Genomic DNA, 72,089 nt, shown 5'->3' on the forward strand with positions numbered 1-72,089 from the left:
ACAAATCAGAACTACAGACATATACAGACGATTTCACCCAACAGCAGAAAAATACACATTCTTAATGCCTATGGAACTTTCTTCAGGTTAAATTTTATATTAGCTCACAAGATGAATTTTAGTAAACCAAGTTAAGAATTTTAGAAGTTTAAAATTTAAAAAGATTGAAATTATACCAAGCGTCTTTTCTGACCACAGTGGAGTGAAACTGGATATCAATAGCAAAACTGGAAAATTCACAAACATGTAGAAACTTAACAACACATGCTTGAACAATGATTGAGTCAAAAAAGACATGTAGAAGGAAATTAGAAAATACCCTGGGGCAAACCAAAATGAAAATACAACATAAAAAAACACAAGAGATACAACAAAAAGTAGTACTAAGAAGAATTTGTAATAAGTGCCTACTTAAAAAAATCTTAATCAAACAACCTAACTTTATACCCCAAGGAACTAAAGAAAGAACAAACTAATCTATATTTATCAAAAGGAAGGAAATAATAGATGAGGGCAAAAATAAACAGAATAGAAAAATAGAAAACAAAATCAAGAGTTAGCTTTTCAAAATAAAACAAAATTGACAAACCGTTAACTAAATTAAGGAAAAGAACACTTAAAATCATAAGTGAAAGAGGAGACATTACAACTAATTCCACGGAGATAAAAAGGATCATGAGTGGCTACTATGAGCTATTATGTCAACAATTTAGATTTCCTAGAAGAATTGGTTAAATTCATAGAAATATACAACTTACAGAGGTCAATTCATGAAGAAGTAGAAAGTATGAATAGACCTATAGCTGATGTAGAGAATGAGTCAGTTGTCAAAGCCTTCTAACAAAGAAAAGCCTAGGGCTAGTTGGCTTCACTGGTGAATTCTATCAAACATTTAAAGAGTAATTGATGCCAATCCTCTTCAAATTCTTTCAGAAAACTGAAGAGGAAGGAACTGTTCCAAACTCATTCTATGAATCCAGTATTACCCTAATACCAGAGCCAGACAAAGATGCCAAAGAAAATAAAATTGCAGGCCAGTATCCATGAGGATCACACGCCATGACCTAGTGAACTTTATCCCTGGGATGCAAAATTGGTTCAGTATATTAGGATGGTGCTGCTGCTGCTGCTAAATCGCTTCAGTCATGTCCGACTCTGTGTGACCCCATAGACGGTAGCCCACTAGGCTCACCCATCCCTGGGATTTTCCAGGCAAGAATACTGGAGTGGGTTGTCATTTTCTTCTCCAATGCATGTATGCATGCTAACTCACTTCAGTTGTGTCCAACTCTGTGTGACCATATGGACAGCAGCCCACCAGACTCCTCTGTCCATGTGATTCTCCAGGCAAGAATACTGGAGTGGGTTGCAATTTCCTTCTCCAATTAGGATGGTACATCATGCTAATTGATCGTAACAGAGCAAGGAAATAAATCATATTTCAGTAGATGCAAAACAAAAGATAATTTGACAAAATTCAACACTTTTCATGATAAAAACTCACAAACTAGGAATAAAAGAGAATTGTCTCAATATAGGCCATATATGAAAATCACATTGCTAACATCATACTCAATGGTAAAATGCTGAAAGCTTTTTTCTAAAATCAGGGATGAGACAAGATTGCTTGCTTTCACTCCTTCTGTTCAACATAGGACTAGAAATCATAGCTGGGGTAATTATCCAAGAAAAAGAAAAGCCATCCAAATTGGAAGGGAAGAAGTAAAACTGTCCATGTTTGCAGATGACATGCTCTTATATATAGAAACCCCTAAAAACTCTATAATGAAAGATAAACTGTTAAAGCTGATAACAAATTGAGTAAAGTTGCAGGATACAAAATCAGCATGCAAAAATTAGCTGCACTAACAACAAACTACTTGAAAAGCAAATTAGAAAAATAATTTCATTTTCAGTAGCATTGAAAAGACTAAAATATGTTAGAATAAACTTAACCAAGGAGGTGAGAGACCTATATATCGAAAACTGTAAAACATTGATAAAAGAAATTAGAAAAGACAAAAACAAATGGAAAGAAATGCTGTGCTCATGAGTTGGAAGATTTAATATTGTTAAAATATATACTATCAGAGTGATCTATGGATTTAATGCAATCCCTATCATAATTCCAATGGCTTTTATTAACAGAAAGTAAATTATGTAGAACCATAAAAGTTCACAAATAGCCAAATCATTCTTCAGTTCAGTTCAGTTCAGTCGCTCAATTGTGTCCAACTCTTTGTGACCCCATGAATCGCAGCACGCCAGGACTCCCTGTCCATCACCAACTCCCGGAGTTCACTCAGACTCACATCCATAGAGTCAGTGGTGCCATCCAGCCATCTCATCCTCTGTCGTCCCCTTCTCCTCCTGCCCCCAATCTCTCCCAGCGTCAGAGGCTTTTCCAATGAGTTAACTCTTCGTATGAGGGGGCCAAAGTACTGGAGTTTCACCTTTAGCATCATTCCTTCCAAAGGAATCCCAGGGCTTATCTCCTTCAGAATGGATTGGCTGGATCTCCTTGCAGTCCAAGGGACTCTCAAGAGTCTTCTCCAACACCACAGTTCAAACACATTAATTCTTCAGCGCTCAGCCTTCTTCACAGTCCAACTCTCACATCCATACATGACCACAGGAAAAACCATAGCCTTGACTAGACGGACCTTAGTCGGCAAAGTAATGTCTCTGCTTTTGAATATGCTATCTAGGTTGCTCATAACCTTCCTTCCAAGGAGTAAGCATCTTTTAATTCCATGGCTGTAGTCACCATCTGCAGTGATTTTGGAGCCCCCCAAAATAAAGTCTGACACTGTTTCCACTGTTTCCCCATCTATTTCCCATGAATTGATGGGACCGGATGTCATGATCTTCGTTTTCTGAATGTTGGGGAATATTTCATGCAAAGATGGGCTCAGTAAAGGACAGAAATGGTATGGACCTAACAGAAGCAGAAGATATTAAGAAGAGGTGGTGAGAATACACAGAAGAACCGTACAAAAAAGATCTTCACAACCCAGATAATCACGATGGTGTGATCACTCATCTAAAGCCAGACATCCTGGAATGTGAAGTCAAGTGGGACTTAGAAAGCATCACTATTAACAAAGCTAGTGGAGGTGATGGAATTCCAGTTGAACTATTTCAAATCCTGAAAGATGATGCTGTGAAAATGCTGCACTCAATATGCCAGCAAGTTTGGAAAACTCAGCAATGGCCACAGGACTGGAAAAGGTCAGTTTTCATTCCAATCCCAAAGAAAGGAAATGTCAAAGAATGTTCAAACTACCACACAGTTGCACTCATCTCACATGCTAGTAAAGTAATGCTCAAAATTCTCCAAGCCAGGCTTCAGCAATACATGATGTGTGAACTTCCAGATGTTCAAGTTGGTTTTAGAAAAGGCAGAGGAACCAGAGATCAAATTGCCAACATCTGCTGAATCATGGAAAAAGCAAGAGAGTTCCAGAAACACATCTATTTCTGCTTTATTGACTATGCCAAAGCCTTTGGCTGTGTGGATCACAATAAACTGTGGAAAATTCTGAGAGAGATGGGAATACCAGACCACCTAACCTGCCTCTTGAGAAATCTGTATGCAGATCAGGAAGCAACAGTTAGAACTGGACATGGAACAACAGACTGGCTCCAAATAGGAAAAGGAGTGTGTCAAGGCTGTATATTGTCACCCTGCTTATTTAACTTCTATGCAGAGTACATCATGAGAAACTCTGGACTGGAAGAAACACAAGCTGGAATCAAGATTGCCAGGAGAAATATCAAATCATTCTTAAAGATGAACAAAGCTGGAGGCATCATACTACCTCACATTAAGCTATTAATATCTTACAAAGCTATAGCAATCAAAATAGTACAAGACTAGCAGAACAATAGACATATAAGGTCAATGGATCTTCAAGAATGGTAAGAACACCCAATGGGAAAAGAATCATCTTTTCAATAAATGATTGAAAGAAAAAACTGGAAAATCCTGTGCCAAAGACTGAAATTGGGCTCTTAAACTACACACAACCTAAAGTGGATTAAAGACTTAAATTGACTTTAAATTGAAAGTTTCTAGAAGAAAACAGGGAGAAAGCTTCCAGATCTTGGTCATTACATAGTTATGACACCAAAAGCAGAGGCAACAAAGACAAAAGTAAGCAAGCAGGACCGTGTCAAATTAATTAGTTCTTCACAGCAAAGGAAGCAGCAGAGTGAAAAGGCAACTTATGGAATGGGAGAAAATATTTGCAAACCATATATAAGAAGTTAATACCCAAAACATACAAGGAAATCTGACAACTCAATAGGGAAAAATTTAAAAACTGGATTAAAAAGTGGTCTATGGACCTGACCATCCATTTCTCCAGAAAATACATACAAATGATCAAAAGGTATGTGAAAAAATGTTCAATGTCACTAGTCTTCAGGGAAATGCAAATTCATACCACAGTGAGGTGTCTATTCATCCTTGTCAGGATGACCATTAGAAAAGAAAAAAGTGTTGACCAAGTGTTCATATTGGTGGTGGTAATTCAAAATAGGGCAGTTGCTATAGAAAATAATATGGAGGTTCCTCAAAAAATTAAAAGGAGAACTGTCAAATAGAACCAGCAATCCTACTTCTGGGTATTTATCCAAAAGAATTGAAATCAGAATCCCCCAAAATATTAGTACTCCTACGTTCATTGCACCACTGTTCACAGTAGCTGAGAGGTGGAAACCACCTCAACCCCCATGAACAGATTAATGGATAAAGAAAATGTTGTATATGCATATAAGGGAATATCATTTTGCCTTAAAAAATTCTGATATATGGTACAATATTGGTGAACATTGTGCTAATGAAATTTAAAAGTTACAGAAAGACAACTATTTCATAATTCTATTTATATGAGGTGTAAAATAGTCTATAGCACCAGAGTGAAATGGTGATTGCAAGGGCTCGCTGAAGGGGGAAATGAGGAGTTGCTTGTCAAGGGGGCGGGGGCGGGCATAAAGTTTCAGTTAAGTAAGATAAACTCTAGAGATCTATGTACACTGTATCATAGTCAAAAATAATACATTGTATGCTTAAACATTTTAAGAGAGTAGATCTCAGGTTAAGTGTTCTTACTACAAAAAAATGAATACTAGAAAAGTACAGTCATGTAGAATGAAATTGATACTAAATTTTTGTTCTTCTTACTTATTCAAAAAAACTCAACTCAACTTGTAAGGAGTATATACATGTGCCAAAATACATACCCCAAAGGAATTCCTTACCTCATAAATTACTTTTAATGTTTGCTATTCATCATATTGATTTATTAGTAAAATAATAAGAAACAATATACTAATTTATTAGTTTTCTAAATTGTAAAAATAAATTAACTACTAGATCTTAACACTGCTTTTGACATAATGCTTTTCACTACTATATATTATCTAGCTGACTACTTGTTATTATTTTGGTGTATTTTGTAAAATTCACTAAACTAGAATTGAAAAATAAAGTTAGCATATTTTTTCTTAACCTAAAGTAAGATTTGACTGATTTTACAATATGAACTGGTTTTGCAAACTAGATTATATAATAAATATTTTTTAAAATGAACTAAATCTGCAGAGGCAAGATTAAAATAGATGGTAAAGCATCTGCCTGCAATGCAGGAGACCCAGGTTCGATTCCTGGGTCAGGAAGATCCCCTGGAGAAGGAAATAGCAATCCACTCCAGCACTCTTGCCTGGAAAATCCCATGGATGGAGGAACCTGATAGGCTACAGTCTATGGGGTCGCAAAGAGTCGGACATGATTGAGCAACTTCACTTTCACTTTCAAGCTATATTAAACATAACATCTGTTTCCTCCTTCAATTGTAAATTTATCAGGATTAAGTTACATTCATCATGTTTTTATTATATATTCACTGCTCAGTATGGTATCTAGTACAAATGATTATTTTCAATAATACAGAGAAACTTGGTTATAATTCTGCCTTTCCTCAATTGTAGAATCTTCAAATGAATTGCATCATTATTGAAAAGTTTTATAGATATTTGACATACAGTTTTTTTTAATAGGTGAAAAGAGGAAGAATCAATATGTTAAACTGATGATCTTGATATTTATGCAGTACTCTGTGTCTTTCTGTGGATTTGAATTACCATCAGATGTCCTTTTGTTTCAGCCTAAGGACTCCCTTTAATATTCTTATAGGGCACATTTGCTAGTGATGAATACTTTGTTTATTTGGAAATGTTTAATTTCTGCTTAGTTTTTGAAGAAAACATTACCTGCATATAGAATTCTTAACTGACAGTTTTTCTTTAAAAACTATGAGGATATTATCCAATTGTCTTCTTGGTTCAATAGTTATTGAGGCTACTTATGTCATTATTCACTTGCTGCTTTCAAGATTCTCTCTTCGTCTTTGATTTTTGCCAATTTGCCTAAGATGTGTGGATCTCTTCTATGTTTTATACTTTATTGAATGAGTAGACCAGTATTTTTCACCAAATTTGTGAATTCTTTAGCTACTATTTCTTCCATTTTTTTCTCCACATTTTTCGTCTCCTTCTAGAATTCTCAACAGGTGTATGTTGGTATACTTGGTGGTAACCAATAGCTTGCTGAAGGTTTCTACATTTTTCTTCATTATTCTTTGATTCTGTTTCTCAGACTGATAAGTCTAAACTGACTTCTTTCACGTTCAGAGATTCTTTTTCTACAAGTTCAGCTCTTTTGCTGAATCTCTCCAGTCAATTTTCCCTTTCAGTTATTGTACTTGCTACTCCAGAATTTTTATTTGGTAATTTTATAATTTACTGTTTATTGATAGTGATATTCTCTATTAGTACAAGACATCATGCTCCTACTTTTCATTCATTCTTTAGTGATTTCCTTAAAAAATATGTTTATAATAGCTGATAATGATTTTTGTCCAGTAATTCCAATATCTGTCTTCCTCTGGGGCATTTTTCTTTTGGCTGCTTTCATGGCCCATGTGCAGGTTGGAAAAGAATTTCCAGACATAAGACAGAATGAGAGGCAATTAAAGCTTATGAGAGTGGGAGACACTGTTAGAACAGCAGGCTAGCTCAGGGGAGAACTGACATTGAGCAGCGGTCTTTAGTCCACTTTTATACCCAGTATACTAGGAGTGGGATAGGGGTCTTGTGGGTCATTTGCTGATTGGATGAAGCATATATCCTGAGTGGGGGAAGAGTAAGGCAAACACCTTCTCCCTAAGGAGTAGGAGGGAAGGCAGGTTATACTGCTCAGGAGGACCTGAAATCCATTAATAGTTATAGCATGGGAGAGGGAAGGATGATAGGGGTCTGGTTTTTCCATTCCTGTATTCCAAGACCCTCCTTGGTTTTACCTGTTCTTTCATCCTTGGGTCACCACAGCTGTTCCCCCCATTCCTGTCCAGGTGGCCTACTTTTCTTTTTGTTTGCATGTCTCATAAGTTTTGGTTGAAAACGGGGCATTTTAGAAGTGTATTTACTCTGGCATGGAATTGCTTCACTCTCTAGCACTTGCTGTTGTTGCCTTTTTCCCCCTTGTTGCTGCCTATTGTTTAACAACCTTACTGGGCCAATTCTATTGTTTTTGTATTCTGTGTGGAGTGTGGACACTGAGTTTTCTACTATCTTTTTTTTTTTTAAGTTCTTGTTTTTATTTTTAAATCTGCTTTCTAGAGATCAACTCTATGTCAGTATAATTTAATGGTCTGCCAGTCATCAGTCAATCTTCCTTAAAGGCCTTGTGTGCTGTGTGCTAATTTTCTTTAGTTGTGTCTGACTCTTTGTGATCCCATGGACTGGAGCCTGTCAGGTTCCTCTGTCCATGGATTCTCTAGGCAAGAATAATGGCACGGGTTGCCATTTGCTTCTCCATGGGATCTTACCTGTATACTTTCTACCATTTGCCAAAGGGTTCTGTGTAAGAAGGTTCACCTCAAGCTTCTCAAATTTTACAGCATAGCCTTGGGTTATCACAGTGCTTATGTGGGCCTCAGTGTCAACTATAGTTGAGCAATCGGTACCTTCTTCTCTCCTAGGTCTCTCCTGGACACGTGTACACCCAAAATTCCAAAATATGTCCTATTGGAGATTTTCAAAGTTTCCTTGCCATATAGTTCTCTAGGATTTCCTTTAAAATTCCCAGTAAGACTCTTAATGCCCTCACATAAATAGCACCCTTAGGCAACCAAGTAGTTTCCAACAGTTCTGTATTATTTTTGGTAATGCCTTGAGGATTACCTTACCCTCCCCCAAGGAATGAATGAATGAATAAATGGTATAAATGGAATCTCCACTATTTATTTAGAATTATCTATGCTATTATTGCTGCCTGTGAGAACTGGTGATTTATAGTTTACATGTTCCTTTCACATGCATTATATTCTTGGGATTCTAACTCTGTCATTGAGGCAAACCAATACCTAGCTTGCTAAGTATTATTCTTAGGGACTTGATGTGTGAATGAAGAATAAAATTTATTTGAGAGCAACAACTAGTATTATTAGTTCAACACAGTAGTTTTCAAAGATACAGAAATTACATATATATAAATATTAGCAAACACGCATTTATTGAAAATTTATAATACATTTTTTTCTGTATTAAACAGAGCCGAAGTAGTCTTCATTCATCCAGCTCACAATCTGGCAATTAGTAAGGGATAAATAGTTGACGGGCAGGAAGTATCAAGATTTTAATTTAATATATACTAATCCTAGGAAAGCTGACATTTATATGCACTAATTACTTTATTGACTATGCTTTTTAAAAAAACCCTAGATTGCTATGGTCTTTCTCTAGAATATAAGCTCCAGTAGTGCAGATACCATGTCTCCCTTGTCATCAGTGTTTCTTACATGCTCCAGCAGACTTGGTGCTTAATATATAATTTATTTAATGAATGAATTCTGTCTTAGAGCTGGACATCTAAAGCAGGAAGAGTAATCTTTTTTTCTCCCTCATATGAGAACTTCTAAAATACAGAGTATATCAGAATAACACAGAAATCTACCGAAGGCTTCTTTCTTAGAATACTTGTTGCAACTTATTGTGAACATCTTTTCCATCGTGTATTTTTCAGTGATTATTAATCTTTTTTAATATAAAAACTATTTGGGAATTCAATGAGATATATGTGGATCCTATCGCTAGAGGGAGAGAAGGAATATATTTCTTTTTCCACTCATCCACACACAAAACCTTTTTTTTTTTGTTTTTGTTTTTTGGCTTTTATTTTGTATTGTGGTATAGCTGACTAAAAATGTTGTAGTAGCTTCAGGTAAACAGCAAAACTGCTCAACCATGCATATATATGTATTCAGTCCAGTTCAGTAGCTCAGTCGTATCTGACTCTTTGCAACCCCATGGACCTCAGGACGCCAGGCCTCCCTGTCCTTCACCAACTCCCAGAGTTTACCCAAACCCATGTCCATTGCTTTTTTCAATGATCCAGCAGATGTTGGCAATTTGATCTCTGGTTCCTCTGCCTTTTCTAAAACCACCTTGAACATCTGGAAGTTCACGGTTCATGTATTGCTGAAGCCTGGCTTGGAGAATTTTGAGCATTATTTCACTAGCGTGTGAGATGAGTGCAATTGTGTGGTAGTTTGAGCATTCTTTGGCATTGCCTTTCTTTGGGATTGGAATGAAAACTGATCTTTTCCAGTCCTGTGGCCACTGCTGAGTTTTCCAAACTTGCTGGCATATTGAGTGCAGCATTTTCACAGCATCATCTTTCAGGATTTGAAAGAGCTCCACTGGAATTCCATCCCCTCCACTAGCTCTGCTTGTAATGATGCTTCCTAAGGTCCACTTGCCTTTACATTCCAGGATGTCTGGCTCTAGATGAGTTATCACACCATTGTGATTATCTTGGTCGTGAGGATCCTCTTTGTACAGTTTTCCTGTGTATTCTTGTCACCTCTGCTTAATAGCTTCTGCTTCTGTTAGGCCCATACCATTTCTTTCCTTTATCGAGCCCATCTTTGCATGAAATGTTCCCTTGGTATCTCTAATTTTCTTGAAGAGATCTCTAGTCTTTCCCATTCTGTTCTTTTCCTCTATTTCTTTGCATTAATCGCTGAGGAAGGCTTTATCTCTCCTTGCTATTCTTTGGAATTCTGCATTCAGATGCTTATATCTTTCCTTTTCTCCTTTGTTTTTCGCTTCTCTTCTTTTCACAGCTATTTGTAAGGCCTCCTTAGACAGCCATTTTGCTTTTTTGCATTTCTTTTCCATGGGGATGATCTTGATCCGTGTCTCTCGTACAATGTCATGTACCTCTGTCCATAGTTCATCAGGCAGTCTAACTATCAGATCTAGTTCCTTAAATCTATTTCTCACTGCCACTGTATAATCATAAGGGATTGGATTGAGGTAACACTTGAATGATCTAGTGGTTTTCTCCACTTTTTTCAATTTAAGTCTGAATTTGGCACTAAGGAGTTCATGATCTGAGCAACAGTCAGCTCTGGTCTTGTTTTTGCTGACTGTACAGAGCTTCTCTATCGTTGGCTGCAAAGAATATAATCAATCTGCTATCGGTATTGACCATCTGGAGATCGAAAAAAAAAGAGAGTTCCAGAAAAATATCTATTTCTGCTTTATTGACTATGCCAAAGCCTTTCACTGTGTGGATCACAGTAAACTGTGGAAAATTCTGAGAGAGATGGGAATACCAGACCACCTGACCTGCCTCTTGAGAAATGTATATGCAGGTCAGGAAGCAACAGTTAGAACTGGACATGGAACAACAGACTGGTTCCAAATAGGAAATGGAGTATGTCAAGGCTGTATATTGTCACCCTGCTTATTTAACTTATATGCAGAGTACATCATGAGAAATGCTGGGCTGGAAGAACCACAAGCTGGAACCAAGATTGCTGTGAGAAATATCACTAACCTCAGATATGCAGATGACACCACCCTTATGGCAGAAAGTGAAGAGGAACTCAAAAGCCTCTTGATGAAAGTGAAAGAGGAGAGTGAAAAAGCTGGCTTAAAGCTCAACATTCAGAAAACGAAGATCATGGCATCTGGTCCCATCACTTCATGGGAAATAGATGGAGAAACAGTGGAAAAAGTGTCAACTTTATTTTTGGGGCTCCAAAATCACTGCAGATGGTGACTGCAGCCATGAAATTAAAAGACGCTTACTCCTTGGAAGAAAAGTTGTGACCAACCTAGATAGCATATTCAAAAGCAGAGGCATTATATTGGCAACAAAGGTTTGTCTAGTCTAGGCTATGGTTTTTCCAGTGGTCATGTATAGATGTGAGATTTGGACTATGAAGAAAGCTGAGCACTGAAGAATTGATGGTTTTGAGCTGTGGTGTTGGAGAAGACTCTTGAGAGTCCCTTGAACTGCAAGGAGATCCAACCAGTCCATTCTGAAGGAGATCAGCCCTGGGATTTCTTTGGAGGGAGTGATGCTGAAGTGAAACTCTAGTACTTTGGCCACCTTATGTGAGTCAACATGAGTTGACTCATTGGAAAAGACTTTGATGCTAGGAGGGATTTGGGGCAGGAGGAGAAGGGGACGACCCAGGATGAGATGGCTGGATGGCATCACTGACTCATTGGACATGAGTCTGAGTGAACTCTGTGAGTTGGTGATGGACAGGGAGGCCTGGCGTGCCGCGATTCATCAGGTCACAAAGAGTCGGACACGACTGATCAAATGAACTGAACTGAACTGAGTGACTGAACTGAACTGATGTCCATTGAGTCATTGATGCCATCCAACCATCTCATTCTATGTCATCCCCTTGTCCTCCTGCCTTCAATCTCTCCTAGCATCAGGGTCTTTTCAAATGTGTCAGCTCTTTGCATCAGGTGGCCAAAGTATTGTAGTTTCAGAGTCAACATCAGTTTTTCCAATGAACACTCAGGACTGATTTCCTTTAGGATGGATCGGTTGGATCTCCTTGCAGTCCAAGGGACTCTCAAGAGTCCAATACCACAGTTCAAAAGCTCAGTTCTTTGGTGCTCATCTTCCTTTATAGTCCAGCTCTCACATACAAACATGACTACTGGAAAAACCATAGCTCTGACTAGAGGGACCTTTGTTGGCAAAGTAACGTCTCTGCTTTTTAATATGCTGTCTAGGTTGGTCATAGCTTTACTTCCAAGGAGTAAGCGTCTTTTAATTTCATGGCTTGCAGTCACCATCTGAAGTGATTTGGGGTCCAAAAAAATAAAAATAATAAAATTGTTGACACTATTTCCACTGTTTCCTCATCTACTTGCCATGAAGTGTTACAACCAGTGCCATGATCTTCGTTTTCTGAATGTTGAGCTTTAAGCCAACTTTTTCACTTTCTACTTTCACTTTCATCAAGAGGCTTTTCATTTCCTCTTGACTTTCTGCCATAAGGGTGGTGTCATCTACATATCTGAGGTTATTGATATTTCTCCTGGCAATCTTGATTCCAGCTTGTGCTTCATCCAGCCTAGCGTTTCTCATGATGTACTCTTCGTATAAGTTAAATAATCAGGGTGACAATATACAGCCTTTACGTACTCCTTTTCCTATTTGGAATCAATCTGTTGTTCCATGTTCAGTTCCGTTGCTTCCTGACCTGCATACAGATTTCTTAAGAGGTGGGTCTGGTGGTCTGGTATTCCCATCTTTATCAGAATATTCCACAGTTTGTTGTGACCCACACAGTCAAAGTCTTTGGCATAGTCAATAAAGCAGAATTAGATGTTTTTTGGAACTCTCTTGCTTTTTTGATGATCCAGTGGATGTCGGCAATTTGATCTCTGGTTCCTCTGCCCTTTCTAAAACCAGCCTGAACATCAGGAAGTTCACAATTCACGTATTGCTGAAGCCTGGCTTGGAGAACTTTGAGCATTATTTTACTAGCATGTGAGATTAGTGCGACTGTGTGGTATTCTGAGCATTCTTTGGCATTGCCTTTCTTTGGGATTGGAATGAAAACTGACCTTTTCCAGTCCAGTGGCCATTGCTGAGTTTTCCAAATTTGCTAACATATTGAGTGCAATACTTTCACAGCATCATCTTTTCACATTTGAAATAGCTCAACTAGGATTTCATCCCCTCCACTAGCTTTGTTTTTAGTGATCCTTCCCAAGGCCCACTTGAGTTTGCATTTCAAGATGTCTGGCTCTAGGTGAGTGATCACACCATCATGATTATCTGGTCGTGAAGATCTTTTTGTACAGTTCTTCTGTGTATTCTTGCCACCTCTTCTTAATATCTTCTGCTTCCGTTAGGTGGCATACCTTTTGTGTCCTTTATTGAGCCCATCTTTGCATGAAATATTCCCTTGGGATTAGGTAGTTAGAATAGGAGAAAGGAATCCAAATTAGCGGTGGCTGAAAGGCAAAGAAAGGAAACAGCCCGTGAAAATAGAACAAAGGAAGGTCCGAGGACTGGAGTGAGAAACTCTGGTGAAGCAAAAAGCCCTCCTGGCTAGCTCAGTTTACATGCGGCAGGCTCAGGGGGAGGAGAAAAAAACATAAAAAGAGGAACCATAATTAAGTTGTGTGCCTGTTTTGGGTCAGCCCACCCTCACACTTCAAGGATGTATTTTCCTTTGCTTGCCAAATAAAACTGAGGCATAACTGAGCTGTAACACTGGTCTGCCAATTCAAATTTTTGCTGTGACAAGACAGAACTGAGGAAATTACATACTCCTCTGACATATCTGGTGCAGTGATTTGGATTTAACCTGGTTGAAACTACCTCAGCTTGGCCCCTGTGAGGCAGAGGCCAAGCACAGCAGAAACCCAACTCAGCAAAAGCTCGTGTAGTTGAAGCTGAATGTGAAGAAAACCCAGCACAGTGGAAGTGACAAGAAGCCCAGCGTGCTGGAAACTGGGACAGCAAAAACAAATGAGGCAGGAAGCTCACACAGCTCAGTCTCAGATTTCAGAAGGTCTCTGGTTAAGGTAGGAGCTCCTCACCCCAGTGGCTGGAAGGATATATGGCAAACAAAATCTTAACTCCTTTACTGTCTCTTGTTTCTTCTTTCCTCGAACTCCCTGTGAACAGGTAAGCAGCAGTCAGTGCAACTGAGGGACTCTGCCAGGGGGCTACTTCTCAGTGTGTCCAAAGCCCCCACCATCTTCTGTGCCTTAGTAGCTGTTCCCCAAGCAGGTGAAGGTTCTTCTGTCTTTAATCTTTTTTGTACCAAGGATCAGGTCAATGAAAATTGTGAGCACAGGTCATATATTTAGCAGATTTCCTGGCAGGTTATGAAGGGGATTCCTCAGCACATTTTTCACACTGCTTTTTCCTCCTGTCCTTCAGCCCCTCTCTCCATCTTTGCCACTGCTCACAAAGCATTGGGCAGGTCATCATCTTTCCATTTCTGAAAGTTGTGTTTGAAACTGTTTACCTAAGATTGGTACTCAAACTCATGAGGCAGGGACTCTGTGCTATGCCTTGTCACTCAGTTGTATCTGATTGGGACTTAAGCCTGGCCTAAACCCATGGTGCCTGGTTTCAGGACCTAATGAAGCTGAGGTTCTTGATTTCTTATTGCAAAAAAAGTCAGTAAGAGACACAGTCATAGGTAAGAGGTGGATTGTTCGGATTTAGAGAGAAGCACACTCCAAGAGTGTGGGCCATCATAGAAGGCAAGTGTGTTGGCCATGGAATGTGGTGTGGTTAGTTTTCATGAGCTGGGTGTTTCATATGCTAATGAGTGGGAGGATCATTCCAACAGTTGGAAAACCACCCACTCCTTGGTCTTTTGATAGTGCCTTGGAATTCTGGATGTCATTTAGCTTGCAGATTGAGAATAAAGGTTTAGTTGAAATTGACTTGTCTGTCATCTTAGACCCATTTGATTTTAATCAGTTTATGCTATGCCCTTGTGCTATATCATTCTTTCAAAAGTTGTGTCCTGCCCCCTTCCCTCCTTTTTAATGCCCTTTTCCTGAGCCCTGTGCAGGCCCACAATGTTGCCTCTATAATCTTCTTGAGGGACAACCAGAAAATAGCTAGCCCTTGGGAGAGAAATACTGTATGGTATCCAATCCCATTAGATATTCAGGCCTTCATTTTCCACGTTTCCTATAACACGTGCAACAATAGCATCTCTCAGTGGACACGCTAGGGCAGATGACATGCACATAATGCCTGCTAGAAGTCCATCTGTTGGTGACATCCCTTCTGGGGAAATTGGGCTTCCAGGGATAATGATTGTCACTTCGGGAGTTAGCCCTGTAGGCCATTGAGCCCAAACCCTTACCACCCTTCTCCTAAATTTACAAACATTACTCCCCCCGCCCCCCAATCAAATCTCCACTCCACTTTTATGGAACATCTGCTCTGTTGCCTCTTATCAATTTGTTCTTAAGCCACCAACTAACTCCTACAACCAGGACCCTGCCCCCTTGTAGGCAACATCCCTGTATCCCATTTAATATTTAAATACTCTTAATGTCCCTAACAGGACCAGATAACACACCCCTTTGTCATTAGTTCTGTTATTACCTAGAATGGGTCTATGTCAATGAAATGTTTACCATTAAAAACATCCTAAATTGCTCTTATGGAGAACTTGGGGAGGAAATCAGTGACTTACATTCCCTCAGAGCAATAAGAAGATAAGGCCTATGGCTATTTCACCAGGTTCCCAATCTCAGGGCACAGGTTTGAACTGCTTTACATCATGGTATCTATTCCCATCTGCAGTGGAGAAACCAGCAATGAGTTAAGACTACACTCCCTTAATCCTACCTAGCAATGGTCATGCTGGAGACTTTGGGAATGGCCAACTCCAGCCTGGGGGTCCCAGAAGGTCGACCTGCCTCAACCTGCCTAGGGATCCAGTCCCCATGAGGTTGTCATGGCTCAGCCTGCTCAGGGACCCACTAGCCCAGGGTCTCAGGAGTTCAACATGCCTCAACCTACCTAGGGATCTGATCGTTGAGAGGTTGTCACATCTCAACCTGCTCAGGGATCTGCCAGTCCCAGAAGGTTGGCATGCCTTGACCTGCCCAGGGACCCAGTTATTGGGAGGCTGACCTGTCTCGACCTGCCTGAGGATTCGATCTCCAGGAGGCTGTCACTCTTCAGCATGTCTGGGGATCTTCACTGTGACCCGGGGACTCCTGGCTCTCAGGTTGCAACAGTACTGGGTAGGATAAACTTCAGAAAAAAGACTCACCCCTAAGGAAGTCCACCCATAAAAATAGAAGGAGGCCTATTAGTTTTTTCCTTTTCCTCCCTGTCATCACTGTATTTCAGGTGGGAAATAACCAATCCACTTCCTAACAGATGCCCTTGAGATGCATCCTTGTTAACTGGAAGCTGTTCAATCCTCTAACTCTAAGGAGAAGTAGCTTAAAATTCCTTTGTACCAGTGCATGCCGTGATATCTTCTGGGGTATAAGGAACACTGGCCTGAGGATGGGAGTTTAAAATACAATGCCATCCTGCAGCTAGACTTATTCTGCAAAAGACAAGGGAAATGGACAGAGATCCCCTATGTCCAAATTTTCTTCTGACTAAGAGATATGAAGGAACTCTGTTTTAAGTATGGGATTGTTGTATGCCCGAAAAGTGAGCCTACTAGGCAAATGGTGTTAGGCACAGACAACCAAGAGACTTACTTCCCATGGCTCCTGAGTTGCATGGTCCTTCGTTCCTTGTATCCAAACATGCCCCCATATCCGGGAGCACCCCCTCTACAAAAGCCAACTCAAGTATGTGCCTTAGTTGAAACTGGAGGAGAATTTGGATCAACTCAGGTCCATAAGCCCTTCTCCCTCTTAGAACTAAGACAGATCAAACAAGACCTGGGAAGCTATACAGATGAACCAGGAAAATATATGGATACATTCCAACACATTATCCTCGTCTTTGACTTGATATGGAAGGATATCAAGGTCATATTTAGTGAAACTTTATCTGACCCTGAGTATGCTAGGGTCTTAAGGGAAGCCCAAAGGTATACTATGGGGCTTCACATGTCACCTTCATAGGTGATAAATACGCAGTGGGGAAAACTGCGGTCCCCTCCTAATTGGAATTATAATGTCCCTGAGCACATCTAAAGCATTCTAAAGGAGATCAGTCCTGGGTGTTCTTTGGAAGGAATGATACTAAAGCTGAACCTCCAGTACTTTGGCCACCTCATGTGAAGAGTTGACTCATTGGAACAGACTATGATGCTGGGAGGGATTGGGGGCAGGAGGAGAAGGGTATGACAGAGGATGAGATGGCTGGATGGCATCGCTGACTCAATGGATGTGAGTTTGAGTGAACTCCAGGAGTTGGTGATGAACAGGGAAGCCTGGCGTGCTGCAATTCATGGGGCTGCAAAGAGTCAGACACAACTGAGCAACTGAACTGAACTGAGCACATCTAGGAAAGGAATTATTTTCTGATCTGTGTAAAGACAGGACTAAAAGCATCCCAGCAAAAAGTAATCAGCTATGCCTGGGTCTCAGCAATAACTCAAGAGCCCAGTGAGATCCCTGTTGATTTTCTAGAAAGGCAAAAAGAGGCCCTCAAAAAGTTTACCAATCTGGACTTAGACTCTTACGAGGGACAGGTGATTTTAAAGGACAAATTCCTGTCCCAACATGCATCAGACATCAGGATAAAGTTACAACAGCTACAGCTACAGGACCCTGCTGCCTCTTTAGATGAGATGGTCCAGACAGCCACCAATACCTTCTATAACAGAGAACAGGAGAGGAAGGCCAAGGCCCAGGAAAGGGAGAAAAGGAAAGAGACAAGGCATCCCCAGATGCTGGCCTCCCTCCAGGGAAGCCCTATGGCAAACCCTGAGTCCTTAAAGGACAAGGCATGAGCCAAATGCATAGATAGGCAGGACAATGGACCAAACAGTGTCCAAACAGAAACAAGTCTCCTAAAATGACATGCTACAAATGCCATCAGTTTAGACATTGGGCACCACTGTGCTATCGGGACCCAAGAGCCTCAAGGTCAAGCGCCAAGCCTTCCCTCATGATGTTCAACAGTACTGAAGCAGCCCACTCCAGCCAGCCTGCCTGTCACAGATAACCATCATGGGGCTGGAGCCAAGAGTGCAACTGGATGCGGCGAGTAGGTCTGAGAATTTCTTGGTTAACATAAGGGCTACCTACTCTGTCTTGACCTCCTATTTCTCCTCCCAAACCTGTACCATTTGGGGTACTCCAGGAAAAACAATTACAAAAAGATTCACCCAAGCACTTATTTGTTTCTGGGATGGACAAATATTTTCCAGTCAGTTTCTTGCGGCCCCTGAGTGTCCTACTCCCTTATTCAGTTCGGTTCAGTTACTCAGTTGCGTCAGATTTGTGACCCCATGAATTGCAGCATGCCAGGCCTCTCTGTCCACCACCAACACCCAGAGTTCACTCAAACTCACGTCCATTGAGTCAGTGATGCCATCCAGCCATTTCATCCTCTGTTGTCTCCTTCTCCTCCTGCCCCCAATCCCTCCCAGCATCAGAGTTTTTTCCAATGAGTCAACTCTTCACAAGAGGTGGCTAAAGTACTGGAGTTTCAGCGTTAGCATCATTCCTTCCAAAGAACACCCAGGACTGATCTTTTTTAGAATGGACTGGTTGGATCTCCTTGCAATCAAAGGGACTCTCAAGAGTCTTCTCCAACACCACAGTTCAAAAGCATTAATTCTCCCTCCCTTATTGGGAAGAGATATACTCACTAATTTGGGAAGTGAGCTTCCCCTTGGGATGGGAAGCTTTTCAGCCCCTAGAGCCCTACAGCTTCTGGTTGCTACTGAAGAACCCATTACACCCTCTTCAATAGGGAGGGACCAAAAACTATGGGAGGACAAAATTAACCCCAGTTGTGGGACCAGGGGACTACTGGACAAGCCTACCAAGCTGAACTGGTCATCATTGATCAGTTAGTTTCCAAACTGGGAACAATATCCCCTCAAAAGAGAAGCTCATGAAGGACTGCAGCCTCTAGTAAATAAATTCCTGCCTGTGGACTATTGCAGGCTATTCCTTGTCCCAACAATTTGTCATGTAACACCCTGATCCTCCCTGTAAAGAAAAAGGACAGGATCTGACGAATGGTTCAAGAAATCCTGATCATAAATGAAGCTGTAGTCCCTGTCTATCCCACAATACCCAATCCCTATGTAATCTTGGGAGGAATCCCACCCAGTGCCCAGTGTTTTGCAATCAAGGATGCATTCTTTTGCATACCACTGGCTAAAGAATCCCAATATCTTTTTGCCTTTAAGTGGGAGGATCCAGGAGAAAAACAACAGATGACTCTGACAGTATTTCCTCAGGGATTAAGAGATAGCCCCAACCTGTTTGGGAAGGCTCTTAGCCAGAATCTCCTAGATCTGGACCTGGGACCTAATGGGAAAATATTACAATATGAAGATGATCTACTAATCTGCTCTCCACATGAGAAAAATGCGCAGAAACATACAATTCAGGTTCTAAACTTGAGAGGGGATATAAAGTCTCCTGTGCTAAGGCACAGATGATCAAGACAAAAGACACTTGCCTGGGAGTTAAGATTACACATGGGTCCAGGAGGCTGTCCTTTGATTGAGTATAAGGAATCCTCCAGTTGCCGCCCCCCAACTTGAAAGCAATTGTGAGCTTTCCTGGGGCTAACTGGGTATTGTAGAATCTAGATACCCAACTATGGTCTAATTGCCCAGTCCTTATATGAAAGCTTAAGGGGATGGGATGATTCAATCCCATTGATGTGGGGAAATCCTCAAAGAAGGCAGAGGCTACAATAAAACAAGCCTTATCTCAAGCACCCACCTTGAGGTTGCCAGACCCAGAAAAAGCATTCCAACTTTATGTCCATGAAAAGGAAGTAATAACCTTGGGAGTGTTAACTCAAAGGTTGGGACCTGAGCCCCAGACTGAGCTTACTTATCCAAAAGGCTCAACCCAACTACCTAAGGCTGGCTTCCTTGCCTTCAAAATCTCGGAGCTGTTGCAGTAATGATAGAAGATGCTTTCAAACTCTCTTTTGGGGACAAACTACTTTTACCAGCCACCAAGTGAAGCAACTCCTGAATGGGAGAGGTCATTTATGGATGTCTGATCAAAGGATCCTCAGATATCAAGTAGTGCTGATAGAAAATCCAGGCCTCACTATATCCCCTTGTGAGATTCTTAACCCAGCTACCCTCCAGCCTACCCCTGAGGGCTATCTCCCCTTCACTCTTGGCCAGAAACCTTGGATAAAATCCCAAGAGGGAATGTTAGAAGATCCTCTGACCTACCCTGAGGAAATCTGGTACACGGATGGGAGCAATTTTATCTTGGATGAAAAAAGGAGGGTTGGATATGCAGTAGTCTCCAATTTTGAGACCACAGAGGCTAAACCTTTGCCACCAGTTACTTCAGCCCAATTAGCTGAGCTCATAGCCCTGAGTCGAGCTTTAGAGCTGGGAAAGGAAAAAGAGTAGCCTTTTACACTGACTCAAAGTATGCCTTTCTGGTGCTACATGCACATGCTGCTATTTGGAAAGAAAGAGGCCACTTGACCACCTGAGGGTCTCCAATCAAATATGGTGATCGAATCCTTAGGCTCTTGGAGGCAGTCCATCTGCCCACTGAGGTTTCAGTCTCCCATTGTAAAGGACACCAAAAAGGGAGCACAGAAGTGGCATGAGGGAACCACGCAGCCAATCAGACAGCTAAGAGAGCAATTCTACAGAACAATGAGCTAATAGGGGTTGCCACCTTAGTTCCACAGACTAATTTGCCAGAAACTCTTTCATATACTGAAGGTGAGACTCTTAAAGCTAAGAATGAGAACTTCCAAGAAGATCATATGGGGTGGTTCCAAAAGGAGGAACTCCTTTTTCTACCTGGAACCTCCAATGGGAGTTAGTTAACTCCTTACATGCCATCACTTGTTTAGGGGAAAAGGCCCTCCAAAGATGACCAAGAAGATCTTTCAGAGGAACAGGCCTCTAAACGACTATAAGGCAAGTGGTCTCCTCTTGTCCCACTTGCCCAAGGAGCTCGAAGACCCCAGCTGGCCCAGCCTGTCCAATGGCATGGGACCTACCCAGGAAAGGACTGGCAGATGGACTTCACCCAGATACCAGTTTCTCAAGGGTATAAATACCTATTAGTCATGATAGATACATTCACAGGATGGATTGAAGGCTTTCCCACCCAGACTGAGAAGGCTGAGGAAGTGGTAAAAAAAGAAAAAAAAAATAAAATAAAAGAAACTGTTCCATGAAATCATTCCAAGATTTGGTCTGCCCAGGTCATTACAAAGTGACAATGGGACATCATTTATTTCTAAGGTCACTAAAGCATTGGGCTTTATTTATTATCTCCATTGTGCCCAAAGGCCTCAGTCTTCAGGAAAAGTAGAAAGAGCCAACCAATTTTTAAAATCATTGATAAAAAAGATAACCCAGGAGACTACCCTGGGTTGGAAGGAGGCTATACCAATAGCTCTCCTCCTCACCTGTATTGCCCTTAAGGAACAGGTTGGTCTTAGTCCTTATGAGATGCTATATGGGAGACCTTTTGCTAATGTCAATGACCTCTTCCCAGATCCAGAGGCTCAGACCTTCTGGTCTTATACCATGGCCATTGGGCAATTCCAGCAGGATATACACTTGTGGAGTGTCAACCAGGATCCAAAAGATTCTAAAGAGCTACCAGTATATGCTCCATGGATTCAAGTCCTATTAAAGTCTGGAAAGATGGGTCCCCAAAGGCTCAACTCCAGCACACATGGAAGGGCCCTACCCTACTTTCTACCCCCAGAGCACTCAAGGTACCAGGACACGACTCCTAGATTCACTACTCATGAGTTAAGCCATGGAAGAAAACAGAAGAGGACACTCAATACACCTGTGAGCCCCTGGGAGATCTCAGATACCTATTCAGGACTACAAATGAGTGCCATTCTAACGAACACCCCTAAAATTAAGTTTCTGGGGATAGCTATCTCAGGATAGCTCTAAAGAGCCAACACAGCTTGGCAGGGACAACACAAAATAGACAGGAGATAGATCTCTTGATCCCTGAACAAGGAGAGATTTGGGCCACCTTTTATGAGACATGTTGATTCTGGGTAAATACCTCCAGCTAAGTTAAAGAAAGTCTCATACCCCTCAAGAAAAACATTCAAATCCTGCTGCTGCTTCAGTCATGTCCAACTCTGTGCGACCCCATAGATGGCAATTCACCAGGCTCCTCTGTCCCTTGGATTCTCCAGGCAAGTATACTGGAGTGGGTTGCCATTTCTTCTCCAATGCATGCACGCATGCTAAGCCATTTAGTCGTGTCTGACTCTTTGCGACCCCATGGACAGCAGCCCACCAGTCTCCTCCATCAACAGGATTGTCTAGGCAAGAATACTGGAGTGGGTTGCCATTTCCTTCCCTTTCAGATCCTACAGGACCTCAAAGAATGAGCTAGAGAATTTGCGGAGTGGCTACAATCTCTCTTTGGGGAATTCTTCTCCTGGCGAGGGGGAATTTAGGGTTGGCTAATGCCCCTACTAATCCCTATTATCACCATATTGATGTGCATATGATTGCTCCATGTATTATCAATCATCTAACTCATTTTGTCTCTGCCCAGGTTAACAAGCTACAACATGCAGTGCCAGTGTAGCAAGGGGTATATAAAACTACACCCAACCACAGAAAATATCACTCACGCTTAAATGGACACCGCCATAAGGACTCTGAGGCTTCAGATGAGCAAGAGGGGAGGCCCAATGCCCCTTGCTGTCCCAGCTCAGCAGGAAGTAGCCAAAGAGACCTCGACACCTCTACTCCCAAGGAATTGGGCTGCCCATCTTTTGAGGGGGGGTATTTTAGGTAGTTAGAATAGGAAAAAGGAGTCCAAAATAGTGGTGGCTAAAAGACAAAGAAAGGAAAAAGCCCACAAAGGATTCTCCGAGGACAAGAGTGAGGACCTCAGGTGAAGAAAACAGCCCTCCTGGCTTGCCCAATTTACATATGGCAGGCTCAGGAGGAGGAGAAATAAACATATAAAAAGAGGAGCCAAAATCGAGCTGCGTGCCTGTTTTGGTTTGGCCTGCCCTCACGCCTTGTGGATGTATTCTCCTTTGCTTGCCAAATAAAATTGAGCTGTAACCAAGCTGTAACTCTGGACTGCCACTGCAAATTTTTGCTGCAGTGAGACAGAACTGAGGAAATTACATACTCCCCCCAACGTATGTATCCATTCTCCCCCAAACTCTTCTCCCATCTAGGCTGCCACATAATATTGAGCAGAGTTCTTTGTGCTTTACAGTAGGTCCTTGTTGGTTTTCCACTTTAAATAGCAGACAAGGGGGAGGAGTAAATTTCTTTATTCATCCATTCACACACAAAATATTTTTTATAAATTTATTTTTGGAGATGGGTGAAGGCATTAGTTCAATAATCCATTGAGACAGTACAGTTGACACTTGAACAACATGAGCTTGAACCTCAAGGGTACATTTTTGCAAAGATTTGTTTTTCAATAATATGATAGTTCTACACAATCTATGTCTGGCTGAATCTATGGATGTGGAACTGCAGATATGGAGGAACCACATATATGGAGGGCTGACTAAATTATGTGTGGAATTCAGCTGTACAATGTACCTAATGACCTCATTGTTCGAGGGTCAACTCTACTAGTCCATTAAAGCTACTTTTGCTGTAGTAATGAAGTTGCAAAGTTATTAAAACGAGCAAGGCCTATCTCTTGTTCACATTTATGTTCAGCACTTGTAAATTAGTCGTAGCTGTAGTCTCTATGCCTTTTCACTCTGGGGTTCAGTGTGAAGGAGCTGTCTTTCATACTGTCATAACATGCTGTTGTGTAGCACAGCGAAAATAGCATATACTTTCAAATAGCATAGACAGTACACATTTGTTGGTCAAAGTGAGTTACATTTGCAAGCTTTATTTCGTTAATAGAGTAGAGAAGTACAATTTTCCAGTGAAAAGGGTTCCTACTATGTACACCATTAAGTCTGATGCTGGTAGTCCTCAGAAAGTGGGGGGTAGGGATAATAGAGATTACTACAAAACCTCTCCATGGTCCCAGAGTAAGAACTAAACCATTTCACTATTTTCCCTCTGTGCATTAGTCAAGTTTCTCCAGAGAAACAGAACCAATATGGTATGTGTGTTTGTGTGTGAGTGTGCACATGTGTCTGTTTTAGGAATTGAGTCATGTTATTATGGAGGCTGACATGCTCAAAATCTCCTATTCAAGCTCAGATATCATTAGGTTGAAGACTTAGGGAAGAGGACGTGCTGCAGTTTAAGTTCAAAGGCCATCTTACTGGTAGAATCTTCTCTTGTTCAGGGGATATCAGGCTTTTTGTTCTATTCAAATCTTCCACTGATGCCAACCCATGTTATAAAGGCAATCTACCTTATTCAAAATCCACTGACTTAAATGTTAATTTCAGCTAAAAATATCCTTGTGGAAACATGCAGAATAATGTTTGACTGCAGAGCTGGGTACCATGGCCCACACAAGTTGACACATAAAATTAACTATCACACTAGTTATCTTTAGCTCATTTATTTATGTCATATAAGTCAGCCTCAGCAAAAGATGTATGGAACATTTCTATCAATTATAATATACACAGCACTGAAAGAGAATCAAGATATGCAAGATAGTCCTTTCTTTTTCATATGGGCAGAATCTCTAGTACTTTGTCTGTTGTACATTCCTAGTACTTAGAACAATATTTTGTGACATAGAACATACTTATAAAGATTTGATTAATGGGTGAAAATTACCTGGATATCCCAAGGAGTAGACAAGTAACTGTAAAATAAACGAGGCTATATTAAGTGTCAAAATAAAAAGTCAACCATATTCTGAGGATAGTTTATAAAAGAATACTATTATGTAGAATTTCAGAGATTAGTAATATTTGAGATACCCTGAATGACATTTAATAGAAATTGAATCAGGTAAGGAATAGAAAGGAAGGAATATTAAGTTCTGTGTGTTTAAGGAAACAGATATGAGGATATTCACTATATCACTATTGATACACATTTTGAAATGACTAAATGCCCACCTAAGAGAGAATAAATAGTGATATATCCATTGTATGGAATACGATGTTAGAATTAAAAAGAGATAGGTAATATGATAGATGTTTAAGGCATTGTAATTTTTTTAAAAACCTACATAATCATACTATGTATTTTCCGTGGGTGCATATATGGGTGTAAATGCACAAAAATACAAGTGCATCTATGTAAAAATGATGGTTACATCTGAGGAGTGGAATTGACAATGATGTGAAAGGAATTTTAGGTTTTTTTTGTAATGTTTTTAATGAGATTTTTATTCATGTATAACTGAAAGAATAATGATACAGAAGGAAAACTGGCCACTGGAACAGTAAAAAAATAAAAATAAAAAATTGTTAATCCAGTATGGCCCTTATAAAAGAGTAAAATAAACTGATTTTAAATATCCCAGGCAGTTCTACCTTGAATCTCTATTATCACTTTTTATTGAGTGTTGTTTTAAAAAATGCTATGTGGAAGGACGATTGTGAAATCAAAATCAAAGAAATGAAAGCAAATTTCAAGTAGCAGAAAGAGTTGGAAGGAAAGAAATGATAAGTTATTGGCAAATGCGAATGTTAATTTCTACATTCTTTCTGTACAGAGTAATTGGCTAGTTCAGTTGTTATCAAGGGGTTTGGGAAGAGAAATAATAGTTTAGAGTATTCACACTAAGTCACAAAACTACAGATGCCCTTTTTCGGTATGTATAAATGAAAAATCGCACCAAAATTTAATTAGGAAATGAAAAAGAGCTATTTATTCCATTTTCTGCCAGTTTTGACCTGCCATGACTCATGGAACGATTTCAACCTTTGAGGATATATTAACTGCAATGGTTTAAAAACATAGAACATTATTCTTTAAACACAACCTAGGAGAGTAGTGGTATAATCAATGCTGCTAGATAAGAAAACACATATAGTAATATCTAGTTTCCTAGAAAAGAGTCAAGCCTTTATTACATGATGTATATAACAAAGAAAAATACCCCCATTGGGTTGATATTTGTTTTCTAAGGAGAGTGTCATGCTCTTGTGAAATAACTAGATTCTAGAGATAATAGCAAATAATTTAATAAAACCACAAAATCTCAGAATCATACAGGTGAGCTAACACATTTTACTCAGTTCAGGTGGGTTCAGTCGCTCAGTCGTGTCCGATTCTTTGTGACCCCATGAATCGCAGCACACCAGGACTCCCTGCCCATCACCATCTCCCGGAGTTCACTCAGACTCATGTCCATTGAGTCAGTGATGCCACCCAGCCATCTCATCCTCGGTCATCCCCTTCTCCTCCTGCCCCCAATCCCTCTCAGCATCAGAGTCTTTCCCAATGAGTTAACTCTTCGCATGAGGTGGCCAAAGTACTGGAGTTTCAGCTTTAGCATCATTCCTTCCAAAGAAATCCCAGGGCTGATCTCCTTCAGAATGGACTGGTTGGATCTCCTTGCAGTCCAAGGGACTCTCAAGAGTCTTCTCCAACACCACAGTTCAAAAGCATCAATTCTTCAGTGCTCAGCCTTCTTCACAGTCCAACTCTCACATCCATACATGACAACAGGTAAAACCATAGCCTTGACTAGATGGACCTTAGTGGGCAAAGTAATGTCTCTGCTTTGGAATATACTATCTAGGTTGGTCACAACTTTTCTTCCAAGGAGTAAGGGTCTTTTAATTTCATGGCTGCAGTCAGCATCTGCAGTGATTTTGGAGCCCAAAAAGATAAAGTCTGACACTGATTCCACTGTTTCCCCATCTATTTCCCATGAAGTGATGGGACCAGATGTCATGATCTTTGTTCTCTGAATGTTGAGCTTTAAGCCAACTTTTTCACTCTCCATGTTCACCTTCATCAAGAGGCTTTTTAGCTCCTCTTCACTTTCTGCCATAAGGGTGGTGTCATCTGCATATCTGAGGTTATTGATATTTCTCCTGACAGTCTTGATTCCAGTGTGTGTTTCTTCCAGTCCAGAGTTTCTCATGATGTATTCTGCATAGAAGTTAAATAAGCAGGGTGACAATATACAGCCTTGACGTACTCCTTTTCCTATTTGGAACCAGTCTGTTGTTCCATGTCCAGTTCTAACTGTTGCTTCCTGATCTGCATACAGATTTCTCAAGAGGCAGGTTAGGTGGTCTGGTATTCCCATCTCTTTCAGAATTCTCCACAGTTTACTGTGATCAACACAGTCAAAGGCTTTGGCATGGTCAATAAAGCAGAATTAGATGTTTTTCTGGAACTCTCTTGCTTTTTCCATGATCCAGTGGATGTTGGCGATTCGATCTCTGGTTCCTCTGCCTTTTCTAAAACCGGCTTGAACATCTGGGAGTTCACGGTTCATGTATTGCTGAAGCCTTGCTTGGATAATTTAGAGCATTACTTTACTAGCATGTGAGATGAGTGCAATTGTGCGGTAGTTTGAGCATTCTTTGGCATTGCCTTTCTTTGGGATTGGAATGAAAACTGACCTTTTCCAGTCCTGTGGCCATTGCTGAGTTTTCCAAACTTGCTGGCATATTGAGTGCAGCACTTTCACAGCATCATCTTTCAGGATTTGAAACAGCTGAAATGGAATTCCATCACCTCCACTAGCTTTGTTCATAGTGATGCTTTCTAAGGCCCACTTGACTTCACATTCCAAGATGTCTGGCTCTAGATTAGTGATCACATCATCGAGATTATCCTGGTCATGAAGATCTTTTTTGTACGGTTCTTCTGTGTATTCTTGCCACCTCTTCTTAATATCTTCTGCTTCTGTTAGGTCCATACCATTTCTGTCCTTTATTGAGCCCATCATTGCATGAAATGTTCCCTTGGTATCTCTAATTTTCTTGAAGAGATCTCTAGTCTTTCCCATTCTATTGTTTTCCTCGATTTCTTTGTATTGATTGCTGAAGAAAGCTTTATTATCTCTCCTTGTTATTCTTTGGAACTCTGCATTCAGATGCTTGTATCTTTCCTTTTCTCCTTTGCTTTGCACCTCTCTTCTTTTCACAGCTATTTGTAAGGCCTCCCCAGCCAGCCATTTTGCTTTTTTGCATTTGTTTTTCCATGGGGATGGTCTTGATCCCTGTCTCCTGTACAATGTCACAAACCTCATTCCATAGTTCATCAGGCACTCTATCTATCAGATCTAGGCCCTTAAATCTATTTCTCACTTCCACTGTATAATAATAAGGGAGTTGATTTAGGTCATACCTGAATGGTCTAGCGGTTTTCCCTATTTTCTTCAATTTGACTCTGAATTTGGTAATAAGGAGTTCATGATCTGAGCCACAGTCAGCTCCCGGTCTTGTTTTTTTGACTGTATAGAGCTTCTCCATCTTTGGTTGCAAAGAATATAATCAGTCTGATTTCTGTGTTGACCATCTGGTGATGTCCATGTGTAGAGTCTTCTCTTGTGTTGTTGGAAGAGGGTGTTTGCTATGACCAGTGCATTTTCTTGGCAAAACTCTATTAGTCTTTGCCCTGTTTCATTCCATATTCCAAGGCCAAATTTGCCTGTTACTCCAGGTGTTTCTTGACTTCCTACTTTTGCATTCCAGTCCCCTAGAATGAAAAGGACATCTTTTTTGGGTGTTAGTTCTAAAGGGTCTTGTAGGTCTTCATAGAACCATTCAACTTCAGCTTCTTCAGCATTGCTGGTTGGGGCATAGACTTGGATAACTGTGATAATGAATGGTTTGCCTTGGAGATGAACAGAGATCATTCTGTCATTTTTGAGATTGCATCCAAGTACTGCATTTCAGACTTTCGTTGACCATAATGGCTACTCCATTTCTTCTGAGGGATTCCTGCCCGCAGTAGTAGATATAATGGTCATCTGTGTTAAATTCACCCATTCCAGTCCATTTTAGTTCACTGATTCCTAGAATGTCAATGTTCACCCTTGCCATCTCTTGTTTGACCACTTCCAATTTGATTCATGGACCTGACATTCCAGGTTCCTATGCAATATTGCTCTTTACAGCATCAGATCTTGGTTCATTTTATTACTCTTTTCTTTCTTTCTCTCATTCTCACTTTCTCCATCTTCTGGGATGCTTTATCTATCCTATGTACTTGAATATCACTAGTCTTTGGGAATTTATTCTTAGTACTGATGGTTCTGTCTTTCAGTTCTGTCTCTGAACAATCTATGTTGTCATGAACTGCTGGGGTCCAGCCCCGGTGGATCCAGGGTGATTCGAAGATGGGGATGGAGTCAGTGTCCTTGGAAATAACTTATTTAATTACAGATAGAGAGGGATTAGAAAAGCAGCAGAGAAAACGAGGCTGAATAACTTGGTTTACATGGAATACCAATCACCACCTACACAGGCCGCAGGTGTCTTCCTGTTCTCCTGAAGGAGAGGAGGCACTGAGGCCCCCCAGGTCTGATCTTAGAAGCCCAGGCAAAATTAGCAGGCTTGGTGGGTACCCATGCACCAGATGGGAATTCAGCCAAAAAATAGTAGGAGAGAAAAACAGGCTGAATAACTTGGTTTACATGGGATACCAATAAAATTCCAAGACAAGGAATTTGCACCATCTACGTTGGGCCACTGGAGCCACTTGAATATCAGAAGGTGCCCCTCCTTGGGCTCCTTCTCGCGTAGGCTTGACAGCCAGGACAAGTGAGTAGACATGGCGAGCACCCATGCTCCAGATGGGAATTAAGCCAGAAAAATGGGGAGCAAGAAAGAATGACATGGGGGAATCAGTCTTTCCAGAAACTGATCTGCTTTCTTTATTTTTGGGTTTGCTTATATACTTTTTGTTATACATAGGGATGAATATGAGTCACGTGGGGGTCAGCAGTCCTGACCTTTATCAAAATCAGGTGCTTTACATAAAAAGAGATCTTAGGCGTTTTACAACAACTTCTGGCCATGAGGCCTGCTGACATTTTACGACCCTTTCTTTCTGATAACCAAAAAACTTATTTTTTCCAAGGGTGTTTTTTCTTAAACCAGGCACCACCCTCCAAATAAAGTTGCATTCCTATAGAGTGAGGGTGTAGTGAGTTACAATCAAGAAAGGAATTTATTTAACCCAAAGTTAACATAATTAATCTTAAAGGTTAATACTTATTTCTCCTATATGCTTAAATGTTAATACTTATTTCTCCTATATGCTAGTTATATTCATTATAAGGGCAGGGAATATGGAGATTTAGCAGCAAACATCAGCCCAACAAATGGAAATCCTTTCACCAATGTTCCCCTTAAGATCTGTTTAGTCTTAAGATAGTGATAAAGTTACATTTTTACACAGCAAGGACACAGTGATTTATAACAAAGTACTGTGATCTATTACAAAAGAGAAAATTCATTAACTCAAAAAGTCTAGTATTGCTAACCTTAAAAACGACTATATTTCCTTTTCTATATTCCAAATACATTGATTAATATATTCCCAGGTGCCTAAGGATATGGAGGCCTGGCGGCAATCATTGAGTCAACAATGAGAAAAGCCCTATGCTAATTAAGACTTCCAAAATACTCCAAGCTCTCTGTGCTGTTTATGGTTGAGAGGTAGTAAACATCATGTGCATAGTGGCAGGAGTATGGATAATCCTGTCACACAAGCTAGTTTGCCAGCAGAGAGGTTTGACCTGAGACACCCTTGTCACACCCAGGGCAGGGAATTAGCAGCAATTATTGGCACAACAAATGAAAAACCCTTCATCAATATAATTCCTAACCAACCCACTATACTAATAATTTCTAATTTCCCAAAAGAATCTGCCTTTAGTAAGTCTAAAACTTCTCGTGCCTCTCAGGTTGGGAGGCTGTAAACAATCACATGTGGCTGGATGAACCTATACAGGCGGGCTAGATAACCTTCAGAGGAGTTCATAAGTTGAAACACTCTTGTCACGCCCAGGAATTTTTATTGACTTGGAGCTGTGTGTTTACTCCTTCTCTAAGAGAACCGGTGGGGAACAGCCCCCCATAAAGCCAGAGGTGTAGGCGATAGCATGAAACAGTAAAGTAGATAGACTCTGGTTTTGGGGGTAGATGCTCGGGAACAGGGGGTTTCCTGAGGCTTGATCACGCCTTTGTGTATGCCAAGCCTCTTTCCTCATGACCTTTGCCATAGGCAGAGTTTCTCACGCTGGCTCCCAGCAATGAATATTTTATTTAGTTAGTTTTTGTAATTACTTGGTTTTGACTGAGGAAACTATGGGGCTATCTTACTTTTCTTTCTTGAAATATCTTTTTATAGGCTTTATGTGAATAATATCTAGTAACATACACATATAATTTAAAATCTCTATTAACATTTTAAATGTAAACAATTCTCTAGGACTATTTATGTTTTATCTGGTACAAAGTTGGGAGCCAATAAACCAGTAGAATCTATGATAAAAAGTAACAGTGCTGAAAGAATAAATAAATATGCCCTTCTATTAGGAAATGAACTTGTTTTTTATAAAATAAAATCATGCTTGACTATTAAAGATCTTTGAATGGGTAACTAAAATAATGAATTAGTGAGGGCTAGGGAGTATGTGTTATTTAGACTTCATTTGGATTTTGGCAAAGTTCCTCATCAAGGGCTATTTTCTAGGAATGTGAATTACTGTGAAATTGCAATGAATCCAGGGAGGAATTGGTTAGTCATGGATAGAGAATTAGCTTAGTGACAGAAAACAGGGATGAACAGGCACTTTCCTACAAAGATAAGAATAAATGGTAGAGTCCTCCTCTGCTGCTGCTGGGCCCAGATTTACTTAACCTAATCTGGGAAAAGGGCAAGACCACAAATGCTTCCAATCTCCATATGTTCTGGACTCCCACTGCTTAACAAAATGCCCTTTTAATTAGTGTACAGCTGCAGGAAGAGCTCCCAAGGCAGGGGAAACAGCAGTTTCATAAAATCTATATATGAGCAAAGTTAAGGGAAAATAATCTGAAATCTGTATATATTTATAAGAGAGTGTACCGCAAACTAGCTTATGATCAGAAATGGAATTTGAGCTCCTCCTCAGAAAAACAAAAGCATTATTTCATAGTCAATGTGATCCTCATGACTGCAGGCGTCATCAGAGTAATGGAAATAAAACAGAGAAGTGTCTTCAGTTATCTCTAATAAACCCTATTTGCTCCTAAAATATTATGAAAATGTCCATTTTCTTTGTCTAAGGGAAACAATCACAGAGTTTAAGATTAATAATTGATATGATCAAGGAAAGAGATGAGGGAGAATAAATGAGGAAAAACTGATAGAAGGCAGCAGCAGTCATATTCATTATATATAAAGTATTTATACATGGGCATCTGAATCTTTCTTAAAGCTAGAGAAAAAATGAAAGGAAATAGTGTCTTTATAAGTAAATGTATGAAAATCACTATTGTAATTAGCACAGGTAGAAATAATGTGTTGAGTGTTTTATCCAGACTGCTCATGGGGCAGGAAGCTGGGAATAGTGTAGATTTGATCATTCATGTTTTATTTATAATTGATGTTATAAAGGAAAACCATGCCTTTTACTAAATTTCCTTTAGTGCAGTTGTTACAGACATATGGACAACTATTTTAAAAAAATTACATTGAAGCTGCTAAGAGAGAAGTGATAGACAGACTATGTATTAAAAGAGGGAGCTTTGCAACAGCCTCCATGTGAAAAAATTATGAACTTTCCATGAATGTTATCACCTACATATAGTATCAGACTTTCACAGTAAGAAGATACTAGCCTCATATTGAATTCAGAAAAATTAATGCTATGATTTTAAAGCTTCTGTATATTGTTGTAATAGAAGATTCTAGTAATGATTCCATTTGCTATTACAGGTCAGTACCATGTCCAGAGCATAGCTTAGCCAGAGGTTTATCCAAAGTGGTGTACTAACTTGAGTAGGACCCTCCTCGCCACCAAATTCATATCTTTCCAGAAGTTTAGAATTGACTTTATTTCAAAATAGGATTTTTGAGGATATAATTATCTAAGATGAGGTCACCCTGGATTAGGATGGGTCCTTTACCCAATATGATTAGCGTCCTTATAAAAAGAGGGGTGTGAAATATAAAGACAAATCCACACAGAGGGAAGGACACTGTGTGACAAGGGAGGCATAGATTTGAGTGATGACTCTACAAACTAGGAATCAAAGATTGCCAAGAGCAATGTAGGAAGAGAATTTCCCTAGAACCTTTAAGAAAAGATTTTCCCTAGGACCTTCAGAGAGCATGGCCTTGCTGATATCTTGATGTCAGACTTTCACCTTCTAGAACTTTGAGAGAATAAATTCTGTTGTTTGAGATCGTGCATTTTCTGGTAATTTGTTACATCAGCCCCAGGAAACTATTAATAATACAGATGAGGAGGAGTGGGGTCTGCATAATATTGTAGTGATGTTGTCATTGTTGCTGGGGTTTTTCAGGTGTGTGTTCTCTACAGACCTTGATTGGTTAGCTTTTGCACATGGACTGTGTTTTCTTCCAGAGCCATATGGGGGGGGTGGGTGGGTGGGTGGGTGGGTGGGTGTGTGTGTGTGTGTGTGGGTGTGTGTGTGTGGGTGTGTGTGTGTGTGTGTGTGTGTGTGTGAGAGAGAGAGATAAGATGGGGAGAAGGGAAAGGGAGGGGGACACAGAGTTCTGGAAGGAGGCTAGTCCGATTGCCAAAATCCATTCTTCTCCACACTCCCTCCCACTGTTGCCCTAGAACAAGCAATGAACTTTTGGGACTTTGGAGAATGTATTACTTGCTAAGGTCCACATATGGCCTGGGGAGTTAGGGTGGCAAATGACAAACCAAATAGTATAAAGGCATAATTTACATAAAGGATGTTGAATTTGTACTAGTCAGGTTTGAAAATATAGCAAGAATATATTGAATGAAAAACGGTGATCAAGGTCAAGGAAACAAGGTGCATCTACAGTACAATTCCCCTTTGGAAGGTTTAATATTTATGAGTGCATTTCTTTTGGACCAAGGCAGCTAGAGTATCAGGTCTACCATTTTTCCATTTTTAAGACTTTATGGCAGGAGAGAATCACTCTACAGTAACCATTCAGATGCTGAACCATCATTACTGATGGTTATCTTAGTCAATGTTTCCAATTTATAGTAGGTAAATAATTGAAGACCCTAAAAGTAGACGTGAATTATGTTTTTTACATATACCAGTGGTGGATGACCCTTTTCAAATGAAGGATAAAGCTGAAACTTGAATTTAAAAAGTTTTTCTTTTATTTATTCTTTAAATATTTATTGAGTGCCTACTGTGTGCCAGACATTAGTTTAGGCCCAGGGGATGTGGTATGAAGAACAGACAAGATATCTTCCTTAAATAACTTTAATTATAGTGCTGTTAAAGTAACTGAGTAGTACTTACCAAAATGGCTATTTTCAAAATGTCTGTTTGAGAGTGGTCTTTAGGGAAGATATGGAAAATAGTACCAAACTGTTTCTTATGTCAGTCAGAGCTTTGTTGATAAGCACAAGTCCAAACATTGTGTTAGATCCTGGAAACAAAAATAACTTTCATTAAGAATTCACTGGCCAGGATAAGAATGGAAGTAAATAAGTACACAATTCAATGGTTTATGTAAGAGGGTAGAAATGTATTCTGAGTTTAACGGGGCACAAAAGCAGGGATGGATGACTTTACAGAATAGGTTGGAATTTATGAAGTTGTTGCTTGGAAAGAATGACGCTTGAACTGAAAATATAAACAAAGAGAAAAGGAGACAGAGAAAGAAGTTGAATTACAGAACAAAACACGTAGCACATTCACCTTCTGTTATTGTGGCATCTATATTATTGCCTTCCTCCTCTGTTCTGACAAATTCTCCATGCTGTATCCAAAGTACATTTTTTCAAATACAGTTATGGTTGTATGGATGGCTTCTTTTAGCCTTAGGATGAGCCTCAATTTCTTAGAAGGCTTCCAAAGGCCTATGAAGCTATGTGAAGTATGAAGTTTAAGAGATTTATGAATCTATGTTCTCTTTAATTACTCTCAATCCTTGAGTAAAGTCATTACTCAGCCTTTTTGGTGGAGAAGTGCTAATTCATGACTGCTGTGCAGTCACATAAAATGAACACTCCAAGTAAACCTTTCCCTGAAATACCTAAATAGAGAAACAGACACGTTTACATTTTTGTGCTTTGCTGCTGCTGCTGCTGCTGTCACTTCAGTCGTGTCCGACTCTGTGCGACCCCATAGACGGCAGCCCACCAGGCTCCACCATCTCTGGGATTCTCCAGGCAAGAACAGTGGAGTGGGTTGCCATTTTCTTCTCCAATGTTATGAAAGTGAAAAGTAAAAGTGAAGCAGCTCAGTCATGTCCACTTCTTTGCGACCTCATGGACTGCAGCCTCTAGGCTCCTTTGTCCATGGGATTTTCCAGGCAAGAGTACTGGAGTGGGTTGCCATGGCCTTGTCCATTTTATGCTTTAGTTATCCAGATAATGACTTCAATTCTCCACTTTATTCTAAAATGTTTATACATGGCATTAGTTAGATTTTTAAAATATTTTGATTCTCAATCTTTCCATTTGACTGGGTTCCATTTCCTAAATTAGACTGGCCACTATCTATTTCTCCATTTTTATCATTTTGAACAAGACATTCTTTTTTTTTTTTTTTCCCCTTGGACTGATACTATTCATTCTATGGAAATAGCTTTTTTAAAAACAAAATTTTTAAGTCAGGTTAGTTTATGTGTCACCATTAGCCCCATCATAGAATCACTGAGTAGACGACCCACAAACCAGAGAACAGTTACACCAAAGAAGTTCTTACACTGTTATGAAAGTTCTAGGATGTACAACAGATTTCCCAACCTGGGCATCTGGCAAAGAGGCTGAGATCCCCCAGGGATTTGGCTTTGGAGGCCAGTGGCATTTGATTACAGCACTTCCACCTGAATGGGGAAACATTCTGGGGGAACCCAAACAAAACTGTGCACACCAGGAGCCGAGAGAAGGGAGCACTGACCCCGTAAGAGACTGAGTCAGACTTGCCTGTGAGTGTCCAGGAGTCTCTGGCAGAGGTGTGGGTCAAGGCACTGAATACAACAGTGTTAGCATAACTCCTTTTGAAGGAGGTCTCCATTACCCCTACCTTAGTTTGGTCTCAGGTCAAACAACAGGGAGGAACACAGACCCACCCATCAACAGAAAATTGGATTAAAGGTTTACTGAGCATGGCTCTGCCCATCAGAAGAAAACCCATATGTCCCCACAGCCAGTCTGTCCCATCAGGAAGCTTCTATAAGCCTCTTAACCATCAGATGGCAGACAGAATGCTACCCACAATCACAGAAAACTAATCAAACTGATCACATGGAGCAAAGCCTTGTCTAGCTTGATGAAACTATGAGCCATGCTGTTTAGGGCCACCCAAGATGGATGGGTCATGGTGGAGGGTTCTGACAAAATGTGGTCCACTGGAGAAGGGAATGGCAATCCTCTTCAGTATCCTTGTCATGAAACTCTATGAAGAGTATGAAGACAAAAAGATATGACGCTGAAGATGAACTCCCCAGATCAGTAGGTGCCCAATATGCTACTGGAAAAGAGTGGAGAAATAACTCCAGAAAGAATGAAGAGAAAGAGCCAAAGCAAAAACAACACCCAGTTGTGGACGTGACTGGTGATGGAAGTAAATTCCGATGCTGTAAAGAGCCATGGAGAATCCGAGGGATGGGGGAGCCTGGTGGGCTGCCGTCTATGGGGTCACACAGAGTCGGACACGACTGAGGCAACTTAGCAGCAGCAGCAGTAAAGATCCATAAGGCATAGGAACCTGGAATGTTAAGTTCATGAATCAAGGTAAATTGAAAGTAGTCAACAGGAGATGGCAAGAGTGAACATTGACATTTTAGGAATCAGTGAACTAAAGTGGACTGGAATGGGTGAATTTAATTCAGATGACCATTAAATCTACTACTGTGGGCAAGAATCCTTTAGAAGAAATGGAGTAGCCACCACAGTCAAAAAAGAGTCCGAAATGCAGTACTTGGATGCAATCTCAAAAACGACAGAATGATCTCTGTTCATTTCCGAGGTAAGCCATTCAATATCACAGTAATCCAAGTCTATGCTCCAACCACGAATGCTGAAGAAGCTGAAGTTGAATGGTTCTGTGAAGACCTACAAGACCTTCTAGAACTAACACCAAAAAAAAAAAAAAAAAAAAAAAGATGTGCTTTTCATCACATGAAATGCAAATGTAGGAAGTCAAGTGACACCTGAAGTAACAAACAAGTTTGGCCTTGAAGTACAAAATGAAGCAGGGCAAAGGCTAACAGTTTTTCCAAGAGAACACACTGGTCATAGCAAAAATCCTCTTCCAGCAACACAAGAGACAACTCTGCACATGGACATCACCAAATGGTCAATACCAAAATCAGATGGATTATATTCTTTGCAGCCAAAGATGGAGAAGCTCTATACAGTCAGCAAAAACAAGACCGGGAGCTGACTGTGGCCCAGATCATGGACCCCTTGTAGAAAAACTTAGACTTAAATAGAAGAAACTACAGGAAACCACTAGACCAGTCAGTCAGTCAGTTCATTCACTTAGTCGTGTCTGATTCTTTGCGACCCCATGCACTGCAGCACTCCAGGCCTCCCTGTCTATCACTAACTCCTGGAGTTTACTCAGACTCATGTGCATTGAGTTGGTGATGCCATCCAAGCATCTCATCCTCTGTCGTCCTCTTCTCCTCCCACCTTCATCTTTCCCAGCATGAGGGTCTTTTCAAATGAGTCACTTCTTCACATCAGGTGGCCAATGAGTCAGTTCTTTGCATCAGGTGGCCAAAGTGTTGGAGCTTCAGCTTCAGCATCAGTCCTTCAATGAATATTCAGGACTGATTTCTTTAGGATGGACTGGCTTGATCTCCTTGCTCTCCAAGGGACTCTCAAGTGTCTTATCCAACACCACAGTTCAAAAGCATCAATTCTTTGGTGCTCAGATTTCTTTATAGTCCAACTCTCACATCTGTACATGACTGCTAGAAAAAACATAGCTTTGACTAGATGATGCTTTGTTGGCAAAGTAATGTCTCTGCTTTTAATAAGCTGTCTAGGTTGATCATAACTTTCCTTCCAAGGAGCGCTTGCTCCTCTTAATTTCATGGCTGCAGTCACCATATGCAATGATTTTGGAGCTCAAGAAAATAAAGCCTGTCTCTGTTTCCACTGTTTCCCTATCTATTTGCCATTAAGTGATGGGACCATAGGCTATGATCTTAGTTTTCTGAATGTTGAGTTTTAAGCCAGACCATTCAGGTATGATCTAAATCAAATCCATTACAATTATACAGTGGAAGTGACACATAGATTCAAGGGATTAGATCTGATAGACCAAGTACCTGAAGAGCTATGAACAGAGGTTCATGACATTGTACAAGAGGTAGTGATCAAAATCATCCCCAAGAAAAAGAAATGCAAAAAGCCAAAATGGTTGTTTGAGGAGGCCTTACAAATAGCTGAGAAAAGAAGAGAAGCTGAAGGCAAAGGAGAAAAGGAAAAATCTATCCATCTGAATGCAGAGTTCCAAAGAATAGCAAGGAGAGACAAAGCCTTCCTAAGTGATAAATGCAAATAAATAGAGGAAAACAATAGAATGGTAAAGACTGTAGATCTCTTCAAGAAAGTTAGAGATACCAAGGGAACATTTCATGCAAAGATGGGCTCGATAAAGGACAGAAATGGTATGGACCTAACAGAAGCAGAAGATATTAAGAGGTGGCAAGAATACACAGAAGAACTATACAAAAAAAAATTTTTTTTCATGACCCAGATAACCACAATTGTGCAATCACTCACCTAGAGACAGACACCCTGGAGTCCGAAGTCAAGTGGGACTTAGGAAGCATCACAATGAACAATGCTAATGGAGGTGTTGGAATTCTGGCTGAGCTGTTTCAAATCTTCAAAGATGATGCTGTTAAAGTGTTGCACTCAATATGCCAGCAGTGGCCATAGGACTGGAAAAGGTCAGTTTTCATTCCAATTCCAACTAAAGGTAATGCCAAAGAATGTTCAAAATACTGCACAATTGCACTCATCTCACATGTTAGCAAAGTAATGCTGAAACTTTGCCAGACTAGGCTTCAAGAATACACAAACTGAGAACTTCCAGATGTTCATATTGGATTTAGAAAAGGCAGAGGAACAAGAAATCAAATTGCCAACATCTGCTGAATCATAGAAAAAGCAAGAGTATTCCATAAAAGCATCAGCTTAATTGACTATGCCAAAGCCTTTAACTGTGAGTATCACAACAAACAGCAAATTCTAAAGAGATAGGAATACCAGACCATCTTAACTGTCTCCTGAGAAATCTGTATGCAGGTCAAGAAGCAACAGTTAGAGCTGGACATGCAATAATGGATGGGTTAAAAATTTGTAAAGGAATACGTCAAGGCTATATATTGCTTATTTAACTTATATGTTGAACACATCATGATAAATGCCAGGCTGGATGAAGCAAAAGCTGGAATCAAGATCCCTGGGTGAAATAATAATAACCTAAAATATGCAGATGACACCATCTTTATGGCTGAAATTGAAGAGGAACTGAAGAACCTCTTGATGAAATTGAAAGAGGACAGTGAAAAAGCTGGCTTAAAACTCAGCTTTCAATAAACAAAGATCATGACATCTGGTCCCATCACTTCAGGGCAAATAGATGGGGAAATAGTGGAAACAGTGACAGACTTTATTTCCTTGGGCTCCAAAATCACTGCAGATGGTGACCGCAGCCATGAAATTAAAAGACGCTTACTCCTTGGAAGAAAAGTTGTGACCAACCTAGATAGTATATTCAAAAGCAGAGACATTACTTTGCTGACTAAGGTCCATCTAGTCAAGGCTGTGGTTTTTCCTGTGGTCATGTATGGATGTGAGAGTTAGACTGTGAAGAAAGCTGAGCACCGAAGAATTGATGCTTTTGAACTGTGATGTTGGAGAAGACTCTTGAGAGTCCCTTGAACTGCAAGGAGATCCAACCAGTCCAATATGAAGGAGATCAGCCCTGGGATTTCTTTGGAAGGAATGATGCTAAAGCTGAAACTCCAGTACTTTGGCCACCTCATGCGAAGAGTTGACTCACTGGAAAAAACTCTGATGCTGGGAGGGATTGGGGGCAGGAGGAGAAGGGGACGCCCAGAGGATGAGATGGCTGGATGGCATCACTGACTCGATGGACGTGAGTCTGAGTGAACTCCGGGAGATGGTGATGGACAGGGAGGCCTGGCGTGCTGCGATTCATGGGGTCGCAAAGAGTCGGACATGACTGAGCGACTGAACTGAACTGAACTGAAAGCTCCAATACTTTGGCCACCTATTACAAAGAACTGACTCATTGGAAAAGACCATGATGCTGGGATCAATTGAAGATGGGAGGAAACAGGGATAATTGAGGATGAGGTGGTTGGATGGTATCACTGACTCAATCGACATGTGTTTGAGAAAGCTCTAGGAATTGGTGATGGACAGGGAAGCCTGGCATACTGCAGTCTATTGAGTTGCAAAGTGTCAGACACGACTGAGTGACTGAACTGACTGACTGATGTGATTATTACCTACTTTTTGATAAGTTTTTCTAAGACAAAATAAGCTTTATTTTCTTAAGGTGATTTTCTGGTATGTTTTGCTTTTATGAGGTCAGTAAGATTTCTGTATATTTTTGCATACATTTTGATATTTTTCTTGCCATTTAGGTTTAGTCCAAGCTTGGAAACTTTTGACCTCTGATTCTGTTACCTTTATTTAAAGAATTGTTTAAATTCTCCAACTACCAGTCAGACAATCCAAGAAGAAGAGAATGTATACAGCTATAAGAAAAAATAAATTCCCAATCCACATTTTTCTTTTGCCACAGTTACTAAAATGTCTGTGAAGCTTTATTTATGTGAACTCTACTGAAGAAGATTATTTCACATAAAAATATTTCTTTATGAGGGACTTTGTGTGGTGATTGACTTGGATTAAAATCCATTCAAAATTGGAAAGGATCTTATGTTTTAAAATCAGTGTGTATGTCTGTAGTTTACTAAATATTAGAGAGAACACATTCAAATGTATCTGTAATTATAGATAAGTTTTTTTTGTTGCTTTTTAGAGGAATAATTTAGATATTACATATACAAGCACAGTGTATTAAATTTATTAAAAATTTTTTAAATTTGCATTACTTATTAGCCAAGGATTTAAATTATGTTAAATGACTTTTATGTAAGCCAAACTATTCATACACCTCTCTTTTGTGTATACACATTAATTTTATCCTCTTCCATCACCCCTTTTTTTGTAAAGGGTATAAGAATCTTTTTTTTTTGGTAGAAAGTACCATTTTATGTTTTAGGCTTTGAAATTCTGAAAAATAATTTTGAATATAATTTTATGCCAGGAACCAGCACATCAAATATGTGTTTTATATATTCCACAAGGAAAATGTAACTTTTCCCTAGTGTCTTCTCTTTTCCTTGCTATTTATATCCCCTTTTAATTAATATACAACTTAAAAATATTTAGCTTTCTTATTGATCTGTTTTCAAGCAGGTATGTAATGAGATTTTCATCTTAAAGTAGAAGTGTCTCAAATTTTTGCTGGAAATTAGACTTCAAGGGTGTTTCATTCGTATTACTTCTGTGCTGTTTGTAACAGATTACCACAAATGTGGTGACTTAAGACAACACACATTTATCATCTGACAATTTCTATGGGTCAGGAGCTCAGGCATGGCTTAGCTGATTCTCATTTGGAAGGCCTACTAAGAAAGAATCAGCTTCTGGGTTTTTTTTAGTTGTTGTTTGTAGTTGTAATCATTTCCTTGTGACTATGGGATCCATGTTATTAATAGCTTGTTTTTTTGAAACCAGTGAAAGAGACAGAGAGGGAGCTACCGAGATTTGAGCATAAGTTGACTAGTAAGGCTGAGTCTTAAACAGTCACAGAAGTGCCACTCCATCCCCTTTCCCATATGAGTGTGTGTGTGCTCAGACGTGTCCGGCTTTGCAACCCCATGGACTGTAGCCCATCAGGCTCCTCTGTCCAAGAAATTCTCCAGGCAAAAATATTGGAGTGAGTTGTCATTTCCTATTCCAGTGGATCTTCCTGATCCAGGGATTGAACTCACCCCCGTTCTCTTGCGCCTCTGTGTCTCCCTCTCCTGCACTGGTAGGCAGATTTATCACCACTGCGCCACCTGGGAAGCCCCCCATCCCATATAAGGCAACAGAATCGTGGGAGTGACGTTCTGTCACATTTGCCACATTCTGTTAGTTAGAAGGAAGTCATACTCGAGGGAAAGGACACCAGGGATGGAATCAAGGGGACCACCTTGAAATCTGTCCTACACACCACATCAATGATGTCCACTACAGTAAGGAAAAAAAAAACATTTTGGCTTGATGCATTGACATCTTTCCTCATTTTCTGTTTCAATTTGCCATGATTGTGTGATATATACATCACTAATTCCTGAGCAGAGAAAGAAATGGTAAATGATATTAGATCTTACTACCTCTTCTCTAGTAGATTGATTTTACCTTGACTGGGTTAGAAAAAATAGTACTTCCTTATCTTGCTGCTTCTATGTCTTTCTTTTTAAAAACATATGTAATATACCTTTATTATATATATAAGTATTTCTTATGGAAAAATATTTAAACAAATGAATGTAAAATAAAGGTATGCCATTAAAGGAGAAATCATGAAAGTAACCACTATTCACTATTTCAGCCATTTTCTATTCAAGGCTGTGTAAATATGTGTGTATGTAGATTTTAACATTTTTAATGGTACTGCAATATTCTTTTGTTTCTAGAACTTTGCTATATCATGGATATGTGTCTGTCTTGTGTGTCTGTCTATAGAAATATCTATAGCAATATCTTATTCTCTTTAATAGTTGTTTAGTATTCCATTTAAGTGTGTCACAATTGTCATAATTAAAATTCTGTACAGAGATGATTTTTTTCCCACTTATGTGCTAAAATGCTATGTTTTTATTGAGCTTTTGATTATCAAGTGTTATAAAAGCCCAATTAAAATTGGCTTAAACAAAAAGGGAAATTTGTTTGCCATTACAGTTCAAAAAGAGCTAACTTTGAGCGTAATTGGCTCTAGAATCTGAATTAATGTCATATGTAACTGTTTCTCTCCATCCTTTGGTATGCTTCCCCTCTTGGCTGCTTCTCTCATTAAGCTGGATCTCATTTTAAGATGGCAGAAAGGCTGCCAGCAGTTTCAGACTGGGAGTCTTGTCCCAGGAAACCTGCAGAAAAGAGAGATACTCTCTTCTGTTTCCTCAAGCAAAATTGGTGAGAATTACTCTGTTTGGGTGTGACTCGTTCATGAGCTTTTCTCTTGACCAGTTGCTGTGGTCATGGAAAGTGAGTCTCTGATTATTCAATTTTGGGTCACATGCTGCTTTTGGAGGATAGGATATGACCCGTACTGAAAGTACATGGACTATGGCAGTAGATGGAACAGGAGAAAAATGCTTACCAGTTCGTTGTGGATGTGTCTTTGTTGTCTTGTGTATTTTGCTGTTTGCTGGGTAAATTGTTAGAAGTACTAATGCTGGGTAAATGTATGTATATATTTTCACTTTTCCTTGGTATTTCCAAATTTTTTCCCATGAGTACTTCAAATTATACTTCAGCCAAAAATGCATACTTGTGTTCATTGTAGGTTTCATCAGACGTAATAACCTTGAGATTCCCCTGGCAGTCCAGTGGTTAAAAATCTGTGCTTTCACTGAAGGGTGCAATAGTTTTGAGCCCCTAAGATACCACATGCCACATGGCATGGCCAAAAAAACCCCCAAAACCAAAACTAATAAATAATCCTTTCAATCAAATATGTGAAAATTTGAATCATGTTGTTGTTTCAACAGCTATTTTTAAAATAACTATAGACAGGCAGATTTTTTTTTCTTTCCCTATTTATAATTTGTGTTTTCTTTATTGTGATCTCCTTTCATATGTGGTTTCCTAATTGTGACAAAGCAAGTGGCATAATAGAAGTGCAAAAAATAAGGGTGTGTGTGTGTGTGTGTGTGTGTGTGTGTGTGTGTGTGTATGCGCTTAGTCATGTCCGACTCTTTGTGACCCTCTGGAATGTAGCCCGCCAGGCTCTTCTGTTAGTGGAATTTTCCAGACAAGAATACTGGAGTGGGTTGCCACTACCTTCTCCAGGGGATCTTCCCGACCCATCGATCAAGCTTGCATCTCTTGTGTCTCCTGCAGTTAGGAGAAGACCACTGTGCTGCCTCTTGCTGCTGCTACTGCTAAGTCGCTTCAGTCGTGTCCGACTCTGTGCGACCCCATAGATGGCAGCCCACCAGGCTCGCCAGTCCCTGGGATTCTCCAGGCAAGAACACTGGAGGGGTTGCCATTTCCTTCTCCAATGAGTGAAAGTGGAAAGTGAAAGTGAAGTCACTCAGTCGTGTCTGACTCTTCCAGACATCCATGGGATTTTCCAGGCAAGAGCACTGGAGTGGGGTGCCATTAACTTGAAGATAAAACTTTGCCAATGCATGGATGAGATTATGTCTTGATAATCAGATGAGATAAAGGGACTATAAGAAGGAAGCAAGTTATTTCCAGGGCAGTATTTTTGTTTGTTTTATTTTTACCATGACATCTAACTCCTGTTTCTTATTACTTTATCAAATAAGGAAAACTAAAGATTAAAATGGAGCAGCAATACAGTGTTACAGTCTAAGCAGACTTGATGTGTCACGAAGAGGCTTGATGTAGATTTTTCAGGGCATGACAAGGGGTGAATGTAGCCAATGTTTTAAGGAAGCCCAGAGGGAGACCAGTCATGCAATAGACATAGGCTAAGAGTCAGTCCTTTTGACGACTGGAGACCCAGAGATCTATCTCAGGATAGGAGATGGACAAAGACAAACTTCAAAGTAAATATAGAAGAAAACAAAGAGTGGAAAAAAAAAAACAAAAACTGTGATCTAAAACATCCATCTGCAGAGCTCAAGTATGCAGAGGTCAAGAGAAAGTGTTACAATTTCCACAGTAACAACAACAGTAACGTAGAACTCTTGCCTAAATTTCAGAGGTCTTTAAACTATAATATTTGTGTATCTGAAAGATCAAATGTGGTCTCAGAACCCACACAGAAAGCCCCTGGTGCTACAGAAAATACAGAAGCCTCAAATTTTAAAGATATAGTTTATTGAAAGTAGACAATAAAGAGAAAATGATATGCAAGTGGATTTGGTGACTCATGGCTAAAATATTTTGTTTAGTAAGAGTGAATTAGGATTAAAAGTGAGCATAATTGTGTAACATAATTCTTTACATGTATGTCTATGTTAATCATCAGTGAATGGTTAAAGGAACCACACATTTTTTTTTCCCCATAGTCAAAGGAAAAACAAAACCAGGTGTATGTGCCTTTAAGTGTGACTTTTTAAACCCAGTCAAAATAATTACTTGATTCAGTAATTGCTTATTACATATCTACTGCATACCTGATATTACATTTGTCATTGATAAGATGTTATAAAAAAGAAGGCACGTAAATATACCCTGCTTAAAAGAGTTCTTAGTCTTCTAAAGAACCAGGCCTATAAAATGAAACAAACCAAGCCAACCAAAAAGTAATTGCAAATTGTAAAGTGCTATGAAGAAAACTAATATGAATTGAACATTAACAGGACAGTGCCAGACCAGTTCTCATTAATCTTCTTAGCAATGTAGGAGGTAGGTACCATTGTCATTTGTCCTCTAAAAATGAGGGAATGAGGACAAGTGAGTTGTCCAGGGTAAGAAGAGGTAAAGCTGAGATGTGAGCTCAGGCAGAGCCTGTCAACTTCATGCCTAAACTTATCTGACTAGAGAAGGTTGGTAGAGCATAATGGGATAGATAGGATGTTTAGGAAAGGTCTCATTGATGAGGTGACATTTAAATTGAAACTTGAAAGATGTGACAGAGCCAACCATGTTCAGAACCTGGAGAACAACAGCATTTCAGGTATCAGGAAACGTGAAAGGGAAAATCACTCAGTTGCATCCACCTCTTTGTGACCCCATGGACTATATAGTCCATGGAATTCTCCAGGCCAGAGTAGTGGAGTGGGTAACCTTTCCATTTTCCAGGGGATCTTCCCAACCCAGGAATCAAACAAGGGTCTCCTGCATTGCAGGCAGATTCTTTACCAGCTGAGCCATCAGGGTAGTCCTGAAACATATGTACTATGTGCCTAAGTAGGGAGGAAAAGTGGCATATTCTTGGAGATGTAGTGATGCTAATAATAATTGAGAATATTATTATTTTATATATAATAAATATATACATTATTATATGCACAATAATTACATATAAACATTATATATATAATTTACTCTATGTATTTATATACTTATTTTATATATTTATGCATGATATAAATATAGCCTTATTTTACATTTTATATATAATATAAATATATACTTATTTTATATATTTATACTTAAAATTGGAGACATTATCTGTCAAATCTGACATAATCTCTGACATAAGAGTCAGACTTTTCAAATACATATAGGCCAATATCAGAACTTTTGATTTGAAATGCAATGGGTAAATGTTAAAGGATTTTTACAAAGAGGCCTGACATGATCTTGTTCATGTCTAATTGGCTGCTGTGTAATAATAGGATGGACGAAGACCACAGGCAAAGCCAAGACACCAGTAATGAGCCTATTTTAGTGGCCCTGGAAGGAGTTTCAAAAAGGTGGTAGGAGATTAGCTGGAGAAAAGCAGACATAATCAAGATATACTTTTGAGGCAAAACTCATGGGAAATGCCTGTAAGTGATGAGAAAGAGGAAGGAATTAAGGATTACTCCCATTTTTTGTAGTATCACCTACATGATACCACTTTCAGCAGTTTGGGCATGTGATGGTGCCCGATATGCCTAGAAAAGCCTGGGAGAGAACAATGTGCAGAAGACAGAGAGATAAGACTTTGTTTTGAGATTTATTTGAGATACCTGTGAAGCATGTGGTTAAATAGACTGTATAGCAAATTAGATATGAGTGCCTAGAATAGTATTGGCATCACCAGCAAAGAGATAATATTGAAAACTTTTGGAACAGGTACAACTTCCAGGTAGAGGGTTCAGTATCAAACACAGAGAAACTCAGTGATAGATCATGGTAGAGAAGGAGTAGCTAGAGTAGCTGGTAAAGTAGAAACCCTCAGAAATATTTAAGAAAATATATCACAGAAGAGAAAAGAGTATTTTAGGGAGTAAGGATTGGTTATTAGGATGAAACTTTTTTGAGACATCACATAAACTGAGAACACAATAATCTATATACGTTCTTCATATCTAAGCAGCAACTGTCTTATATTGACCCTTTTAGGACATAAATTACAAACCAATAAATAAGCAGCAAATTAGAGCATGCCCTTGAGTTCCCATGCTTTGATTTGTTTAATAGCCAGTCAATTACTATCTGATATATTTCTTTTTCCTGTAATTAACTGCAGTGTTTCTCTCTCAAGGCACAAAAACACAAGCACTATGAAACATTTGTGGTCAGTGTAAGCTAATGCTATCAAAATATCTGTCTGTGAATAATGAGTCCAAGAAGGCAAATATTTGGAGTCCTTTTAATAAGTGGATTGTCAATTGGAGGAAGGAATTGGCTTAGAGACTGAGGATTCACATTCAAGAATGATACTGATGGAATCAAGCGAAAAGGGGCCAGCACTTTCTGAGCTAATTGTTTAGAACAAGATTTTTGCTCCAGCTGCTATAAATTGAAAGATGGATGATGTGAGAATTTTTAATTTGTAATTTAAAACTTCATGAACCATGAAACTTTCTGGAGACTTTGGTCAGTCAGTTGACTTACTAGAAATGATGAGACCACCATAATCCATAAACTGTCTATTTTCCCACCACTAAGGCAATGAGATAGAGAAGAAAAACATGCAAATTGCTCATTTATGGTTTTTTTAATTTTGCTTTCCTAAATTACTTCTAAGCTTGCTGAGTCGGATTTCTATAACATCTTTAATTATGATGAAGTCTTGGCTTAAAAAAGAAAAGTTGTTTAGTTAGAGTTTCATAATTGGCAATGAAACATTTAACCAAAGTGCCTGCTCTCAAATTTGTTGTATGTTGCTTTTTATTTGGACTATGGGAACAGCATCATGGAGACTTGTGGAATTTGATACTGGGACCTTAAAATGTTAGTATGAACATCTGTAAAATAATTCCAAACAAAACTGAGCATTGTGTATAAATTGCAAAACATGGACAAAATTCTGAATGTATTTGAGTAATACAAAACATTGTAATATAATAAATCATAAAATATTAGAACAGTAATGGATTATACAGGTTCTGCTCTCTTTTAATGGGAGAGGCAATGTGATTTGTGATGCAAAATCAGCCATTTTTGAAGCAAAATCAACCATTTGTGAAGTTTCCAGCTGTTCAATTAAGAGCTTTCATTTCTGTAAAGTAGGAAAACTAAAGGAAATTCTTTTGAAAAAACTATGAATTGACTAGCACAATAACACATGTGGCTTTAAAACATTGTCAATAATGAATTTTTTTCATAGTAGTCTCACAAACATTAATGAGGGATTATCATGCCAGTGTTCTCACATAGGGTTTAAAAAAACAGATTTTTCTTCATTTTAATAAATTATTAAACATTAAAAAATAAGGACTTAAATTCTGAAAAGAAATGATTCTGTTGATAGGTTCTATTGTTTCAGTAGGGATTGTAGTAAAATTAAAGGAAAAATTGTTCTTGTTCAAAATTTGCCTTCCAAAGATATAGCAAAACTAAAGGTTTCAAAGGTGACAATTATACTTTGATTTTTTTTAAAATTCAGATTGTTGAGATTAAAGATACTATAAATTCTTTATAATTCCTCCTATTTTAGCAGAATGCTTTTTCTCACTCCAAGATGATTCATACCAAGCTGATTTCTGAAACTTTAATCTCATTTCTGAGGAGAGTCACAAGTCCTGATGACTTAGTTTAATTTGCTATAGATGAGTAACACACAATTCAAAGCTCAGAGTAACTTGTGGAATTTTTTCCCCCTCTTCCTCTTTCCCTTCCTCACTCCTTCATTCTTTCCCTTACCACCTTGTTTTAAACAGAACAGAAACTATAGCTGGCATCAGAATCATCTTATGAGAAGATACTTTACATGTTTCTAATTACATGTAGGCAATTATGGCAGAAAGTGAAGAGGAACTAAAAAGCCTCTTGATGAAAGTGAAAGAGGAGAGTGAAAAAGTTAGCTTAAAGCTCAACATTCAGAAATAAGATCATGGAATATGGTCCCAATACTTCATGGCAGATAGATGGGGAAACAGTGGAAGCAGTGTTAAACTTTATTTTGGGGGGCTCCAAAATCACTGCAGATGGTGACGGCAGCCATGAAATTAAAAGACGCTTACTCCTTGGAAGGAAATTATGACCAACCTAGATAGCATATTCAAAAGCAGAGACATTACTTTGCCAACAAAGGTCTGTCTAGTCAAGGCTATGGTTTTTCCAGTAGTCATGTATGGATGTGAGAGTTGGACTGTGAAGAAAGCTGAATGCCAAAGAATTGATGCTTTTGAACTGTGGTGTTGGAGAAGACTCTTGAGAGCCCCTTGGACTGCAAGGAGATTCAACCAGTCCATCCTAAAGGAGATCAGTCCTGGGTGTTCATTGGAGGGACTGATGCTGAAGCTGAAACTCCAATATTTTGGCCAACTCATGCAAAGATTTGGCACATTGGAAAAGACTCTGATGCTGGGAGGGATTGTGGGCAGGAGGAGAAGGGGATGACAGAGGATGAGATGGCTGAATGGCATCACCGACTCGATGGACATGAGTTTGAGTGAACTCCAGAAGTTGGTGATGGACAGGGAGGCTTGGCATGCTGTGATTCATGGGATCCCAAAGAGTTGGACACGACTGAGCAACTCAACTGAACTGAACTGAATGAAGGCAGATTGGAGGAGGAAATGGCAACCCACTCCAGCATTCTTGCCTGAGAAATCCCATGGACAGAGGAAGCCTGGCGGGCTGCAGTTCCATGAGGTTGCAAAGACTCAGACACGACTTTGCAACTAAACAACAATAATAAAGGTGGATCAAATGCTTTTTAAAAAGAAATTAAGTGTTAAGACATACAGTAATTGACTTAGAGGGCAGGCAGAATTGGACTTTGTTTATTCTTGTTTTTAAAAAATTAAAAATGGTCTTGAATTAACATTCTCTAAAAGATAAACTTGTTTCTTTGTCTCCTGGTATTTCTTAAATACATTTCTCCTGCAAATGCTCTCCTAAGTTGCTGATTTGGGGAACTTTTCACAAGAGGTGGCATCCTGGGGCTTGTTCACAGAAATCTGGGTGGATTGGCTTATTCCTTTGTGAAAAGCCTATGTATGGTTCAGAGTCTAAGAGCTGTTCAGGAAATAATTTGATTGTAAAGGTAAGTCCAAGTACAGTCAAGAGTAACAGTATCTCAAGTTTAACCTAATAAGGATCTAGTTCTTTTTAGAAAATCCAGAGGTTTTAATTTTTGAAAACTCTACATGTTCAATTAGTGATTATTTCCCTTTTTTGTCTCTCATATGAAAGTTTATCGTGATTCTCAGAGCTTGTTGATAAATAAGTATTGAGTATATTCAATTCCTTTACTTCATACTGAATTTTCAATCAATTTTTAAATTTGTTATGCTATCCGAGTGGTTCATTGTTATTCCCTGAATTAATTTATTCATTTTTAATCTATATCACCTCTTATATAATGATAATATAAAGCTATCTTTCCATTTACTTGATCTCTAGAATCATCATAAAGATTAAATAACATCTTAAGTATCCAACAAATATTTGCAAAAACCTAATATTACAAATTACAACAAACAACAATTTTATCTCAAAGAAAATTAAAGCCTTTTTACATATGCCACTTCTGCCATATCCTTATTTAGAAAAGACAGAAGATGGCTCCTAGTTGTCTATAATTCAAAAGTAATAGTTAAGAATCATATAAAGCATGTTTGATCTTGAAAAAAATCATGAATGTAGAACACAGTAAATTATTTTGGATATAAAAACCTTCTGAAATATTTGGATTTAATAGTTTTAAATTTCTTTCTTTTAATCCAAAATGCCATTAAAGTATAATTTTATAATAAAAACAACTGTAAAGGACATAAACACATGTTTATTCTCAGATATTCAATACCTAATAATTTGCACAAATGTATATCTTTGGAGGGAATGATGCTGAAGCTGAAACTCCAATACTTTGGCCACCTCATGTGAAGAGTTGATTCATTGGAAAAGACCCTGATGCTGGGAGGGGTTGGTGCAGGAGGAGAAGGGGACGGCAGAGGATGAGATGGCTGGATGGCATCACCGACTCGATGGACATGAGTCTGGGTAAACTCCAGGAGTTGGTGATGGACAGGGAGGCCTCACTTGCTGTGATTCATGGGGTCACAAAGAGTTGGACACGACTGAGTGACTGAACTGAACTGAACTGATATCTATGATTTGGTTAATGGCAATTATACATGCTATCTTGCTAATGTTATTTTCTTAAGGGTTTCTGAGGTGGTCATCTACAAAATAACAGTAATTATTTCTAAAACAGTGGTTATTTTTAAATAGGATAGAAACCAAAATGAATGAAAAAAATCTTGTAAATAATAGTACAGATGTTAAATTTTATAAAGGCCAATTCTTTTAAAAGATGTATAACCAGAACAAACTATTTGTTCATTTGATTAATCAAATATGAAGAAATAAGAAAGCTTAGGAATGAGAAGAAAACATAATTTTCCAAATACAGAAAAGATGAACAGAATCTGAAGAGGTTATGGCAGGCAAATCTATTTTGTAACCTAGAAGAAGTGGATGATTGCCCAGCAAATTAAAAAAATGCCAAAATTGCCCAAGAAGAAGTAGAACACTTTAGTAAATACATTAGCCTGGAAATAAAGGAAAGGTGATTCAGTATCAATCAATAAAATGACTAAGTAGATTAACTGGTGAGTTTTAGCAAACTTTAAATGACAGAAAATCCCATATATGCCTACACAAATCCATGTGCCTTCATATACCCAGTTCATTTTTTGTGTTCATATTATGTATGATTATTCAAACAAGAGGAAAATATGGAATGATTCATACCAGTAAAGTCTTTGAAGGGAGATTGTGTGACAAGAAGAGAGAACGAAAAAGAAAATATAAACGTATAACACATAAAAAATCATGGTAATTTCAAGTGGTGATAAAACAAGGGCCAAACAAAAAGAGAGGAAAAGGTAGCACAGTGTTTAAAAACCAATACAGTATTGTAAGATAAAATAAGTAAATAAATAAATAGATAAAATTAAAAAAATATATAGAAGAGCTGTGACTTTTAATGTCACAGCTTCCCTGATAGCTCAGTTGGTAAAGAATCCACCTGCAATTCGGGAGAGACTGGTTTGATTCCTGGGTTCGGAAGATCCACTGGAGAAGGGATAGGCTACCCACTCCAGTATTCTTGGGCTTCTCTTCTGGCTCATCTGGTAAAGAATCCGCCTGCAAAGTGGGAGATCTGGGTTTAATCCCTGGGTTGGGAAGATCCCCTGGAGAAGGGAAAGGCTACCCACTCCAGTATCCTGATCTGGAGAATTCCATGGACTGTACAGTCCATGGGGTCGCAAAGAGTCGGACACGACTGAGTGACACTTGTTTGTTTAAAATTTATATCTATGCCTATGTCTATATATCTATGTATATGTGAACAAGTGAACTATTCACATTTTCTCTTTGAGCCATGGGGGGTATCCTCACCCGAACCCAAAATTGTCAGAGTTGGTTTAAGTCTTCTTCCTTTCCTACTTTCCCTGAATTTCTCTTCTGTGTCACACACTGCCAGGAGGTGGACAGTAGACAGAAAACATATGAATGGTTTGTGTCACTATTAGTCTTAACCTTGTAGCTTTAGTGACATGACTGCTTATCTCATTTTTATCTTTTTCATCCTTTTAAAATTTTGAGACTTACAAATCTTCACTGACAATCATGGATAATCTGAGAAAAAGGCCAGAGGACATTTAAAAACTAAAATGCTCAAAACAACGATCAGAATTTCTTGAGTTATAGCTTATCTTTAAAAGAGAGTATATTATAGATTATAATTTGTGAAAGGCAAAGTTACTTGCAAGTGAAGATAAAATTTGTTTTATCCCTGAAGAAAGAGAAACACTTTACTGACTTGGGAATCCCTGAAAGAGAAAAAAAAAAACAAAAAACAAAAGACAAAACACTCTAGATGGCCTAAAAATTGTGAATTACATGAATAGCTTGTTAATGCATTTTGATTTGAGCATGCAAATAAGTTATTTTATTTTAAAGAATATATTGATGTTGAAATAAGCAAAGGGAAAATTAGGTGAATTAAGAAGAAAGCCAGTAATGAATAGTTTTGTATTTACTGTTAAGAGACTGATATGATATGAATGGTGGTATGACTCATCTCCTAAGAGCTGTTGTGGTTGTTGTTCAGCCTCCTAGTCCTGTCCAACTCTTCATGCCCCATGGACTGCAGCATGCCAGGCTTCCCTGTCCCTCACCATCTCCTGGAGTTTGCCCAAGTTCATGTCCATTGAATTGCTGATACTATCCAACCTATCTCATCCTCTGTTTCCCTGTTCTCCTGTCTTCAATCTTTCCCAATATCAAGGTCTTTTCCAGTGACTAAGTTGCTCACATCAGGTGCCCAAAAGTATTGGAGCTTCAGCTTCAGCATCAGTGTTTCCAAAGAGTATTTGGGGTTCATTTCCTTTAGAATGGACTGGTTTGATCTCCTTGCTGTCCAGGGGACTCTAAAGAGTCTTCTCTAGCATCACAGTTCAAAAGCATCAATTCTTCGATGCTGTGCCTTCTTTATTGTCCAACTCTCACATCTGTACATGACTACTAAAAGGCCATAACCTTGACTCTATGGACCTTTGTCAGCAAAGTGATGTCTTTGATTTTTAACACACTGTGTAGATTTGTCATAGCTTTCCTACCAAGAAGCAGCCGTCTTCTCATTTCATGACTGCAGAGACCATCCACAGGGATTTAGAGCCCAAGAAAAAGAAATCTGTCACTGCTTCCACCTTTCCCCCTTTTATTTGTCATGAAGTGATGGGAACAGATGACATGATCTTAGTTTTATAATATTGGGTTTTCAGCCAGTTTTTTCATTCTCATCTTTCACCCTCATCAAGAGACTGTTTAGTTCCTCTTTGCTTTCTGCCATTTGAGTGGTATCATCCGCATTTCTGAGGTTATTGATATTTCTCCTGGCAGTCTTGTTTCCAGCCTGTATCTCTTCCAGTCTGGCATTTCACATGATGTGTTCTGTGTATAAGAAAATAAACAGGGTAGAAGTAAACAGCCTTGTCATACTCTTTTCTCAATCCTGAACCAGTCAGTTCCATACAGGGTTGTTTTGCGAAAAGTTTTCACTTTTGTCTCAGGCTCAAAGGATTTGTTAACAAAATAAGACACTTGTTCTATACAAATAAATAATAGCAGTACTTATTAGAGAATTATCTAACTTATTTTCAGTAAACTGACATTAAAAGAAAAGAGATAGAAAGAGCAGAGGATATATCACCAAGTTGGGTTTTGACCAACAGTTCAGTTCAGTTTAGTCACTCAGTCATGTCTGACTCTCTGCGACCCCATGAATCACAGCACGCCAGGCCCCTCTGTCCATCACCCACTCCCGGAGTTCACCTACACTCATGTGCATCGAGTCGGTGATGCCATCCAGCCATCTCATCCTCTGTTGTCCCCTTCATCACCTGACTCCAATTCTTCCCAGCATCAGAGTCTTACCAGTGAATCAACTCTTCACATAAGGTGGCCAAAGTATTGGAGTTTCAGCCTCAGCATCAGTTCTTCCAATGAACACCCAGGACTGATCTCCTTTAGAATGGACTGGTTGGATCTCCTTGCAGACCAAGGGACTCACAAGAGTCTTCTCCAGCACCACCATTCAAAAGCATCAATTCTTCAGTGCTCAACTTTCTTCACAGTCCAACTCTCACATCCATACATGACCACTGGAGAAACCATAGCCTTGACTAGATGGACCTTTGTTGGCAAAGTAATGTCTCTGCTTTTCAATATGCTATCAAGGTTGCTCATAACTTTTCTTCCAAGGAGTAAGTGTCTTTTAATTTCATGGCTGCAGTCACCATCTGCAGTGATTTTGGAGCCCAGAAAAATAAAGTCTGACACTGTTTCCACTGTTTCCCCATCTATCTGCCATGAAGAGATGGGACCAGATGCCCTGCTCTTCGTTTTCTGAATGTTGAGCTTTAGGCCAAGCTTTTCACTCTCCTCTTTCACTTTCATCAAGAGGCTTTTTAGTTCCTCTTCACTTTCTGCCATAACGATAGTGTCATCTGCATATCTGAGGTTGATTCCAGCTTGTGCTTCTTCCAGCCCAGCGTTTCTCATGATGTACTCTGCGTATAAGTTAAATAAGCAGGGTGACAATATACAGTCTTGATGTACTCCTTTTCCTATTTGGAACCAGTCCATTCCATGTTCAGCTTTAACTGTTGCTTCTTGGCCTGCATATAGGTTTCTCAAGAGGCAGGTCAGGTGGTCTGGTATGCACATCTCTTTCAGAATTCTCCACAGTTTATTGTGATCCACACAGTCAAAGGCTTTGGCATAGTCAATAAAGCAGAAATAGATGTGTTTCTGGAACTCTCTTGTTTTTTCCATGATCCAGTGGATGTTGGCGATTTGATCTCTGGTTCCTCTGCCTTTTCTAAAACCGGCTTGAACATCTGGAAGTTCACGGTTCATGTATTGCTGAAGCCTTGCTTGGAGAATTTAGAGCATTACTTTACTAGCATGTGAGATGAGTCCAATTGTGTGGTAGTTTGAGCATTCTTTGGTATTGCCTTTCTTTGGGATTGGAATAAAACCTGACTTTTCCAGTCCTGTGTCCACTGGTGAGTTTTCCAAATTTGCTGGCATATTGAGTGCAGCACTTTCACAGCGTCATCATTAAGGATTTGAAATAGCTCAACTGGAATTCCATCACCTCCACTAGACTTGTTCATAGTGATTTTTCCTAAGGCCCACTTGACTTCACATTCCAAGATGTCTGGCTCTAGGTGAGTGATCACACAATCGTGATTATCTGGGTCGTGAAGCTCTTTTTTGTACAGTTCTTCTGTGTGTTCTTGCCACCTGTTCTTAATATCTTCTTCTGTTAGGTCCATACTATTTCTGTCCTTTATCAAGCCCATCTTTGCATGAAATGTTCCCTTGGTATCTTTAATTTTCTTGAAGAGATCTCTAGTCTTTCCCATTCTGTTGTTTTCCTCTATTTCTTTGCATTGATCACTGAGGAAGGCTTTCTTATCTCTCCTTGCTATTCTTTGGAACTCTGCATTCAGATTCTTATATCTTTCCTTTTCTCCTTTGCTTTTCACTTCTCTTCTTTTCACAGCTATTTATGAGGCCTCCTCAGACAGCTATTTTGCTTTTTTGCCTTTATTTTCCATGGAGATGGTCTTGATCTCTTTCTCCTGTACAAAGTCATGAACCTCAGTCCATAGTTCATCAGGCACCCTGTCTATCAGATCTAGTCCCTTAAATCTATTTCTCACTGCCACTGTATAATCAGAAGGGATTTGATTTAGGTCATTCCTGAATGGCCTAGTGGTTTTCCCTACTTTCTTCAATTTAAGTCTGAATTTGGCACTAAGGAGTTCATGATCTGAGCCATAGTCAGCTCCCGGTCTTGTTTTTGTTGACTGTATAGAGCTTCTCCATCTTTAGCTGCAAAGAATATAATCAGTCTGATTTCGGTGTTGACCATCTGGTGATGTCCATGTGTAGAGTCTTCTCTTGTGTTGTTGGCAGAGGGTGTTTGCTATGACCAGTGTGTTCTCTTGGCCAAACTTTATTAGCCTTTGCCCTGCTTCATTCCGTATTTCAAGGCCAAATTTGCTGTTGCTCCAGGTGCTTCTTGACTTCCTATACTTGCATTCCAGTGCCTCATAATGCAAAGGACATCTTTTTTGGGTGTTAGTTCTAAAAGGTCTTATAGGTCTTCATAGAACCGTTCAACTTCAGCTTCTTCAGTGTTACTCATTGGGGCATAGACTTGGATTACTGTGATACTGAAAGGTTTGCCTTGGCAACAAACAGAGATCATTCTGTCATTTTTGAGATTGTATCCAAGTACTGCAGTTCGGACTCTTCTGTTGACTATGATGGCTACTCCATTTCTTCTGAGGGATTCCTGCCCACAATAGTAGATATAATGGTCATCTGAGTTAAATTCACCCATTCCAGTCCATTTTAGTTCGCTGATTCCTAGAATGTCGACATTCACTCTTGCCATCTCCTGTTTGACCACTTCTAATTTGCCTTGATTCATGGACCTGACATTCCACGTTCCTATGCAGTATTGCTCTTTACAGCATTGGACCTTGCTTCTATCACCAGCCAAATCCATAACTGGGTATTGTTTTTGCTTTAACTCAATCCCTTCATTCTTTCTGGAGTTATTTCTTCACTGATCTCCAGTAGCATGCTGGGCACCTACTGACCTGGGGAGTTCCTCTTTCAGTATCCTATCATTTTGCCTTTTCATGGGGTTCTCAAGGCAAGAATGCTGAAGTGGTTTGCCATTCTCTTCTCCAGTGGACCACATTCTTTCAGACCTCTCCACCATGACCTGTTCATCTTGTGTGGCCCCACACATTATGGCTTAAGTTTCACTGACCAACATCCAGACTCAAACAGCACTAGGAAGTCCCATGACACAGCATATCTAAAGTCCCAGTTGGGAAAAGGTCCCAGGCAGTGTGTCTGCTCCATGGGTAATGCTTCAAAGGTTGTAGTTCAGAGTTCCTTCTTATAATTCCAGGATACAGGCTGATACCATCACCAATCTGTAAGCAAATAGTAGGTCTGAATTCATGTTAATGCATAAAACTTGGAATTTTGTTTAGCCCAGGACTTGGTTGGCCAGCCCCACTCCAGGGGCTCAACAATCTCAAGATTCTTCCCCTATCTTATCTATTGTGCTGCAAGTCTTGCACTCACAGCAGACAGCCATTGATGTTTAGGGCAATGTCCAGGCAGGTTAGAAGCAAATTCAGAGGCCTGCTATGCTTTATCTCTGAAGCCTAAACAAGATTATTTTTCTAATTTCCCTAACAAGGCTTCTAACTGTTGCTTCTTGACTTGCATATAGGTTTCTCAGGAGACAGGTAAGATGGTCTGGTATTCCCATCTCTTTAAGAGTTTTCCACAGCTTGTTATGATCCACACAGTCAAAGCTTTAATGTAGTCCATGAAACAGAGGTAGATGTTTTTCTGGAATTCCCTTGCTTTCTCTATGATCCAGCAAATGTTTGCAATTTGATCTTGAGTTCCTCTGCCTTTTTTAAACCCAGTTTGAACATCTAGAATTTCTTGGTTCACGTAATGCTGAAGCCTACCTTGGAGGATTTTGAGCATAACCTTATTAACACGGGAGATGAGTGCAATTTTCCTGTGGTCTGAGCATTCTTTAGCACTGCCCTTCTTGGGAATTGGGATGAGGATTGATCTTTTCTAGTCCTGTGGCCACTGCTGGGTTTTCCATATCTGCTGACATATTGTGTGCGGCACTTTATTAGCATCATCTTTCAAGAATTTAAATAGCTCTGCTGGAATCCCATCACCTTCACTGTCTTTACTGGCAGCAATAGTGCTGCCACTTAGTGCTTGCTGAGGCCCACTTGACTTCACACTCCAAAAGGTCTGGCTCTGAGTGAGAGGCTACACCATCGTGGTTATCCAGATCATTAGGATCTTTTTTTTTTTTTTGGTACAGTTCTCCTGTGTATTCTTTCCATCTCTTCTTGATATCTTCTGCTTGTATTAGGTCTTTACCACTTCTGTCCTTTATTGTGCCCATCTTTGGAAGAAGTGTTCCTTTGATACTTCCAATTTTCTTAAAGAGATCTCTAGTCTATCCTTTTTGTTGTTTTCCTCTATTTCTTTGCCTTATTCATTGAAGAAGGCCCTCTTTTCTCTCCTTAATATTCTCTGGAACTCTGCATTTAGTTAGGTGTACCTTTCTGTATCTCCCTTATTTTTCGTGTCTCTCCTTTTCTCAGCTATTTGTAAAGCCTCCTCAGACAACCACTTTACTTCTTGCATTTCTTTTTCGTTGGGATAGTTTTGCTTGCTGCCTGCTATACAATATTATGAACATCTGTCCATTGTTCTTCAGGCACTCTGTCTATCAGAGCTAATCCTTTTACTCTATTTATCATCTCCACTGTATATTCACAGGGGGTTTAATTTAAGTTGTACCTGACTGGCCTAGTGGTTTTTCCCTGTTGCTTTAGTTTAAGCCAGAATTTTGCTATGAGGAGCTGATGATCTGAGCCACAGTCAGCTCCAGGTCTTGTTTTTGCTGACTATATACAGTTTCTCCATCTTTGGCTACGAAGAATGTAATCAATCTGATTTCGGTATTGACCTTTTGGTGATGTCCATGTGTAAAGTTGTCTCTTGTGTTTTTGAAAAAGGGTGTTTGCAATGACCAGTAGTTTCTCTTGGCAGAATTATGTTAGCCTTTGCCTTGCTTCATTTTGTACTCCAAAGCCAAAAAGTTGCCTGTTACTCCAGGTATTTCTTGACTTCCTACTATTACATTCCAATCCCCTATGATGAATAGGACTTTTTTTTTTTGGTGTTAGTTCTAGGAAGTCTTGTAAGTCTTCATAGAACTGATCAGCTTCAGCTTTTTCAGCATCTGTGGTTGGGGCATAGACTTGTATTACTGTGATGTTGAATGCTCTGCCTCAGAAATGAACTGAGATAATTTTGTCATTTTTGAGGTTGCACCCAACTACTGTATTTTGAATTCTTGTTGATTGTGATGGCTATTCCATTTCTTGTATGCAATTCTTGCCCACAGTAGTAGATATAATGTTCATCTGAATTTGATTCACCTATGCCTGTTCATGTTAGTTCATTGATTCCTAAGATGTTAATGTTTACTCTTGTCATCTCCTGCTTGACCATGTCCAATTTACCTTGATTCATGGACCTAACATTCTAGGTTCCTAGGCAATATGTTCTTTACAGCATCAGATTTTACTTCCAACACCAGACACATCCACAACTGAGAATCATTTCCACTTCGGTCCAGCTGCTTCATTCTTTCTGTAGCTATGAGTAGTTGTTCTCTGCTCTTCCCCAGTAGCATATTGGACACCTTCTGACCTGGTGGGCTCATCTTTCAGTGTCATATCTTTTCCCCTTTTTATACAGTTCATGGGGTTCTCATGGCTAGTATACTGGGGGGTTTGCCATTCCCTCCTCTGGTGGATCAAGTTTTGTCAGAACTGTCCACTATGACCTGTCCATCTTGGGTGGCCCTACCTGGCATGGCTCATAGCTTCACTGAATTACATAAACCCCTTCACCACGACAAGGCAGTGATCCATGAAGGGAATCAATGAAAGCTAACAGTATTATAAAATAATTTTGACATGGTAAACTTTTCCCAATATGTCATACATTTTTTTTCTTTATACTTTGGTCTATCAGTTGAGAAGTTTAGTACAGTTGGCACTTTTGGGAAAAGTTTTGGATAACCCACTAATTTAATATTTTCTCAGTAGGAGAAATACTTTTATTTCCCCACCTCTATGAAGTTTAATAATTTTATATCTTCATATATTTTTATCTTAACAGCTAATCTTTTAAAAATACTGTCTCATGCCAGACATTGATTTAAGAACTTTACTTATATTAACTCATTGAATTCTTATATAACTGTATAAATTATTACCCATTTAACTGAAGAAAAGACTGAAGCACAAAAAATGAAATGACTTACTAGTAAATGAAAGAACTGAAATTAATACCCAGACAGAGCTGGGCCTTCTTGACCTTACACTGTCCCTTGTCAAAATGATGAAATTTCATAAATTATTTGAATACGTATTTCTCTGAAAAATGGTCACAGTATTTATATTAAGATGTTGATTGTCAGAGTCATCATTTAACAACTTGAGGTGTTTATCATTTGATTTATAAGAGTCAGAATTCTGCGTTGCTTTTCTTTTTTCCAAAGGTACTTAAGGCGTTAGACTACATAGAGTTAAAAAGTGGGAGTCTGAACAAGAGGCATATGGTTTGAATGTACAAAAAGTCCAGGGCTGCTTAAAGACCATATTTTAGGACTCTGTAAGAATGATAAAAAGTTCTCAAAGTTCTCAGGCCAACAGAATAATTAAATTTAGATCTCTGTTCACTGAAAGTTTGAATACAGTCTTTTTAACAATGCCATTTTTAAGTTGGGTTGCTGAATAAAATAAGATTTTACACATTTTAACTAGGTCTTTTTTTTTCCAGCTAAGGTTTTAAATATCTCTCATTCTGTCCATCTCTCAGCAACAGAACATTTTACATATGAATTCTAGTATATATCATAAGAAATTATGAATAATTATCATTATCTTTTTTGAATTTATAGAGTGTGTTTCCTCTGAAAGTATGTGTGTGTGTGGGGGGCGGGTGCGGGGGGAATGTGTGTCATAATGAAGAAAGTTAATGCCTAAAGGAAAAAGTAAATTATGTTTTTCAAAAAAGTTTTTATAGTCTTTAAGACAATGAGTAAAAACAATCCAATAGCACAATTCCTGTGAAAGATAAAAATATCATTTAAGGAAAAAATTTGAGGTATTCTTGTGACCTGGCAGCCATAGGGATAGTTGAATTCAAGTTTCATTTGACAGTCCTGAGTAAGGGGCTAAGGTGATAGAGTAATAAAGAAACCAGAGGGCAACATTGTTGAAGACTAAGAGAACATTATGAACACCCCATCCCACAGATGGGAATAGCCAATGTCATCTGGAACAAAGATGATCATAATTAAGTTTGAAGTAGCTGCAATATTACTTGTATTTGTCTCCTGCTTATAATCAGCCTAATACAATTATGTCTATTGTGGGGGAAGAATTCGAAGGAGATTAAGGAAAACAAATTATTTTCCTAATTTGGGAGGAAGTAAAAAGCAGAAGACAGATACAAGTGAAATTAAAATTTAGCAGAAACAGTAAATTAGGGCAAACAGACTTGAAGAAACATGAACTCTACAGATTCTTGCAAAAGGGCATGAGGAAGAAGGATTCTTAGTTCTCCCGCTACAGATGTTATATGGGCATCTTTTTCATGAAGAAATATGTGTGTTATTTACACTTGAGGGATAAGAATGATTTCATAGGACTATATGGATTGAGGAATATCAGGGTGAAATTATCCATTATAACTTTTTCTTTTAACTATAACTTTATATTTGACTTGAAATACTGTTTCCAAACAGGCCAGTTTGGCGAAGTTTAGTTTGAACTGAGTATTTGTATGTTTTAATGGCTTTAAAATGATATTATAATTTTTAGAAACTGAATCTTTATTTATTTTGGCTATTCTGGGTCTCTGCTGCACAGGCTTTTCTCTAGCTGCGACGAGTGGAAGCTAGTCTCTAGTTGCAGTGGCTTCTCATTGCCATGGCCTCTCCTGTTGTGGAGCACAGGCTCTGGGGTGCACAGGCTTCAGCGGCTGTACGTGTGGGCTCAGTAGGTGTGGCTTCCACACCTACTCAATTGCACACTGGCTTAGCGGCTCTGTGGCATGTGGGATCTTCTAGGATCAGGGATCGAAGGCACATCTCCTGGACTGACAGTGGATTCTTTACCATTGAGCCAGCAGGGAAGCCCTTGATTACAATTTTTATGTACCTATATTGACTACTAGAATTTAAAAGTATTAGGCAAGTGATCTGATCTCTGTCCCCCGCACCCCTGCTGAATTCATCTAGTACCTTTCTCTCACTGATTACTTTTTTGCAACCTTGTTTCCACAGCACTTCAAACTGGTTCCCATCCCCATGAATCTATTCCTCTAGTGTATCTTCTACCTGGAAGGTTCAAATCCTGCCTCTTTAGGGACATCTGCCCTAACCAGCCAATCTAAAATATAGCTGCCTTCTCCCTGTCTAGCTCTCTGGGCCCTCTCTATCACTTAACTCTGTTTTATATCATCTGAAAATTACCTTGATATTTTAAATGTTAACTTGCTTATTGCTTGTCTCTTGGTACTAGTGTATAGGCTTCTTCATGGCTCAGGACTTTAAACTGTGCTGGTTAGGACTGTATCTCCAGCGCTTGAAGTTGTGAGCACATTAAAAAAAAAGTGAAATAAATATATAAATCATAGTATATATGTTACTTAACAAAGAGAATTGTTGTTCAGTAGCTCAGTCATGTCCAACTTTTTTCAACACCATGGACTGAAGCACACCAGGCCTCCTTGTCCTTCTCCATCTTCTGGAGCTTGCTCAAACTCATGTCCATTGAGTTGATGATGCTATCCCACCATCTCATCCTCTGTTATCCCCTTATCCTCCTGCCTTCTATCTTTCCCAGCATCAGAGTCTTTTACAGTGAGTCAGCTCTTCACATCAGGTAGCCAAAGTACTGGAGCTTCAGCTTCAGCAGCAGTGCTTTCAATGAATATTCAGGGTTGATTTCCTTTAAGACTGACTGGTTTGATCTTCTTGCAATTGAGGGGACTCGTAAGAGTCTTCTCCAAAACCACAGTTTGAAAGCATCAGTTCTTTGGTGCTCAGCCTTTCTTTATGGTCCAACTCTCACATCAATATATGAGCACTGCAAAAACCATAGCTTTGTCTATACAGACCTTTGTTGGCAAAGTATTGTCTCTGCTTTTTAATACACTTTCAAGGTTTGTCAGAGCTTTTCTTCCAAAGAGCAAGCATCTTTTAATTTCATGACTGCAGTCACTGTCCACAGTGATTTTGAAGCTCTCACTGTTTCCATTGTTTCCCCATCTACATGCCATGAAATGATGGGACTGGATGCCATGATCTTCATTTTTTGAATGTTGAATTTTAAGCTAGCTTTTTCACTCTCATCTTTCACTTTCATCAAGGGGCTCTTTAGTTCCTCTTTGCTTTCTGCCATAAGGGTGGTGTTATCTTCATATCTGAAGTTATTGATATTTCTCCCAGGAAACTTGATTCCAGCTTGTGCTTCATCGAGCCTGGTATTTTGCAATATGTACTCTGCATATAAGTTAAATAAATAAGGTTACAATAATTATGAATTTTAAATATATATAAAGAAATTAATTTGCTAGTGTAAAGAATCCACCTGCCAATGCAGAAGACAGAGGCACAGGTTTAATCCCTGGCTCTGGAAGATACTCTGGAAAAGGAAATGACAACCCCCTCTAGTATTTTGGCCTGGGAAATTCCATGGACAGAGGAGCCTAGGGGGCTACAGTCTATGAGGTCACAAAACAGTCAGACATGACCAAGCAATTAAACAAGGTTTTGAAACTTACAGTAGGAAGATTATTCTGGATAATTTGGGCAGGTCTAATTTATTCACTTCAAGAAAATTAGAGATAATAAGGAAACATTTCATGCAAAGATGGTCTCGATAAAGAACAGAAATGGTATGGACCTAACAGAAGAAGAAGATATTAAAAGAGGTGACAAGAATACACAGAAGAACTGTACAAAAAAGATCTTGAAGACGCAGATAATCACGATGGTGTGACCACTCACCTAGAGCCAGACATCCTGGAATGTGAAGTCAAGTGGGTCTTAGAAGCATCGCTAATAACAAAGCTAGTGGAGGTGATGGAATCCCAGTTGAGTTGTTTCAAATCCTGAAAGATGATGCTGTGAAAGTGCTGCACTCAATATGCCAGCAAACTTGGAAAACTCAGCAGTGGTCACAGGACTGGAAAAGATCAGTTTTCATTCCAATTCCAAAGAAAAGCAATGCCAAAGAATGCTCAAACTACCACACAATTGCACTCATCTCACATGCTAGTAAAGTAATGCTCAAAATTCTCTAAGCAAGGCTTCAGCAGGATGTGAACCGTGAACTTCCAGATGTTCAAGCTGGTTTTAGGAAAGGCAGAGGAACCAGAGATTAAATTGCCAACATCTTCTTGATCATGGAAAAATCAAGAGAGTTCCAGAAAAACATCTATTTCTGCTTTATTGACTATGCCAAAGCCTTTGACTGTGGGGATCACAATGAACTGTGGAAAATTCTGAAAGAGATGGGAATACCAGACCACCTGACCTGCCCCTTGAGAAATGTGTATGCAGGTCAGGAAGCAACAGTTAGAACTGGACATGGAACAACAGACTGGTTCCAAATAGGAAAAGGAGTACATCAAGACTGTATATTGTCACCCTGCTTATTTAACTTACATGCAGAGTACATCATGAGAAACTCTGGACTGGAAGAAGCACAAGCTGGAATCAAGATTGCCGGGAGAAATATCAATAATCTCAGATATGCAGATGACACCACCCTGATGGCAGAAAGTGAAGAGGAACTAAAAAGCCTCTTGATGAAAGTGAAATAGGAGAGTGAAAAAGGTGGCTTAAAGCTCAACATTCAGAAAACAAAGATCATGGCATCTGGTCCCATCAATTCATGGGAAATAGATGGGGAAAAAGTGGAAACAGTGTCAGACTTTATTTTCTTGGGCTCCAAAATCACTGCAGATGGTGATGGCAGCCATGAAATTAAAAGACCCTTACTCCTTGGAAGAAAAGTTATGACCAAACTAGGTTGAATATTCAGAATCAGAGACATTACTTTGCCAACAAAGGTCCGTCTAGTCAAGGCTATGGTTTTTCCAGTGGTCATGTATGGATGTAAGAGTTGGACTGTGAAGAAAGCTGAGCACAAAAGAATTAATGCTTTTGAGCTGTGGTGTTGGAGAAGACTCTTGAGAGTCCCTTGGACTGCAAGGAGATCCAACCAGTCCATTCTGAAGGAGATCAGGCCTGGGATTTCTTTGGAAGGAATGATGCTGAAGCTGAAACTCCAGTACTTTGGCCACCTCATGCGAAGAGTTGACTCATTGGAGAAGACTCTGATGCTCGGAGGGATTGGTGGCAGGAGGAGAAGGGGACGACAGAGGATGAGATGGCTGGATGGCATCACGGACTCGATGGATGTGAGTCTGAGTGATCTCTGGGAGCTAGTGATGGACAGGGAGGCCTGGCATGCTGCGATTCATGGGGTGGCAAAGAGTTGGACATGACTGAGCAACTGAACTGAACTAAATTTAATCACACAAGTTTTAAAAGAAGACAGTCCTCTCTGGCTTAAGTCAGAGAGATGTGTTGGAAGAGAAAGCAAGAAAGATGCTGCACAAGGGGAAGGCAGAAATTCCAAGTGAGGTTTCAGTGTGTTGTTGCTTGTCCTGAGCTCAGGAGGCCAATTGCAAGGACCAGAGAGAGGCCCTGGGAGATAAAAGACAGCCCAGAACTGGAAATCTTCAAGAAAATAGGAACCTTTTTCCTATAAATAGAAGGAACATTTCTGCCAACAAATTAAAAGGGCTTTGAAGTCCCTCTAAAAATCTGCCTCTAGGAAGGAACACAATCCTGTCAACATCTTGATTTGGTTCTTATGAGACCTGGACCAGAGGATCCAACTGAGCTGTGCCATTTCCAGACTTCTGACCCATGGAAACAGTGAGATAATAGATGGATGTAGTTTAGTGGATATTGTTTAAGTTGATGTGTTTGTGATCATTTGCTATGTCAACAGAACGGGTACAATGTCTAACAATAATAATCATAAGAATAACAAGTTGCCTGGAATGCTTACTGTGCGTAAAAATTTTGCTATGGATTTCAGGAGTGTTTGTTTTATTTTTTATGGTCATTCATGAGGTAGTATACTTGGCCCATTTTTGAATCAGTTTGCCCCAAACCTCTTTACTTTGAGAACCGCCTCTCTTTACTTCACACATAGGAGTGGGCCTTTGGCAATGATGTTAGCATTTGGTGATCCCATGGCTTTGTTCTAAAGTGGACAAATGGTGAACACTTGGCCTAAGATGAGTCACATAGATTCTATCTCCTTGAGCTTCAAATTGCAATTGAGAGATATTACTTTCTGGAACATGGGTGTGTAAAATCCAACTGTGAATTAGCATTTACATGGAAAGATAAAATAATGAACGTATAGAGAGATATGCAGATGACACCACACTTATGGCAGAAAGTGAAGAGGAACTAAAAAGCCTCTTGATGAAAGTGAAAGAAGAGAGTGAAAAAGTTGTCTTAAAGCTCAACATTCAGAAAATGAAGATCATGGCATCTGGTCCCATCACTTCATGGGAAATAGATGGGGAAACAGTGGAAACAGTGTCAGATTTTATCTTTTTGGGCTCCAAAATCACTGCAGATGGTGATTGCAGCCATGAAATTAAAAGACACTTACTCCTTGGAAGAAAAGTTATGACCAAACTAGATTGAATATTCAGAATCAGAGACATTACTTTGCCAACAAAGGTCCGTCTAGTCAAGGCTATGGTTTTTCCAGTGGTCATGTATGGATGTAAGAGTTGGACTGTGAAGAAAGCTGAGCACAAAAGAATTAATGCTTTTGAGCTGTGGTGTTGGAGAAGACTCTTGAGAGTCCCTTGGACTGCAAGGAGATCCAACCAGTCCATTCTGAAGGAGATCAGGCCTGGGATTTCTTTGGAAGGAATGATGCTGAAGCTGAAACTCCAGTACTTTGGCCACCTCATGCGAAGAGTTGACTCATTGGAGAAGACTCTGATGCTCGGAGGGATTGGTGGCAGGAGGAGAAGGGGACGACAGAGGATGAGATGGCTGGATGGCATCACGGACTCGATGGACGTGAGTCTGAGTGATCTCTGGGAGCTGGTGATGGATAGGGAGGCCTGGCGTGCTGCGATTCATGGGGTGGCAAAGAGTCAGACATGACTGAGCGACTGAACTGAAAGAGAGATAAGATATTTCAAAACTGCTTCTTGGTTTTTAGAAGGCTTTCCTAATTGTCTCTATGTTCTCTTAAAAACCAGCTATATTCCTGAAGTCTCAGTTTACTGTGGGAAATTTCTCCATTTAACTTAGGGTAGCTTCAGTGAAGTTTTGCTGCTCCCAACCAAAACAATGTTTATTAAGTCAGGTAGTGGTATTATATTTTTGTTTAAAGAGATGTTGTGTTCATTCAAGTAGGCTGAACTGATATAACAGATGCTTTGACGTTCAAAGACAATGCACTCAAGGAAAAGTCATAGTGATGGCCTTGGTCTGCAGGTAACTCTTCTCCATGTGGTAATTCAAGGAACCAGGCTTGTTCCAGCTTGTTTCACCATGCTTCAGAGTCTCTATTGTCATATGAATCTGCATTTCAGTCTGTATTGAAAAAGGACAATGGAGGATGGAATACTAGCTTCATAAAATCCTTAGCCCCCAAGTACCATATCTTGCTTTTCTGTTCATGTTCCATTGGTAAAACTGGTGGCCACAATTAAGTGCAAGAAATGTTGAGATATATAGTCTAGCAGGGAACCTAGGAGAAGTAAAATCATATGATGATCAGCTGGCAGCCTTTGCCAACAGAAGTTTAGTAACTTGTTCAATATCATACAACTGATATTGGCAAATGTGGGGACTGAAACACATCTCTGGCTCAAGAAGTCTAGATCTTAACCGTATTTCTCTATTACACTTTTGTTTTACCAGATGGCTTTCATTTGTTTAATTAGTTGATTTAAAATTCTACTCACTCTGTTAGTTAGCCCTCTCACATGTGCATCTTTTTCGATTTGCTTTAATTTAGATAATATCAGAGAAAAGAAACTCAGTACATAGTATATTCAGAGAGAGCCAGTGACAAATTACACAAAAACAGCTGAGCTCTCAATTAGGCTACTCACCGCATGGCTCAGAAATAAGACCACCTGCTAGGCTTTTTAATGACAAATGGTAGCCAAAATTTTGAAACCCTATAACCTTTCATATAAGTACTTCTGATGATTTAATAACATGAAGTCATGTTCTCATGCTATTAGTATGGAACAATTAATGGGTAATTGGTAATCAATTTAATTTCATGTTAATTGAGCTAAAATACAAATACCCTGAATGTATTCTAGCATTCTTGATTTTGTCCTGTAGTTTTTCCAGAATTCTTCAGTGATGTATTGGTGGGATATCTAGGATCAGGGTCTGGCACTAAACCTGTAGGTGTGAGTTTTAGATTGAGCATATGAGAATAGGTGTAGCAATGTGGATGGCCTACTTGAACAGGGAAGTTTACTTTCACACACAGACATTCTATTGGAGGTGGGTTGGGTGGATTCCACAGTCTACAAGTTGTTCACATTTATAGTTCAAGTAAAATACTTGACAGAAGTTCCAAGATGAAGAAAAGAATCATAGGTAGTCTAGATAGGTGTGCTGGAGCTGGTTTTGTCTGCTCATGCTGGCCACCAGTGCACAACTCTGCATTCAGTAATAATACATTGGTAGATTTCAACAGGCCATAGTAGGAATATTTATAGAAATTGGTTTATATTACAAGTCATGATGTGATTATGAAGGCTCAGAAAATCAAGATCTGCCCAGTGCTAGCTGGAGGCATGGGAAAGTCTGTGGTTATAACTGTAGTCCAAACTTAAAAGCCTGAAAACCTGGAGTGCCAAGTCTAAAGACAGAAAATAATGATGTCCCAGTTCAAGCAGGAAGCAAATTCATCCTTCAACTGTTCTTTTTTTTTTTTCTCCTGTTCAGGCCCTTCATGAATAGAATGATGCCCACCACAATTTGTAAGGATGATCTTCTTTATTCAGTTGACCAATTCAAATGCTAATCTATTCTAAAGGGATCCCCACAGACACACCCAGAAATAATATTTTACCAATTATCTGGACACACCTTAGCCAAGTTGACACATAAAGGTAGCCATCACAGCTGCATATTACTGGTGATACCTATAATCCAGGTAGACTAACAGAGATCATCTGAGGTTTTCTTCAGGGGACACTGTTACTGCCCTGCCTGGGTCAGGGTTCAGAGGCAGACTTGTTGACATTAGAGTGTGCTGTGTGCTATGCTCAATTGTATCCTACTCCTTGCGATCCCATGGACTGTAGCCTGCCAGGCTCCTCTGTCCATGGGATTTTCCTGGCCAGAATACTGGAGTGGGTTGCATTTCCTCCTCCAAGAGATCTTTCTGACCCAGGGATGAAACAAGCGTCTCCTGCATTTCAAGTGGGTAGGGACCCGACAACAGCATGTAGGTCTCAGTTAGTGAGAATGAGAATCAACAATCATTATGGTGTGGTAGCAATTCTCCTGTAACAACTGGGTAAAGATGACTGGAACTCCATTATCAAAATGGAGTACCACAGCATAGGTGGTAGAGGGTAATGAACATGGGTGGTCTTTCAGAGATCACAGGGCTTGTGATAATCCACTATTCCAGAGGAATGATGGTTTGATACTAAATTCTACCTTATATTCTACTTAGAAAACATGGGGAGAAAGCAAATCTACCTGCAACAGTGATGTGATGTGAAAGCCTTGCTGTAACTACAGAGTTGGCTGGGAAGTCTTTGAACCAAGTCAGCACCATCCCCTTTAATTTGGTGGAGCCCTTCTATGACACACAGGTATAACCTTGCTAGGGACCAGATAAAACCTGTCAGCCCTGTCTCTTTTGGTCTGTCTTCCCATCTTCTTCTTAGGTGATTTACACATTTGCCCACCATGATGTAGAAAGTCACGAGTAATTCAGAAACCTGCATTACTTCAAGGTATAACAGTACCTCTAAGCTGGAATTAAATATATCTCTCCTTTTTTAACACCAGGTTCATATAGGAATAATGCATAGGAATAAACATCAACCTGATATTCACATTTCTCGTGATAGGAACAATGACCAACTGTGAGCAGGATCTATGGGTTGTTGAAAACATCATTAAAATCATATTAGACATGGTTACTTAGGAAGACTCTACCAAAGGGAGTAGTTTCTATGCAATTATATTACCTTGTGTGCTAGCTTATTAAAATAAAGGTTGTTGGAAGTCAGTTGGGGGGTCCAGTAAAAAGTGATTTTTCTTTCCTTATGCATCCTTTAAAAAAGGAGAGAGCCTGAAAGGTGATTTGAAGGAATCAGAAACTATTAATAATTGTTAAACTGATAAATGCCTCTTGGCATCAGGATACGTATTTCCTCTTTTATTGGAAAATGCCGTAACCAAAAGCTGGGATTGTTTTCAGGAAATTGTATCCTAGCATCAGGTCAGTGACCTTTTGAGCTATGACCCAGCATGTTTTCCTGAGTTGTTGCTAGATACAAAAGTAAAGAGTTACAAAACTCTGTAATTGAGTGCTAGTCCAAACCAAAACAAATAACAACAACAGAAAACCAAGCAAGTCAGTGATTGTGGCAGAATGTGTAAATACCTTCAAGTGGGCATTTTGGTGAGTAGAGAGCTGGAGGGCTGTTGTAGCTAATTGCTAAATAACTTCCCAGAATGATAGAAGAAATATATCTTTACTACCTAAAAAATCTGTGGAATATGGATTTGAGTTCAAATGTTTTCTGGATCAATTCCAAGCCCAAGTTTTTCCAAATATAAATTGTTCTATGTAGAATATGACTGCCCCCCCCATAACTTTTTTCTTAATTATTAAAGCTGATCAAAGAAGGAAAGGAGGCAGAAGCTGAAGGCAGGTTGAGAGAATGTTTTTAAAAAAAAAATCACTAGAACAGCATGTGGAAATGACACTAGCCAAGATCTAAACCTACTGCCAATAAGAATATATCAAAGCATATGTGGTTTCTAATAGTAGCGCTACGTGTTTTCAGATAGCCCAGGGGAGATACTTGAAATATGCCACCTTGATACGTTATCATGAATGCAAGCGGTAAAGCAGGACAGTGAAGGGAAAAAGCCCTGTGGCCTCAGGGAGCAGTATTAGTTATTTTTCAAAAACATAAGTGATGTCTCTAGATTTACATTTGATTTTGTTTTTCTTTCTCCTTCTCTCTATGCTGAGATTCTGGAACCCATCCATATCTAGGTAATGGTATCATTTAATTGGAATTTCCTTACTGGCTAATAGCAACATTCAGTAGGTAGATACTGCCACACTTACATGCCCAGACTTGGAAAGAGTTCAGACGCACAGACACTT

This window comes from Capra hircus, chromosome 5 (genome assembly GCF_001704415.2).
Source record: "Capra hircus breed San Clemente chromosome 5, ASM170441v1, whole genome shotgun sequence".
Taxonomy (NCBI): Eukaryota; Metazoa; Chordata; class Mammalia; order Artiodactyla; family Bovidae; genus Capra; species Capra hircus.